Source organism: Megalobrama amblycephala, linkage group LG1 (assembly GCF_018812025.1).
Source record: "Megalobrama amblycephala isolate DHTTF-2021 linkage group LG1, ASM1881202v1, whole genome shotgun sequence".
NCBI lineage: Eukaryota > Metazoa > Chordata > Actinopteri > Cypriniformes > Xenocyprididae > Megalobrama > Megalobrama amblycephala.
In genome coordinates, this window is record NC_063044.1 from 24484052 (window position 1) to 24555912 (window position 71861).

General features: G+C 37.5%; 5 protein-coding genes and 1 pseudogene across 5 annotated transcripts in view; 2 read left to right on the plus strand and 4 right to left on the minus strand.

Annotated features, from left to right (window-relative positions):
• Window positions 1–4156: 4156 nt before the first annotated feature.
• On the minus strand, window positions 4157–5008 carry LOC125263296 (erythroblast NAD(P)(+)--arginine ADP-ribosyltransferase-like). Its single transcript, XM_048182317.1, has 2 exons — window positions 4961–5008; window positions 4157–4891 (listed from the first exon to the last, which is right to left on the minus strand). The coding sequence occupies exons 1-2, from the start codon at window positions 5006–5008 to the stop codon at window positions 4157–4159; spliced, it is 783 nt and encodes a 260-aa protein (XP_048038274.1).
• Window positions 5009–13277: 8269 nt separating this feature from the next.
• On the minus strand, window positions 13278–25853 carry LOC125263377 (tripartite motif-containing protein 16-like). Its single transcript, XM_048182424.1, has 9 exons — window positions 25720–25853; window positions 25157–25268; window positions 21077–21462; window positions 19494–19618; window positions 19355–19407; window positions 19012–19245; window positions 18785–18926; window positions 18594–18653; window positions 13278–14805 (listed from the first exon to the last, which is right to left on the minus strand). The coding sequence occupies exons 1-9, from the start codon at window positions 25851–25853 to the stop codon at window positions 14264–14266; spliced, it is 1788 nt and encodes a 595-aa protein (XP_048038381.1). The 3' UTR covers window positions 13278–14263.
• Window positions 25854–27975: 2122 nt separating this feature from the next.
• Window positions 27976–32713, plus strand: LOC125263470 (keratin, type II cytoskeletal 2 epidermal-like). The gene is made up of 2 exons (XM_048182492.1): window positions 27976–28529; window positions 31451–32713. Exons 1-2 carry the CDS (start codon window positions 28293–28295, stop codon window positions 32711–32713), a joined length of 1500 nt encoding a protein of 499 aa, XP_048038449.1. The 5' UTR covers window positions 27976–28292.
• A 3544-nt stretch (window positions 32714–36257) lies between these two features.
• LOC125265261 lies at window positions 36258–45676 on the plus strand (annotated as a pseudogene).
• An 828-nt stretch (window positions 45677–46504) lies between these two features.
• LOC125265295 (GTPase IMAP family member 8-like) lies at window positions 46505–50353 on the minus strand. The gene is made up of 4 exons (XM_048185421.1): window positions 50273–50353; window positions 49953–50012; window positions 48145–49772; window positions 46505–46874 (listed from the first exon to the last, which is right to left on the minus strand). Exons 1-4 carry the CDS (start codon window positions 50292–50294, stop codon window positions 46686–46688), a joined length of 1899 nt encoding a protein of 632 aa, XP_048041378.1. The 5' UTR covers window positions 50295–50353; the 3' UTR covers window positions 46505–46685.
• A 5979-nt stretch (window positions 50354–56332) lies between these two features.
• LOC125265313 (ran GTPase-activating protein 1-like) overlaps window positions 56333–71861 on the minus strand; it is a 16263-nt gene continuing 734 nt past the window's right edge. Inside the window, exons 2-16 of the mRNA XM_048185451.1 lie at window positions 71476–71598; window positions 71255–71382; window positions 68694–68753; window positions 65942–66121; window positions 65485–65619; window positions 65160–65318; window positions 62885–62998; window positions 62670–62769; window positions 58232–58316; window positions 57928–58069; window positions 57716–57832; window positions 57366–57471; window positions 57193–57281; window positions 56623–56744; window positions 56333–56513 (exon numbers count right to left, since the gene is read on the minus strand). Of these exons, the coding sequence (XP_048041408.1) occupies window positions 56432–56513; window positions 56623–56744; window positions 57193–57281; window positions 57366–57471; window positions 57716–57832; window positions 57928–58069; window positions 58232–58316; window positions 62670–62769; window positions 62885–62998; window positions 65160–65318; window positions 65485–65619; window positions 65942–66121; window positions 68694–68753; window positions 71255–71382; window positions 71476–71587 (1731 nt within the window). The 5' untranslated portion in view covers window positions 71588–71598 and the 3' untranslated portion in view covers window positions 56333–56431. The remainder of the gene's footprint in view (window positions 56514–56622; window positions 56745–57192; window positions 57282–57365; window positions 57472–57715; window positions 57833–57927; window positions 58070–58231; window positions 58317–62669; window positions 62770–62884; window positions 62999–65159; window positions 65319–65484; window positions 65620–65941; window positions 66122–68693; window positions 68754–71254; window positions 71383–71475; window positions 71599–71861) is intronic.

Below are 71861 nucleotides of genomic sequence, written 5' to 3' on the forward strand. Positions count from 1 at the left end.
AAGCACAGGGCTGTGCCTAGCTCTCGCTCAAGACTCTCTATGCCCTCGCAGCTGCTCACATTCGCTTACTCTTCAAGTTGACTTTTGAGACTTTGGAGACATGGATGTCACAGCCCCTTTGATCGGTTACTTTCAGCACCCAGTCACCTGTAGTCTCTGGTGTTAGATATTTGGTTCCACTGGGTCAAACTTGTTTAATGAATTATTACAAAAATGTAATAAAATTTGTCCGCCTCACAGATTTCCGCGATGGACACGCCAGTGGACCATGCCCAAGAAGAGGCCATGCCTCTTGTGGAGTGCACTTTAACACCTATAGGGCATTGCAGGCCTAAGGAGGAGTAAGCGCGCACAATAGCATCGACTATCCATCTGGATAACCTGGGCTTTGTGACCAGAAGACCTTTCATGCAGCCACCGAAGCAGACAAAAAGTTGTTCCGACTGATGAAAAGAGGCGGAACGATCGACGTAGGCCCTCAAGGCCCTGACGGGACAGAGTAGGTTCAACTCCTGATCATCCTGGGAAGGAGGAAGTGTGGAGAGAATGACCATCTGCACCCTAAAAGGGATGGATAGGGCATTCGGGACGTATCCATGTCTTGGTTTGAGGATGACTTTGGAGTCATTAGGCCTATCCTATCCATTAATTCCTGAAGGAAGGACAATATCAGGGATATGTCACAGATAAATGGGTCTTCGTTCCGGGCTGTACACCAGACAGCAAAGACTGACCATTTTAGGGAGTAGAGCCGTCTCCTTGACAGAGCTCTAGCTTGTGAGATTTTGGACATTCTCAGGGAGGTTTGAAGGCTCCCGACTAGAAACCACACATGGAGATCTCACAGCTTGGGTCTGGGGTGCCATATTGTCCCTCCTGCTTGAGAGAGGAGCTCTCGTCTCAGGGGAATCAGCCATAGTTGCATTGACAATAGCTGAGACATGTCCAAGAACCAGGAGGACTTTGTGGGTACCCTTCCTGATTCGCTTGATAACCTGGGGAATCAGAGAGAACGGGGGGAAAGTGTACAGGAGGAAGCTGGGCCAATCATGGGCCAGTGCATCCCTGGTCTTTGAAAAATAAATTGGGCAATGATAGTTGTCTTCTGAGGCAAAGTGTTCGACCTCTGCCCTCCTGAATCCACCTGGTTCATTCGTAATCTTTATCCAATCGGATTGAAGCTTATCAATCGACCAATCATTATCACGTGAGGGCGTGCCTACCTGGGTGTTACGTCATCAGCCATCGCCCGGTTCAAATAAGAGAGATGTGTACAGTTTGATCGTTCATTTCATGTGTTTAGTGAAGTAAACCAAGTTAGAGATCAGTTGAAGCTACAGTTTATTAAAGATTAACATATATAAGCAACTGCTGTTGTAATCAGATATCCCATTTTGTCCAAAATTAAGAGGAAATTATGATTGCTTTGTTAGCTGCGGGTACAGAGCCCCTCAGATAGATTGCAAAACAATTATCTAGGTGGCCAGTGTCCACCCTAGCTCCCACTTAGCATTGGCCTCAGCTAGATCAGCTTAGGCTAGATCAGCTTTCATATTGTTTAAATAGTGAATAGACAAAATTTTAAGAGCACTCATTGTTTAGTGATGACGATATATGTACTTTTTTCAGGATTAAACACTGTTGGCTTTTTTTTATATCACACTACAATGTTGTGAAGCAATAATTAGTAACACTTTATAATAAGGTTTCATTTGTTAACATTTTTTACTAACATTAACATTAATTATGAGGGCATACTGATTAGAGATGCAATTAACATTATGCAACTAAGATTACTCCGTAAACTCTTTTTTTAATTTCACCATCACTACCATTATCCCTGACCGGCCATGCAGTGGAACTGTGGATCCAGTAGAATGACCTATGACTGAAGAACTTGTAGCCCAGCTTCAAACTTTTAGTCAGACAATCTCACAACTATGGAAGAGACATATATTTCTCTGTACTGAATGATGTGCTCCTTCATATTTGAGATTATCAGTTCATGATCTTCATATGTAATTGGTACAATATAATTAATCATGGACAAGTCATTTTATACAGATTTTATTTCCAGTTCTAAAGGATTCAGAAACTTTCAAATTAACTTTCGTATTCATCAACTGTAGCAAATGTCTTTGTATCTTTTAATTCTGACATAAAACAAGAACATTTAATAATGCATAGCAGGGCTTTATTCCTGTATAGTCAGCAGGATTCAAATTAATAGTAACAATGCATGACTTTCAACATCTTGTTGAAACAACTGTCAAAGTGGATAGCTTACAACATGACTGTTCTGAAAGAATTACATTAGGGATGGTAAGTTCAACTGGTTGTCTCCGTAACTTGATTCATCATCTGCCTCGGAAATCTGAAACAATAAAACTATATATATGCAGCTTAAAAAAAAAAGAAAAAAAGATAAACGTAAATGTTCTCAATGTGCACATCATTACATACATTATCATCATCATTTGAATGTGTGGTGGACATGACAAGCAGTACAGTTACAGACGCACTGCTGTGACTAGGGGTGTACAACATTGACAAAAATTAGATCAATCTGAGATTTTATTGATAACGATAATTAGATTTTCCTGAGTGTGTTACAGTGCTGGTACCTTAGCAGGTTTGGGACTGTCGTGGACAGCTGACTCTATTCTGTGTGATGGTCAGTTCACAGCAGTAACAGAAATTATTATTTTTCCAATACGTTTTAATTGGAAATTAAAATGTTGCCTTTTAATTTTTTTTAAACCTAATTATACATGCATCATCTTTTATGTCAATTTCATAAATGTAATCAAATTCTATATATTCTATATAATAATAATAAGACACAATAGGACTATCACCAATTAAGTCTCAACAAAATTCATCTTTGCAATAGAGGAAACAGAAGCTGCATCTGAAGTGGCATTTAGATGCATTTACACAGACAGATTAATACAGCTCTGAGGTGACAACTGAATAACCTGCAGTTACAAATGCATAAATGATGTTTTTATGTTTTTAATATAAAGCGTTGAATACTGATATTTGAAATGATTTAAAACATGAAAAGATATAAAACTGCCACTAGGTGGCAGAAAGTCATCGTTAATGATTGAGTCATTGAGATTCAACCGATTCATTCAAATGGCTGATTCATTCAGGAATGAAACATTTGACTATAATAATCTATCGTAGTCATCGAATCATTGATTTAACTCAAAAAGGAAACACCGCTGTGTGTTGCTCAGAGATGCAATTACAGTGCTGTGGCTTTGTTTTGAATAATTTTCGTTGGTGAAATAGAGCATAAACAGGCAATATGGTGTAACTTAATATTAACTTGTTTATTAAACTTGAATAAATCTGTCACATGTTATCATGCTGATATTTGGAGAAAAATCACACTCTTTGTGTGATATTAACTACATTAAAATTATATAAATGTAGACTAAATCTTGCAGTGAAAGTTTGCATTCTAAATGTACAATCGCTAGTCTAATCTACAAGACTACATCATGTAATGTATGTGTGCATTCTCTGGGTGTGTGTGAGGGATATACACCATGTCAGATAGCACATTGTTAAAACAACAAATATGATTATCACAGACAATATTTATCGCACACTCTTTCCTATGCTCAATAAATAAATATCATTATATTTTCATTATCGTCACAACATCTCTCCTCAGTCAAACCATTGTTATGCGTTCTATGGAGTTTGTCTAAAATCCTAACGTTGTATGATGCACATGCGACAGCTGATGACATAACACCTAAGCACACCCTCACGTGATAATTATACACACACACAAATCCAAGGTGATTCACCGGTGAATGTGAGGATAAACTTTTAAGTTTCAAACATTCAAAAATATTTTGCACAGTTGTATATCTATGAATTGTGTTTTACATTTGTGAAATGTATTTTATGAATATCTAATTTTATTTTGCGCACGTGAATTGTATATATATATTTTTCGTGCATATGAATTGTTTTTCGAGCACATTAATTGTTTTTTGTGCACGTAAATTGGTTTCATGCATGTGAAATTGACTATGTATGTGTGCATTGTGTTTTTTGTGTGAATTATTAATGAGACTAATCTGCTTCCATATCAAAGCACTTTGTTCAGCTTAGTGCAAAACATAGTACTTCTTTATGAACGTGGTCTCGTGAATAGAGCACAGTTCAGGTCGCTTTGTGTTCCAGTGCTATTTAAAGTGTATACAGTTTCACACCTAAGATTTTTAAAATCTCTTATTGACTTGACATCAGTGACATTAAACATCTCATACGGAGGAATCAGCACCTCTTGCTCACGAGGAAGCTTAGAATATTTTGTCACATTTGCACCGTAACAAGTGTAGATCTCGAAACAAGATACATTTCCAAAAAACTTAGCTCTGTTAAGATTATAGGAGGAAGATGCAAATTGACCAAAACGAACTGTTGTGTTCTTTACACTCTCATTAAATCTAACATTTGTATTACGATAAGTTAGAATACATTCATCTTGTGTTTCCTTTAGAATCTGTATTGCTTTTGCTAACAGAAAGTGAAGTGAATACCATTTGTATGTGTCGTTTGTGTAGTTTTGTTTACCGTAACGAGTGTCATTATTAAAAACACCATAGACTTTTCTGTCTGTGTACACACAAATGGCGATTGAATGATTCTTTGTCATGTTATGTTCTGGATTTGTAGAATTTTTTTCACAATATTGCCAAGATCCTTTAAAATCAGATTCAGAGCTGTTGAGCTCCCTCTTCAGATATTTTGTCTCCACCTGTTGTGTCATGTTCTCTGTACAACCGTCATATTCATCATCAACAGAATTCAGTGCCATATCCAGTGGAAATATGTGTCCTTCAGAAGCAGCAGTTCTGTGATCCTGCAGCAACAGGAATCATAATGATCAATCAGTATTCATGTCTGTATTCATACCAGAACACAAGCTCACCTGTCCTAGAGTAGCTAAAATGAGAAGAGCTTCAATGATCAGCAACATCTTGATTTATTAAAATCCCTCAGATGATCTATATATAGTGCAGATGCTGAAAGACAAGAAACACAACAGGTAGTTTAAATTCACCGACATGTTGATCAGTGTTTGCTTTAGATGGGCTCTTGACACTTGACGTTTGTTAAAGGTACAATTTGTAAGATATTCGCAGAAAAATATCCAAAAACCACTAGGCTAGTCTTATATATTTTGTCCAGCTGATTACTAACAATATCTCTAATGTTTTCAACTACTTGTAAATCATGAGAAAATTCCCATTCTAAACAGTGACACGGGGCAGTGCAGTCGCCTGTCAATGACGTCAGTTACCCTTTGTTACCGCCTTTACTGATGTAGAAACCACATGACAACAGTGTCGTGGACAAATGCGGAAGTAGTGTCTAGCATCCAGCAAACCACTAGCTTGCTTCAAGCAGTTCCTTATTTACTTCTTGCACGTTTTATGGTGGATTGTGTTACTTATTTATGGAACATAATTACTGTTTACCATCTGCCGCTGGTTCTGTCGACAAGGACAGCTCCTGTAAACGTAAGCGTACGGGCCAACCAAACGACCCAAGAAGAGTTTGGGACAAGAGGAGAGAAAGAGCGAGGATCAATATCGGTGTTGCATTTTCTAGATGGAGAGAGCTTCGCGACAAACTTCACCTAGAAAGAGATGCCGATCTCGCTTGTGTTTTACTCGACAGGTGAGTTGTTTTGATTCGTATCTTTACAGAAAACGTATGCCATTATAACGATCAACACGATTAGTATTATGGGGCATACACGCCAAACGCGGGGCATCGCGTCTCTAGACCCGCGCGAGGACGCGTCTGATCCATAGTCTGATCCCGTCTTTGCATTGACTTTGTATGTAATCTACTCGCGCAAATCGTTGAACTCGCGTTTGCTATGTATGCCCAATTATTGTGTTTGAATGTACACGAGTGTATATATTTGTTGAACAAGTGGTAATCGTTTTCATATCATCTGACTAAACAGTAATCAATTAATTTACTGTCAAACTATATTTGCTGTATTGTATTGCCATATAGCATGACGCAATATGTGATGGTGGCATGTGAAAATTGTCTTTTTCAGACACTTACGAAATCCAGTATTGGATAGATTTTGTTAGTTACTGTAGCAGCTACAGTGTAGTTATCATAATTTTACATCATAACCTCACAATAAAAATTGTGCTGTCAGTACATATGATAAATATGGTAAAGCGCAAGCAGTGCCGGCGACTGTGGCATAATAAAAGTCCCGCTGCTCGTGAGGCGTGTGTTGCGCAATCGCTCCAGCTCCTTGTTCAGCTCCCACAGCATCCATTGACATGTTTTCTTCCCAAGTCCTATTGCATTGTCTGTTGAGGTGGAGACCACATGTCCCAAGATTCCACACTCAAACTTGCCGTCATCAAGCTACGCCTTTGTTTTGAATAGACCTCTAGAGACCTCTAGCGGACAAATTATTACATACTGCACCTTTAAGTTGCTTCTTTTTCAGCAATCGCATGTGTTTTTAGAAAACATTTATGCATTGATAAAGCAGATCAACATGTTTGTTTTATCGGTTAAATGGCTGCATTAAAATGGTTTAAACAAATGCTTTTTCTGTAACTGTTAACTTAGGGAATTGAAGCATTATTGAAAAGCTTTTAAAGTATCAGCTGATGTGATAAAGATTATTTGTAACACCATTGTTGCGTTTCAGATGCTGAATGTTGATGTCTGTGAGTGTATAAATAACACTGTCATTGTTAACGTTCTGTTTAAAACATGTTTTGTGTCATTTATACACAGACATCAACATCGGCATATGAAACACAACAATAGTGACATGCTTCATGCTAGCATACAAAACACATTCATAGCTCCCAGCATGCATTGCAACATGAAAAAATTATGCAGCCAAATTATTAAACCTCACCTCACTGTTGAGGTTTGTATGATGAGTTCTGATGTCTAAGTGTGTATCAACATCTTAACTTTCAAATAGTTTTGGACAATCTTACACAAATCACTACAGTATTACAAATTATCTTTATCATATCAGCTGAATTTAATACTTTTCAATAATGCTTCAATTCTGTAAGTGAGCAATTACAGAAAAAGCAGTTGTTTAAATCACGTTAACACAAGAACTGCCACTGGGTAAATTTTACCCGTAGCTGTTTTTCAAATGTACATAACAGGTCAAATTTACTGGCTATATAAATGCCTATATTTTTGCACTGTCATTTTCGCATCCCCTTATGTTTAAACACTGTACATTGCTAGGCAACACATTTCATTCACTGAATTAGCGGTTATTGGTTCATAAATAAAGTCACAATGAGTAAAATGGATGCCAAAGAGGTAGAAGCCCTAAATGCCATGAGTGATGGAGAGTCTGATGGTGGTAAGATCTGGGTCAGCTCAGCATCTGACAGCGATCCAGAGCCTCAGAGAAAAATTAGACTGAGTCTGTTCGTCAGGACAGGATTGCTAATAGTTACAGAGAGTCAGCATCAATATACTTTGGATGTAAATAATTAAGGTGAAGCTGCGCGCTTGAATTTGTCATTGCATAATACTGCATAATATGCAGTGTGGTGAATTGTTTATTATTGTCTATAGGCTATTTTAGTTATCTTAATATATGATTAATTATAATATTACGCCACCCAAATATGTATTTATGTCCTTGTAATTCTCGTTGTCAGTGCAGACTTGTTTAGCTTGACCGTTATGAAAAGTGATTAGTGTAGCCTGCAAAAAAAAAAAAAAAAGCCTTGAACATAAAACAACAGGACAAAGATATAGTTCATGACTAGACATAATCATTCCAAGACTCTAGACACTTCTTAGTGAAGACAGTGACATAATACAGTGAAATAATATGCCATTTAAAAACAGGTGTAATGTGTAATTTACCCGCATGGCGGTTTTAGGTATACAGCAATCCCTGGCGGTTCTAGTGTTAATGCAGTCATTTGACCATTAAAACAGAAATGTTGATCTGCTTTATCAATGCAGAAATGTTTCTGAAAACACCTGCAATTGCTGAAAAAGAAGCAACTTAACAAACGTCAACTGTCAAGAGCCCAACTAAAACAAACACTGATCACCATAGTGGTGACTTCAAACTAAACATTTTCAACCAAACATGTTTCAGGAACATCATACCTTTTTAAAACACATTCCTCTAATGTCCAGAAAACACACTTGTTTTACGTTCCCAGAATCAACACTGAATATTCAGAGGACGTTCTTATAACAAAAAAATATTAGCTGGGGACTCACCCTGTTACAACACTCCTCTAAATAAAATAAAGAAAATTCTGACAAACCTGAAGTGAATCTGGATTCCAAACAGCAAATGAAAGTTCTGTGCTGAATATCACATAAGATGTACCTCTGACAACAGATGAAAGAACGCTGTGTTCTTTTGCTTTATGGTACACTATGCAGTGGTCTTAAACACTTGCGACTCAAGATATCAGCCAATCAGAGGGTATTTGTAGGCTGCTGGTTTCCAGTAAATCACGTGACATTTAGGAGACTGCAGCATTCTCAATCTCTGTGTCTGCACTTCTGGCATTTTCAAATGATGGAAACTCTGTTGCACACAAGGGCTACGTCCGAAAACTGGAAAATGCTGCCTTCGGGGGACACTTTTCAAGGTAGTAAGGCATCAAGGCATGTCCGAAACCAATAATAGCTACACTTCCTGTCTCATGAAATGCCTTCATCAGATCAATTTTTGAAGGCAGCATAGATGTATCCTTCGCTGCCTTTGATATCCCACAATTCCATGCGTTCCATTCGTGACAGTTGAGATAGAAATATAAAGATGGTGTCCGAAAGTTGCGTTTGTTGGTCAGCTTGTGTGTAAATGACTTTAAAAAGTTTATGGTGGTCTCACACTTATTTCTTCACTATATTTCTTATAGGAAACATCTGCCTGCGTGAATGATTCAGCATAGACTGTTGGCTGTAGATCAGTAACTGTCCGCAGTCAATAAGAGGAGAGCTTTAGTGAGGGCGGGGCTGCAACAATGTATCATCTGCTCAAATTAATGAAAATGTTACACAGCAGACAGATTTACTGGCAGAATACTGCATTCAGTACAACACAAACCCAATAATCAGCAGGACATAATCAGTATTAAACCTTTTGAAAAACTGTAGCACACTAGTACTGGCTACAGTATGAAATAATGCCAAATGCAAACACCATGATTAAGGGTTTTCCATTTATTTTAGTTGCTAACGTTTCACAAAGTCTTTGCATAATGCAATAAGCATCCTCCATAATGGGTCACACAGCACCAACTTTATAGACTGTTGTATTTTAACCTCACTTTAATCCATAATTTTTGTAACCCAATTTTACAAGAATAGATATAGGCTATAATGTCTAATGTCAAATGGATAAACAGACAGACAGAAAGCGTCATGCGTCAATATTTTTTTTTAATATTTTAACTTTTTTTTTTTTTTCATCTTCAATGATATTTTGATATTTCCAATAATTCTGCTACATGTATGGCTTTCAGATCTTATGCTTCAATAATCTCTTTCTTTCATGTTTTAGCAGCTTGTACACATTAGAACAATTCAAATAAAATGGAACTTTTTAACAGGAAAAAAATATTTATTATTAGACATATTACAATAATACATTGTGTCGTTCCAAACCTGAATGACTTTCTTTGAGAGTTAAACTTATGAAGAATATGTTCTAGCTGCTAGTTTTTCACAGTGGACATCTTGAATCTCGTCCTTTTCCTCAAACAGTCATATGACTTCTGGAGACTTTGAATGTGTACAGTTTAAATAGATTTCTGTTGTTATATAAAGTACTCAGCATAAATGAGTACAGCCAAACAAATACAAAAGATACATGACATACAAAAGATATAATATAGTCATTAATATCTGTAAAATAAGTAAATTAGCCAATTTTGTTAAGGCAAGGCCATTTTATTTATATAGCATATGTGACCCGTCACGGAATCCAGGGACACAAGTCGGCAGCACAACTCTCGAGCAAAATGAGAAAGAAGCATTTTTTTTCAAAATTGGTGATTTTCGTTTTTTTGCAGAATCTGTTAGTTGAGATCATGAAGAAGCCTTTCCGTGTTTGAGATAGCAGTATTGGTATATTTAAAAGCGTACATTTTGAGGTCGAAATCGGCTTGTTTTTCGGAGATTCTAGCACGCAGTAGGGGCGTGTCATTGTCTGTGTGTATTTCCATACTGGGAAGCGTGGCTACTTATTATGCAGCGCTCTGGCCGGCTCTAGCTGATATCAAAATTCAATGAAGAACCGTGGCCGTTACACCGAAAATGTTTTGAAGTACTTCTTCGACAAGCCGGATGCTTATGAACAAGCGCTCACTGATTCTGAAGACGATCTGAGCGACGATGAAAGCGGCATAATAAGACATTACCTCTCTGGAGTCGGGTAACGCGCCGGCGCGTTTTGCAGGTTTTTTTTCACATTGCAGCAAAACAGACTTAAAATACTCCATCATATTTTGTCATAGAGACATAAGTAATATATTTGTGTACACTCAGAGTAAAAACAAAATGTTGTGCTTTTTGAAAAATAAAGAAAACTAACATGATGCGTGATCTCTCATCTCCCTCTGAACGAAGTCCAATCTGATAGTTCTCAGAAAATGAACTGTAACTTAGTGAATACTAATCATAAAAAAATTATACTTATGTCTGAAAAAACGTTGAAATGTCAAGTTTTAAAATGTGTAAGTCAAATCGAAAACAAACCTTCTGTGTTTATGTAATCTGTATGAAAAGAGAGCCATGTCAGAAGTCCATGATTCAGCTCATTATCCACTAATGCGGCCACGCCCACGGAGCCAGCGCTATTCAGACACAAATTCAGTCAATACATGCATTCATCGCCTCAATCGTGTATTTATTGTCTTGAAAAGTGTTTTGAATAGCCATAGTAAGCGATCTCTGGCCTCTGTTAGTCCAGTTATTTCCTGGATTGCCTATTCTTCTTTAACAGGCTTCTCAGGTGAGAACATTTCATTTCATGATTAGTGACCAAAATGATCACGGTTATCACAGAATCCTGTTCAAAAAGTCAATTCACCAAGTTTTATGTGGAAAACCAGCAAATAAAAAATAAAATTAGCATCAATATGTACTTTTTCTTTACATAAACATTAAAATAATAACATTAAAAATGATGGGCAGATTTTAAAGGAGTGTCTTGCAACATGTTATCTACAATGCACAAGTTCAAATAGAGTTTTGACAAAAAAGTCACATATTTCAGCCTCTAAATCATTTTTATAAAAGTAAAAAAAAATAAATTACTGACATTTACAATGCACATTAACCTTTATTATTAATAGTATGCGGTCCATGCAGCTTTACAGGGGGTATGGCTTATCTAAATGAGATGTAAATGAGCCCTATTGTCACTCCCAGCAGGTGAGAACTGCACAAACTTTAAAGGGGTTTTTCTCCCTCTTGAGCTTTCTTGATTGCCTACCTTCAAATGGCCACAACTTCTCCAAATATTATCAGATTTCCATGTGTCACACATCGTTGGAAAGCTTGGAGACTGCACTTTCAGAATCTGCGAATAACTCAAAATGCCCCAAAACTGACTTGTGTCCCTACTTTCCGTGACTGGTCACATATTTTATACACATTGGTAATTCAAAGTGCTTTACATAAAGAGAAAACAAATACAAAATAATAAAAAAAAAATGGAATGCATAAGAAATAAAAATAACAGTAAAACAGAGAATACCCCTATCTGGATGAAAGAGTCAGTCAGAATATGTAGCCACAAGGGCTAATTCAACTTACGGATCTAAACGGATCTTCCTCACGTGGAGGGATAACTGTAAACATATTTATTTGTCAGGTAGCTGTGCATTTAAACAGTACCCTTACTGTTCAAGAGTTTGACTGTTTTGCTATTACTGGGGACCTTAACATCCACATAGATAATGCAGAATTCAGTATGGCAAAAGAAATATAACAGTTTTGAATACTTTTGATCTGACTCAGCAGACATGGACCCACACACAATCGTGGACACACTCTAGATTTAATTATTAGTAAGGATCTAAACATTTCATCCACTATGCCATTAAGGATGTCAGCGCTATCTGATCATTTCTGTATTTTCTTTGATATATTGATCTCTCCGACTGTTGAAGCTAGATCTGTCTCGGTCAAAAAGCGATGCTTAAATGAGAATACTAGTGCACTGTTTATGAAGGCTATATCTTTAACACCAAGCATATCCGCAGGCTCTGTTGATTTTCTTCTTGATTCTTTTAACTCAAAAGTACTGAATGTTATTGATAACATTGCTCCTGTGAAAGTCAGGAAGAAAGTGGCAGACAAAAAGCACCGTGGAGAAACTCAACAGCAGTGCAAAATATGAAAAGACAATGCAGAAAAGCTGAGCGCATGTGGTGAAAGACAAAACTTGAAATCCATTATAACATCTATAAAGATAATTCTTCATGCTTCCAATGGTGGAATTAAGGCAAAGCTAGACAGACCTTCTTCTCAAATATTAATAAACAGAAACTTAAACAACACCCGCACTCTTTTTGCTACAGTAGAGAGACTAATAAACCCCCCAAGTCAGATTCCCAGTGAAATGCTCTCAGACAGCAAATGTTGTGAGTTTGCTTCCTTCTTCTCTGAGAAAATTAATAATATCAGAAAGGCGATCAGCACATCCTTGAGTTGCACTGGGGTAAAACAGATCAGATCACAACCTCAGAAAGTAGCTATTATGTCTGATTTCGAAGCAATTGATGGTAACATTTTGGAAGAAACAGTACAGCACCTTAAAACATCAACCTGCGCCCTTGACACACTTCCCACATCTTTTTTCAAAAGTGTGTTTAACTGTTTAGAAGCAGATCTCCTAGAAGTGGTAAACACCTCACTTCTCTCTGGGACTTTTCCAAAATCCCTGAAAACTGCAGTTGTTAAGCCCCTCCTGAAAATGAGCAATCTGGATAAACCATATTGAGCAACTACAGGCCAATCTCAAATCTTCCTTTCATAGGCAAGATCATTGAAAAAGTTGTTTTCAATCAGCTAAACAAATTCTTAAGCTTGAATGGATACTTTCACAACTTTCAATCTGGTTTTCCGACCGCATCACAGCACAGAGACAGCACTCATAAAGATAATAAATTATATTCGCCTTAAAGACAGATTCAGGTTAAATTATCAGTGCTGGTTCTACTCGACCTCAGTCCTGCGTTTGACACTGACGATCACAACATTCTTCTTGACAGGCTGGAAAACTGAGTTGGGCTTTCTGGGATGGTCCTTAAATGGTTCAGGTCATACTTAGAAGGGAGAGGTTATTATGTGAGTATCAGTGACCATAAGTCAGAGTGTACATCCATGACATGTCCATATCATTGTGACATGTCATGGATGGGACATTGTGTATGAACTGTGCTATACAAATAAAATTGCCTTGCCTTGCCTTGCCTAGATGTCTTTAACTGAGGTCAGAGAAAATTATGTGCACAATGATTTAGCAAGGAGAAATGACCATGTGAATGATATATATGATGAACATGCAGGAGAAGACAATAATTTGGATATACAGAAGCAAGGATTGTTTGTGAACCCTATGAATAATAAAATATCCAACACCTTTCACTTACTTTCTCCACCCTACACTGTGAATGATAACTTAATGTACTCAGTGTGCAAAGTACAATTAGTTGTGTTAGTTTAGTCAGATTGTGTTAGTCTTCAATTGTAAGTTAAATTAATATCAGACCACATTTTTTAAAAAATATTTTGATAAGAAATCCTACTTTTTTCAAGTCTAGGAGTATGATTCTCGCTTCGGTGCGAGAGGTCCTGGGTTCAAATCCCGGACGAGCCCCCAATTTATGTTACCAATCCAGGACCAATCCTAAAAGAGAAAAGGACAGCAGGAACACAGCAAAGCCAAATTGTACTTTGCATCATAGCCGTGACAGTGCACAAACATATTCCTGCAACTGTATTTATTTTATTGGGCGCTTTAAAAGCTACTTCTGACAGGTAAACAAGAATTTCATGAAGTTTCAATAAAAAGACTAAATTTAACAATTTTTTCAACATTCATTATCAGTTCTCATATCTACAGCCATTATTATACTCTCTTAATCTGTTTACTCTCTCTATATTTGTGATTATTAAAAGTTCAGTAGTAAATGTGACAAAATAATAAATATAATCTCTACATGATTTAACTGGTCAGTTGACACAGTTTCACTGTTGAAGGTCTATCAAATCCAAACATGGCATAGAGCGGCTGAGTGAATGTGGTCTGGACTCTGTGGATGAGGCTCATTGTGTCTGAGACGCTGTAGAAGGACAAAATCCCTGCGCTGTGATCCACATACACTCCTATTCTACTGGAGACATTGACTACAGGAAGGACAGTCTCAATGTTATTGTGCCAGAATGAGCAATTGTCTGGAGAGCAGTACAAACTCCAGGACTGATCATTACGTCCAACTGCACACTCAGGACCAATTCCCTTCCTGCTGATGCTCTTATACGTTACTGCTATATCCACTCCTAATCTCCCATCTCCACTCCACTCCACCTCCCAGTAACAGCGTCCAGTCACACTCTCCACACACAGTGCCTCACCCCAATCATCAAATCTGTCTGGATGATCAGGATAATGCAGATCTGTGTCAGCGAAAGTGATCACTGTGTTTCCCTCAGACAGATGGAGGAAATTATGCACTGAGTTCAGATCCAGAGTCAACAGATGGAAATCTAATGGAGAAAAACACATAATAAATCAAGACCTTCTATCATCAATTAACACTTTATCTATTTAGCTATTATCGTTTTAGAATTTATAAAGTTTAATTTTTTTTAATCTTGTCTCAATTAATTATAGCCTATGAAGTAGAGCTTGTTAGAGCACCTGACTCCCATGCTGGCAGACCCTGGTTCGAGTCCCACCTAGTGCGGGTGGTTCGACCTGGAGGGGTTACGGTGGTGCCATGATCTGGATGGGAGTGAGGTTTAGGGGGGTAATGGACAAAGGTTGGTAAGAGCTGTGCATGTAAGCCTCAATCCCCTGATCACAAGAGGCACAGTGAATGACGCTACAGACTGCGGTCTTTAGCTTCCTTGAGCACTCGACTCCCATGCCGGCAAACCCAGGTTCGAGTCCCACTTAGTGTGGGCGGTTCGACCAGAAGGGGTTACACAGCCAATGCATTTTAGACAAAAAAAGTGAAGTAAAAAAACAAAATGGTCTTGAACAAAATGCCATTCATTTAATGTGAAAACAGTCAAACTCTGCCACTAGACTTAATTTTATACTTGTGTGTGTTTTCTCAATGCAACTCAGCTTTATTTATACACCACCATTAAAACAACAATTGTTGACCAAGGTGCTGTACACTATATCAAAAACCATCAACATTTAGCACCATGTACAACATAAATTACAACACAGAACAGACCAGACACAGCACAAATCAGCTTCAATTAATTATTACAATTATCAGCTACAGAAAAAGATAAGTTTTGCTTTAAACTCATGCAGTGTATAGATACAGTGGGTACGGAAAGTATTCAGACCCCTTTAAATTTTTCACTCTTTGTTATATTGCAGCCATTTGCTAAAATCATTTAAGTTCATTTTTTTTTCCTCATTAATGTACTCACAACACCCCATATTGACAGAAAAACACAGAATTGTTGACATTTTTGCAGATTTATTAAAAAAAGAAAAACGGAAATATCACATGGTCCTAAGTATTCAGACCCTTGGCTCAGTCTTTAGTAGAAGCACCCTTTTGATCTAATACAGCCATGAGTCTTTTTGGGAAAGATGCAACAAGTTTTTCACACCTGGATTTGGGGATCCTCTGCCATTCCTCCTTGCAGATTCTCTCCATTTCTGTCAGATTGGATGGTAAACGTTGGTGGACAGCCATTTTTAGGTCTCTCCAGAGATGCTCAATTGGGTTTAAGTCAGGGCTCTGGCTGGGCCATTCAAGAACAGTCACGGAGTTGTTGTGAAGCCACTCCTTCGTTATTTTAGCTGTGTGCTTAGGGTTATTGTCTTGTTGGAAGGTAAACCTTCGGCCCAGTCTGAGGTCCTGAGCACTCTGGAGAAGGTTTTCGTCCAGGATATCCCAGTACATGCCCGCATTCATCTTTCCCTCGATTGCAACCAGTCGTCCTGTCCCTGCAGCTGAAAAACAACCCCACAGCATGATGCTACCACCACCATGCTTCACTGTTGGGACTGTATTGGACAGGTGATGAGCAGTGCCTGGTTTTCTCCACACATACCGCTTAGAATTGAGGCCAAAAAGTTCTATCTTGGTCTCATCAGACCAGAGAATCTTATTTCTCACCATCTTAGCAAACTCCATGCAGGCTTTCATGTGTCTTGCACTGAGGAGAGGCTTCCGTCGGGCCACCCTGCCATAAAGCCCCGACCGGTGGAGGGCTGCAGTGATGGTTGACTTTCTACAACTTTCTCCCATCTCCCGACTGCATCTCTGGAGCTCAGCCACAGTGATCTTTGGGTTCTTCTTTACCTCTCTCACCAAGGCTCTTCTCCCCCGATAGCTCAGTTTGGCCGGACGGCCAGCTCTAGGAAGGGTTCTGGTCATCCCAAACGTCTTCCATTGAAGGATTATGGAGGCCACTGTGCTGCTCTTAGGAACCTTAAGTGCAGCAGACATTTTTTTGTAACCTTGGCCAGATCTGTGCCTTGCCACAATTCTGTGTCTGAGCTCTTCACGCAGTTCCTTTGACCTCATGATTCTCATTTGCTCTGACATGCACTGTGAGCTGTAAGGTCTTATATAGACAGGTGTGTGGCTTTCCTAATCAAGTCCAATCAGTATAATCAAACACAGCTGGACTCAAATGAAGGAATAGAACCATCTCAAGTATGACCAGAAGAAATGGACAGCACCTGAGTTAAATATATGAGTGTCACAGCAAAGGGTCTGAATACTTAGGACCATGTGATATTTCAGTTTTTCTTTTTTAATAAATCTGCAAAAATGTCAACAATTCTGTGTTTTTCTGTCAATATGGGGTGCTGTGTGTACATTAATGAGGAAAAAAAAATGAACTTAAATGATTTTAGGAAATGGCTGCAATATAAGTGAAAAATTTAAGGGGGTCTGAATACTTTCCGTACGCACTGTAGTTCTAATGGTGCAGCAAAAGCTCGATCTCCTCTCAATTTCAGTCTAGCCCAAGGAACATTTAAGTCTCTGGTTGAACAACCTAAGGGACCTTAAAAGGATTGTGAACAGATAGTAAATTGGAAATATATACAGGATTCATCCACAGAAACAAGACTTTAAAAATCAATTCTGTAATGAATTGGGAGCCAATGCAGAGATATCAGAACTGGAGTAATGTGCTCTTGTTTATGCACACCAGTATGGAGCCTAGCATCAGCATTTTGTACCATTTGCAGATGGTTTAGAGATGCTTGGTTAATACCCATATAAAGGGAATTACAATAGTCAAGCCATGTTGAGATGAAGGCTTGGATCACCCATTCAAAATCCTTAAAATATAGAAATTGTATTACTTTTAACTAGGATTCTGAGATGACAAATACTGGTTTTGACTACAGAACGAACCTGTTTGTCAAATTTGAGAGCACTATCAAAAAAAAACGCCCAAATTCTTCACTAGTACATTCACACTCAAAGACAGATGGCCAAAAGGTTAAGCAAGGGGAGATTATATAGATGATTCTGAATATTTAAAAAGTATAATCTCAGTCTTGCCTTCATTGAGGTGAATTTAACGACATCCAGGCCTTTACATCTGCTAAACAAGCCAGTTGTGTATCCAAACCCATGGGCAGATAAGTTTGGGGATTGTCAGCATAACAGTGAAAGGAGATGCTGTGTTTCTTAAAGATTTAAAGAGAATTAAATCAGACCAAGAATAGAACCTTGAGGGACACCACACATAAGTAAAGCGGCATCCGAAGTAAATTCAATACTAACAGAGAAACTTCTTTTGAAATAGGATTGAAACAATTTCAGGGCATTTCCCCAAATGCCCACCCAGTGCTTCAAATGAGAGATGAGGACACAGTGGTCAATCATGTCAAACTCTGCACTCAAATCTAACAGCACTAGTACAGCAGACTTGCCAGAGTTGAGAGTCAGTAAAATATAATTTAAAACTTTAACCAGTGCTGTTTCTGTGGAATGTTTTTTTCTTAAAACCTGATTGCAACACTTCAAGAATCCTGTTTTTATTCAGAAAGCTCTGTAGTTGGTGAAACATGCCTACAATTTGTCAGAACTGTTGGATCTAAATTTGGCTTTTTGAGAAGTGGATGGACAAAGGCAAGCTTCATGCCATCTGGTACCATTGCGGTTTCAAGGCAGCTGTTCATAATCTTTTGAACAGTAGGTCCAATTACCTCAAAATAAATAAATAAATAAATAAATAAACAAACTAACAAACAGCGGGGAAGAACGTCAGGGGTTCCAGAAGGTTTAAGCTGGCCTACAATTTCATGTAAACCAGGAAGAGTTTTCATAGTAACTCACATTGTAGAAACTCCTCTCTGGTCTGATATTCAGGAGCACCAATGACATGGATGGATTTCACTATGGACACCAAAACACTGCAGTTTAATTCTCACCAAGAAATTAAGTTACTATAACTATAAACTATAACCATGTATACTACATTTAATGAATGGTGCTGAATTCATTTCTGAGAATAAATAGGTATTTACCTGTTATACATATGTTTTCAATAGTCTCTCTGGAGAACTGCTGCAGTTTGTCTCTTAGTTTAGAAATGGATTTCAGTACATTGTCAAAAGACAGATGTGAATCATCACTAAATCCATCTGTAGATAAAGCAGATGACAAACTCTACAGACACAAAGACAAAAACACAAACTCGCTGTAATTCCAGAAGCTTGTTAAAGTCCTCAGTATTTGAGAAGATCTGTGTTACCTGGAGGAAATGAACATGATCCTGTGTTTGTGAAAGCTGCTTCAGCTCAGCGTCTCTCCTCCTCAGATCATTGATCTCCTGCTCCAGTTGCTCCAGTCTTTCTTCAGCTCGACTCACTGCAGCTCGTTCCTGATCTCTGATCAGCTGCTTCACCTCAGAGCGACGTCTCTTAATGGAGCGGATGAGCTCAGTGAAGATCCTCTCACTGTCCTCCACTGCGGTCTGTGCAGAGCGCTGTTACACACATCACAATCACACAGTGGCTTCAGTGGGACTAGAAGAGCTCCAGCACTGGAGGAAAGTCCAAACTGAGACTCAAACTTCTCTTCTTCTCCAGACTCACCTTATGAGATGCCACAGCCTCTCTCAGCTGCTGAAGATCTTTCTCACCACATTCTTACTTAAAACTGGTCTTGTTGTGAAGGTTTTTCTGCACTGAGGGCAGCTGTAGATTCCCTTCCAATCCTCCTGATCACAGCAACCTGAGATGCATTCCTTACAGTAAGTGTGTCCACAGGGAATCGTCACTGGTTCCTTCAGGAGATCCAGACACACTGAACAGCAGATCTGGTCCTCAGCCCATGAGATACTGGCTCCTGCCATTTCACTGCATATGAACACAGACAGAGAGATGATACACACTGCAGTTCGACAGTCAAAAATCTTCTAACTGAAGGGGTTATGTACCCGATTACATACCTAAGAAACAGGTTTTTCTGTAGGGAGGGACTTTCTGTAAGGTTACTGCAAGGCATTCAGTAGTTTTAAGATACCTGCTGCAGTATATTTGCATAATATAGATGTGTTCCTGGTTTTCATTTGTAATTGATGAAAGGTGACTAAATGAATGAAAGTTTGTTAGCTGAATTGCTAAAATTTCCCAAAATTACCATGAATACCTCACAGGATGCACTCATTTTCTGGGGCCATAGTAAATCACAATAGTATTACCATTTCTATAAGAATTAAACTTTTCCAACACCAACAAGCACTATTTGAAAGAAGGGGGAAAAATCATCTCTCCTACAGTTAAATGAACCAAATTAAGTTCTACTAGTAGCAAAAGAACTGCAATTTCTGAAGGGGTTCAAAAATGTGGTTAGATGAGATTTGAAAAATCGCAGCACAAGGACGTAGCACAAGGAAATAAGTTTGCGCTGACATGAAGTTACTAAAAATGTTGACATACCTGTTGACACACCTGTCTTAGTCTCTTCTGTGTTCTGAGATCATTGACAAACTGAATGAAAGTAAAATGTGACTTAAAGGGGTCATTTAATTCCACTTTTACAAGATATAAAATAAGTCTCTGATGTCTCCATGCAGAGTGTATGTGTAGTTTCAGCTCAAAATACCTCACAGATATTTTTTTATAGCATGTTAAAGGGATAGTTCTCCCAAAAATGAAATTTGATGTTTATCTGCTTACCCCAAGGGCTTCCAAGATGTAGGTGACTTTGTTTCTTCAGTAGAACACAAATGATGATTTTTAACTCCAACCGCTGTCATATAATGCATGTCATTGGAAACTCCATCTACAGTATAAGAGTAAAAAAAACATGCACAGACAAATCCAAATTAAACCCTGCGGCTTGTGACGACACATTGATGTCCTAAGACTCGAAACAATCGATTTGTGCAAAAAACTGAACTGTATTTATATAATTTTTACCTCTAAAAAGGGTCAAAAAACATGTTCTGATGATGGAAATGATCTCTCTTCAATGAGTGCGAGAGATCACTTCCGTTGTCAGAGCGCGATCAGACCTCACCAACTGGATGTGCAGAGCAGTTGGATATAGCGATGTTTTAGAGGTAAAAAAATGATATAAATACTGTTCGGTTTCTTGCATAAGGACATCAAAGTGTAGTCAAAAGCCGAAGAACCTGAATGGAGCCTGAACATTTTGTAAAATTCAGGGGGATAACCGTCTGCACCCGGTGCTTTATTTGCTTTCAGTTTTGATATTGCATCACAATAAATAAATACATAAACAAGTCAACAACAAACAAATATGAAACAAAGCTTTATTCAAACTTATTGTTCTAACAATCACATATTTACAGTCCTGCTGCCATTTCAACACAGCTGTGCCAGTTCTGCAGCTTTATTTTGATGAAGCAGCTGACCACCGAGAACACCTTCACTGGACTTTGCCATCCATCATGTCCCTCATTGCTGCTCTTCTCAACAGGAACATCGTTGATCCAGAGGATGAGGAAGACCTCATGACCCCTGAACCCCACAACCTTGAAGCAAGTGTAGGAGAAGGGGCGTGGGACAATCTGGCTGCCGCTGTGTCTGCTGCAAACATTCATCACTTTTGTGGTGTAGTGGGCAAAACCACTGAGCTGGTCAGCAGAAGGTTGCTGGTTCGATCTCTGCAGTGTCTCCACCAGTGTGTCCTTGATCAAGACACTTTCCTCCAGGTTACTCCAGCAGGATCGTTCCTGTAATAAGAGCACTGTAAGTCACTTTGGATACCAGCATCTGCCAAAAGCTGTAAATAAATGTAAATGTGATTTTTTTAAATCCTTTTTTGTTAGTGTCTCAGGCACAAACACTCAATAAAGCTGCTTATTTCTTAAAGTTCACTTTTTCAAGGTAATACTACACTGTAAAAAAAATCCCAGTAAAATTTACGGTAAAAAAACGGCAGCTGTGGGTGCCAGAACTTTACCGTAAAAAATACAGTAGCAACGTAAAAAAAAAAAAAAATCTGTTAAGTTTACAGTAAAATAACATATTTCATTAACTGATATAATGTTAATTTACCAACCTAATGAAGTACTAATATCTGTTTTGTACCTTTATAATAAACTGACAGTCACCAAACACAGTGGTGATGAGAGTCACATGATGAATCAAAGTTCATCACAAGCAGGTTTTCCACAAGCTGAGAAGAATAACACTAACATATAGAAGGTGCACACAGTGTCATTCACACACACACTAAACACCATCATGGTAACATGCATGAAATTTTAAAAATGCAATAAACATTAATTTAACAACATTAGATGTAACATAAAACCTTAATGTACATGACTGATTAGAAAAAAATGAGAAAAACTAAGAAGAAACATAGTTATTTCAACGAAAATATATCAAATGTGAAGTGTCACGCAGGGAATTGTGGGAATGTCAATTTACGGTTTTTCACTGTAAATTTTACAATGAATTGTTATTTTTCACTTACAAAAACTGTGAATTTAACGGTATTTTACCGTAAAATTACATTACAGTTATTCACCGTATATAGTACGGAAACTTTCTGTAAACCAATTAATAGTTTTTCAATGCAGCATTTTTACAGTCTTTTACTGTTAAAATCACGGTCATTTTTTACAGTGTATAATATAAATGCATACATACATTTCATGCAGTTTCTATTTGGAGGCATTAGGCATGTGACGTTATAAAATTGCATTATCATGTTGCGATTAATTGCTGAAGCTTTTATCACAGTACACGGTATTATAACGATATTGAAATAAGTTGCAAAAAAAGTGTTGTCATAGTATAACAGGTTTAAGAACTCTTTTTGTAATAAAAAAAAATCTGAATGTTTTAATACAAAAATACAATACACCAAAAATATGTAAAGCAGCATTTTCAAAAGTGCAAAAGAATTAGGCTATAAAGAACAACAGGTAACACTTTACAATAAGATCTCATTATTTAATGCATTAAATAAGATTGAGCAATAGCTACATTTGTTACAGAAAACATTATTTTTTGTAAATATTATTTAAGAAATACAACTTATCATTGTTAGTTTTATCTCAGGTCCATTAAATAAGGTATTTTGATTTTAGTAATGTTATTAAACAGTAACTAAGAATAATTAATGCTTTATAAGTATTTCTCATTGTCAGTTTGGTGATAATGAATTAACATGAAGTTTTACTGAACAATAACAAATAATCAGAACATTTCTAATTATTAGGGCATGTTGTAGTCCAGATTAAAATATAAAAATGTTTAAGTTTGAAAATAAATAGCCTATTAAGTATTTTATATATAAAGTATTTTATATATAAAGTATTTGGTGCTGTGATGAACAACATTGAGATTACAAAAAAATGAATGGCTGTTTGAAGCATTTTAAATACAGTATTAGCCCAGCTGCTTTGTTAATGGGGTTTCCGGGGTAACCGCTGCATTCTGCTGTTCCATCAGTGCCCTCTGTCAGAGAGTGAACGTGCACTTTCATTCAGTGCGTCTCTTTCACTCGTTCCACCATGTGCTTCTCATGCACGTTGTACTTATTTACAGCTGAGCGTGAGTTCTTTTGACAAAGAATACAGCGGTGTTGTGCATTTTATACGGTTAATGGGGAAAGTATTCTTAAATGCGTTATACAAATTTTAATAATTGGTAATAAAGTAGTTGTTATTTATGGTATTTTGAAGTGCCCACAATAACAATATATTGATATATCGCATTACTGAATATCGGCACAAGTCTGAGGCATAAAGGGTTAGTTCACCCAAACATATAAATTCAGTCATTATTTACTCACCTTCACGCTGTTCTATCCCTGCTTGTTTCTTTTTCACATAAATGCTGCCGCCCCCCTGCCTTACTCCACCACAAAAGCTCTGCAGCAAGAATCAAAAAAGTGCTGTAATAACTCAATTTGAAATTACAATAATTAAAATAAACTACAAATTAAGATTTAAATAGATTTTTGTATTTATTTCTGTAGTATACTCACTCAAAGCCTTTGATGGCATCATTCCTTCATCAGTCTCTCTCCACTGGATAAACACACATGTGATCAACTGTACCTGTAACATCCAGACAGGATTCAAGTTTCCTTTGAAATTTATGCTTAAATCTACATTTACATGTTGAGGTAGTTGATGATGATGTTTTAACTCACTTTTTTATCAAACACAAATGTTCCTTAATTTATCTTAATTAATTTAGTTCCTTAATTTAATTTACTAATAACTTAATTTAACAGTACTAATGGACAAATAAAATATATAACTTTTAGTTTATTTACATTTAAGTTTATTTACATTACATAAATACATCAACTAATCATTCAGAAATGTCCTGTTGCATTCTACATGTCTCCATCATTTTCCGACTTCAGTTTGAACATAAAAAGCTGAACAATTTCTGACATTTTCAGTAAGTCTGCATTAAGTAATCGTCGCTGCACTATGGCTGTGTCCAAAACCACCTTCTCTACTGTACAGTAGGGAAAAAGCAGTAGGCGAACAAATAAGTATGTCAGAATCCTTAGTATTCAAAAGAGAGTGACCCTCAGGGATAGAGCAAAAGATTTACCAATGATCTTCTGTACAACTTTATGTATCTCTCAAAACATATCTGAAACAGGTAAATATTAATTTATTCTCAGAAATGAACTCTCCCCTGAGTCAGCTGAAATCCCCAAATTACCCACCAAGCCACTTAAGACCACTTCAGCACTGGTGGGTTAAAAGACATAGATGCGTTGTGCTACAGATCTGTCTCTCACTAAGAAGATGGACAAATCTGTAGAATTCTGTTCGGGTTTCGCCCGCCCAGGTTCAACGTGGTCCTCTCTTTGTTAGTAGAGCCAGAGCAGTCTCTGGTTTTGGGACAAGAAGTTCTGACGCTCTTGTGAAAAGGGGCTATAGAACAGGTTCCCCCGCCCAGAAAGCTGTCAGAGTTTAACAGCCATTAATTCATTGTTCCAAAAATGGATGGAGGGTTGCGTCCTATTTTAGATCTGCGCTGTTTAAATCGCTCAGTTCAAAAGCTAAAGTTCAAGATGCTTACACTCAAATAGATTCTATCACAAATCAGTTCTGAGGACTGGTTTGTAACGATCAATCTCAAGGATGCATACTTCCATGTATCCATCCATCCACAACACAGGAAATTCCTGATCATGAGTGGTCAGTTAGCTAAGTGTCTGTGGCAGGGCCATCTTCTTTCCTGGCAGATACATTGGCTGGAAATGATGGGTGTTTCGAGCTCTCAGGCACTTCCTCCCAGACCTGAGGGGCCAACACGTGCTTGTCTGCATGGACAACACATCAGTGGACTCCTACATTAACCATCAGGGGGGTCTGAGGTTGCGTTGCCTGTGCAAGCTGGTCCATCAGATCCTCCTGTGGGCTCAAGGGAAACTGCTCTCACTGAGGGCAATTTATATCCCAGGGCGTCAAAATCAGGGAGCAGACATCCTGTGTCACCGAGACAGGTGCTGAGTCCCAGGGAATGGAGACTCCACCCAGAGGTGGTGGAGCTCCTGGGAGAAATTCGGTCATGCGTAAATAGACCTATTTGCATCTCTAGAAACAACACACTGTCCTTAATGGTTCTTCCTCACTCATCCAGCTCCTCTGGGACTGGATGCTATGGTACAGATGTGGACAAGGCTACATTTGTACACATTTCCCCCGATCACTCTACTCCCAGGAATTCTGGAGAGGGTTCCCCAGGATGCGCTTTATTTCCTGCTAGTAGTGCCATTCTGGCCAGCAAGAGTATGGTTTTCGGACCTAGTGTCCCTCATCTACGGCTCTCCGAGATCTCCTGTCCCAGGCAGGAAGCACAATATTTCACCCTCATCCAGAGTTATGGAAGCTGTGGGCCTGGCCCCTGAGGGGGCTCGGTTCATAGATTCCAGTCTCTCAGCTGAGTTTGTGGAGACCATACTCAAATCGGCAGCTCCCTCTACAAAGAAAATTGTTTGCTACCAAGTGGAGGCTGTTCTCTTCTTGGTGCAGAGAACTTCATCTGGACCCAGTTCTTTGCCCTGTGGGTTCAGTGCTAAAATTTCTGCAATAACGTTTCTCTGCAGGGTTATCTCTTTCCACCTTAAGGTGTACATAGCGGCATAGCATCACCCAGAAGAGGGTTCCCCGCATCTAAGCAAAGAATGAGCAAGTGGTTAGTTGAGGCTATCTCACTTGCTTATGAGTCAACCAGACAGCCCTCATCTTTAGCTGTCTTTATTCTACCAGGAGTATGGCTACTTCTAAAGCTTTCATTTCTGAGGTTTCCCTTCATGAGATTTGTAATGCGGCAGGCTGGTCCTCACAGCACACCTTTGTCAGGTTTTATAACCTGGACTTGGGCTCCACTCAGGGGGCTCCACTCAGGGGTCTACTTTCATCCTGACTTCATTATAGATAGGAATTTGGTACTGTGGTGCCATGGGTATGAAGTTCCCACAGGGTCTCGACGCAGCTCGAGTTCCCATGAAAGGGAACGTCTCAGGTTACATATGTAACCCTGGTTTCCTGAATAGGGAATGAGATGCTGCATCGACCTGCCATTCTTGGAAACATTTGGGATAATGTAAGTACACAAGTCATCAAAATATATAACACTGTTCTAGTGGTTTTTGGATATTTTAATCCAAAAATCCTACATATTGTGCCTTTAATAAAACATAATAAGGGCATAATAATAGAAAACTGAAAACTGTGCAAAACTATAAGATCAGACCTTACTAAAGCAGCCAAGTTGTATATGGACCCCCATATGTGATCCATTAAAAAACTTCAGCTAAAAAGAAAGCAAAGTGAAACAAGACTACACAAAGACAACATTCATTTTCTGGACTGTGTGAATGGAAATTTTCCAAATTGCTTTATAATCAATTTTGAATTTAAAAAAAAAAAATGAAACTTTCAAGGTTTGAAGTGAAAGGTTATTTAAGATTTCATCACTAAATGTTGACAATATTGACTTTTTAGATTTACATGTTACAGAGTTTAACAAAAGTTTTTGCTGGGTTGGATTTACTGGATTTACAGGACACTTTCAATATGGGCATGGTTTTACAGGAAAGAGGTATTTACTGGATTCACTGGACACTTTCAATATGGGCATGGTTTTACAGGAAAGAGGTATTTACTGGATTCACTGGACACTTTCAATATGGGCATGGGTTTACAGGAAAGAGGACAATTATTAGCCAACATACATCTGCTCACGTTAAACACTCAAAGTGATTCAGCTGGGTCTTTTATGAAGGGTGGAATCAGTAAATATGTCCTTAATTCATCAGCTGCGTCGAGAATCTTAAAAATGCTGCCTATTGAGGATACATTCCAAGGTTGGAAGGCACCAAGAATCCAAAGTTAGCTTCACTTCCTGTCTTCAGAGATAACTTTATCTGACCTTTTTTTTTATGAAGGCAGCAAAGATGATGCCTTTGATTATCCCACAATCCTGTGCTTTCCTTTCTTTCAGATGCCATCTTTATGAAAAAATAAAGATGGCATCTGAAAGGTGTGCTTGGTGGTCAGTTTGTGTGTAAATGTACATTTTTCACCAACATATTCCACTTTTGATGTCATTTCTACTGAGAAATTACTATTAATGAAATTCTGCTGTAGATCATTACGTTACTCTGCCTTATAAATCTATCTGAAATCATTTTCAAATACATGATTTAAAAGAAGTCTCATTTGCTCACCAAGGCTTCATTTATTTGATCCAAAATATAGCAAAAACAGTAATATTGAGAAATATTATTACAATTTAAAACTGTTTTCTATTTGAATATATTTAAAATGCTGTTAATTTCTGCATTGGCAAGGCTGAATTTTCAGCATCATTACTCCAGTCTTCAGTGTCAAATGATCCTTCAGAAATCATTATAATATCATGATTTGATGCTCAAGAAACATTTCTGATTATTATCAATGTTGAAAACAGTTATGTGCATTTTTTTTTTTTCCTCAGGATTATTTGATGAATAGAAAGTTCAAAAGAACAGCATTTATCTGAAATGCATTGCTTTTGTAACATTATCACTCAAAAGTTTGGGGTCAATAAGATTTTTTTTTTTTTAAATGAAAGAAATTAATACTTTTATTGAGCAAGGATGCATTAAATTGATCAAAAGTGACAGTATAGACATTTACAATGTTGCAAATCTTTCACAACATATATTGATGCTTAAAAATAACAACCCTGCTAATCCTTAATGCAGTTTAAAATCTTGAAGGGTACATTTCTAACAAAGATAGCTACCCTCCTACTATTAATGAAAGAAAAAAGAAATTGACCAATGCACTTATGTTTAAGGCTAAAGTGCTCCCTGTCATTTACTGTAAGTGTTTCTCCTGCAACAGGACCAAATCAATACACTCTTTGCTTTTCCAGTCAAAAAAACAGTTTATCCGTACCTTTATCTGGTGTCCATGACCTTTAAAAACATCTCTAACATAATCCACATGGTTATTCATTGACCAGATGGTCTTTATATTGGTGTTTTGCATAGAAATTTCACACAGCTGATGAGTTTGCTGCCAAAATGACAAGAACAGTCATACTCCTTTACTTCTTTTTGGCAGTCTGTCCTCTCTCTGATGGCAGTCCCCTCAACTGTCCTTCTCCATTTCTGAATCAGAGTGCACACCTGGGATCAGGGAAACTTTGTGCAACATTGCAACTGCAGACCAAGTTGCCCTGCCTCAATGTAAATCTGTCAGTGAGTGAAAATGTGCCGCTGAATCCTGAAAAATGGCATCTGGAGAGTTTGTCACTGAAGGTGAGGTTTTAAGCATGTTTACTAAGTATTCTTTTTCTGCATCAAATAGTTACAACCCTTCCTGTCAGGACATATATTATAATTATTTTTTATATGTAGGTGAAATATGGATGGTAAGTGTGGATGTCATATAAAATTAAAAATTATATATCAACCTAAGAGAATGAGCTACGCTCATCAAGAATCTATCTACACTATCGTGCTGCACACTTGCATTATGGGATTTTAACGCTGAATCCAAAGTAGAGTTCTCAGGTGAAATCTACATATTACTTCCTCTTCTTCTTTTTTCCGAAATCAATGCCATTGGTCACCCAGCATGTCTGTCAGTGGGTTTTCCAAATATTTAACAAATAAAAAGTATTTAAAAAAAAAGAGCTTGAGACTAAACCGTGTAACTCCAGATGATCACCTCACACAGTTTGCAGACAGACTCTGCTCTCACTTCACTTCATTTGAGCTTAATTTTGTTAAAATATTATTTAAATTATTTAAAGATGCCATAGAATTGAAAATTGAATTTACCTTGGCATAGTTGAATAACAAGAGTTCAGTACATGGAAATGACATACAGTGAGTCTCAAACTCCATTGTTTCCTCCTTCTTATATAAATCTCATTTGTTTAAAAGACCTCTGAAGAACAGGCGAATCTCAACATAACACCAACTGTTACGCAACAGTCGGGATCATTAATATGTAGGTAAACAAGCACGGATAATAGTGAAAAATGGCAGATGGAGCAATAATAACTGACATGATCCATGATAACGTGATATTTTTAGTGATATTTGTAAATTGTTTTTCTAAATGTCAGGGAGCGCAAGGATTTAAAGGAGCAGCAGGCTGAATCAGCGCATTTATAATGATGTCCCAAAATAGGCAGTTAAAAAAATTAATTAAAAATCTATTTTGAGTATTTTGAGCTGAAACTTCACAGACACATTCAGGAGACACCTTAGACTTATATTACATCTTGTGAAAAAACATTCTAGGGCACCTTTAAATACTTTATTCTCACATGTAATGCTTTAATGGTTAAATATTGTCATAAAAAACTTCTGAAATTGTAAAGTATATAAAGTATTTCACTCATGCAGGACGTGTCAACATTAAATTTGGTTGACTGCGAAATTAACCCTTGTGCGTCCTTTGGTTGTGTTCTAATTTGTTACTATGGTTACTGATTTGGTTTAGTTATCACATTCAGCTGTGTTGTCATTAATTACCTTGTTAGCCCTGTAGGTTCCTGTGTTTCCTTGGTTTTTCAGAAATTAGGTTTGTTTTAGATGTGTCGGCGCTGCGCATACTGATTGGTGTATGACGTTAAAATACTGCGAGAGCGACTGGAGAGTACACAACTCCGTATGCTTTTAAAATTGTTCTTGCGGTACTATGATGTCATACGTCGATCATTATGTGCAGCGCTGATTCATCTCGAACAAGCCTATTATTAAAGACTCTTAAAGGATTAGTCCACTTTTAAATAAACTTTTCCTGATAATTTATTCACCCTCATGTCATCCAAGATGTTCATGTCCTTCTTTCTTCACTCGAAAAGAAATTAAGTTTTTTGATGAAAACATTCCAGGATTTTTCTCCTTATAGTGGACTTCAATAACTTCCAAACGGTTTAAGGTCAAAATAACAGTTTCAGTGCTGCTTCAAAGGGCTTTAAACGATACCTGACAAGGAATAAGGGTCTTATCTAGAGAAACCATCGGTCATTTTCTAAAAAAATACAACTGTATATGATTTATAAACACAAAATATAGCCTTGAATGTACTTCTGGTTTCCGCATTCTTCAAAACGTTTATACTGTGTGTCCTACACCTTTCCTATTCTACTTACGGAAAAAAAAAAAAAAAAAAAACTGACATTGCGTTCGTTCCATAAGTAGAATAGGAAAGGTGTAGGACATACAGCATAAGCTTTTTGAAGAATTTACTGATAATTAATTTCTACTTACAGAAAAAAAACGAAACTGGTGCCACGTTTGTTCCGTAAGTAGAATAGGGATGGTGTAGAACATACACAGCATAAGCATTTTGAAGAATGCAGAAACCAGAAGTATGTTCAAGGCGATATTTTGTGTTTATAAAGCATAAACGGTTGAATTTTTTTCGAAAATGAATGATCGTTTCTTTAGATAAGACCCTTATTCCTTGTCTGGTATCATTTAAAGCCCCTTGAAGCTGCACTGAAACTGTGATTTCGACCTTTAACCGTTTGGTGCCCATTGAAGTCCACTATAAGGAGAAAAATCCTGGAATCCTTAATTTGTTTTGACTGAAGAAAGAAAGACATGAATATCTTGGATGACATGGGGGTGAGTAAATTATCAGGAAAAGTTTATCTATCAGTGGACTAATCCTTTAAAGACTCTTTAAGGATTTTGTATCTCTTCTTAGTCATTCGTCGTCCTGCAGCCCTACATACAGTTAATAGGATTTCATTCTGTTTGTGAGGCTCCAAAATGTACATTTTTACCATATTTCACCACATGGCGCAAATACTTGCTTTTTGTGGAGCTTTGCTTTTATATAATGGGAAAATTTTAGTACTGCACACAAACAAAATCTTTCTGAAAGCATTTTTTTGTGAGATATGAACCTCAATTGAACCTCAACTTTTTTTTCATATTCTTTTTTTATATATGGCTTTGATTTTATAGCAATTTCAGTGTTTGTTTTTTTTTTTAGCAAAACCCTGCCAAAGAGTTGAGTTGAGTAAAAATGTGTAAATTCCGTCTACTATCTTGCCTCAAAAGCCATTTAGAGGCTGTTTGGACACTCTAATGGTGTTTTCAATAGACAAATTATACAACTGATCAATGGTGGTGTTTTACATCTTACATCTTTACATCATTTGGTCACAATGATCTCATGAGTTGTAACATTAAATTTTTCCTTTTCTTTTTAGGTGGAACAAACCTGCAGTTTCATGGTGTTTCAACAAGACAAAGAAAGGCAACATTTTCCTGGAGGATTCTATTCAAACATTACTATAAATTCCATCGATACACAGTCAGAATTGGTGTGTGTTTGCACAAAGTTGCAAATCAGACAAAGACGTGCTTCATTTCAAGATTTTGATATGAGGCATTTATTGGACAATCCCCAACCTCCGTCTGATAACAACTATTGGCAGAAAGTGTGGGAATCTGCAATGAATTATAGAAAGAATCATGTAAAGAACCCCCAAAATTTTAAACCACCAAAGACACAATCCTTTATGAAAAGAGAATATTTCAGTGAAAACTACAAATCTGAACCCAGATTTCAAATTAAAGCTTCTAATAACAGGATTTTATACAGAAGCGAATTCCAAATGGACATTTATGATGTCAAATTAATAAATGGTGTACTAAATGTTGAAAAAAGATATGATTATGTTGTAGTTGCTCTTGACAACAATGGTAAGCCAATTCATTATGAACCAGTCACAGATTATATTCGTGAACAGTTTCCAAAAAACACTGTGTCTGAAAATGTGGAAACTAGAGAAATTCTTTCAACAGAAAAACAAATTGATGCATCTAAAGTATCCATAGGAGAAGTCATGAATGAGATAATAGATGGCACAGCTCTGAACGGAGGTGGAGTGATTGCGGGTGGAGTGATTGCGGGTGGAGTGATTGCGAGTGTAGTGATTGCGAGTGGGGGTGGAGCGACTGCAGGTGCGGGTGGAGTGGGTGCGGGTGGAGTGGGTGCGGGTGCGGGTGGAGTGAGTGCGGGTGGAGTGGGTGCGGGTGCGGGTGGAGTGGGTGAGGGTGCAGGTGGAGTGGGTGCGGGTGCGGGTGGAGTGGGTGCGGGTGCGGGTGGAGTGGGTGCGGGTGCGGGTGGAGTGGGTGAGGGTGCGGGTGGAGTGGGTGCGGGTGCGGGTGGAGTGGGTGCGGGTTCGGGTGGAGTGGGTGCGGGTGCGGGTGGAGTGGGTGCGGGTGGAGTGGGTGAGGGTGTGGGTGCGGGTGGAGTGGGTGCGGGTGGAGTGGGTGCGGGTGGAGTGGGTGCGGGTGTGGGTGCAGGTGGAGTGATTGCGGGTGTGGGTGTGGGTGCGGGTGTGAGTGCGGCTGTGAGTGTAGTGGATGTGTCTGAGAGTGCGGCTGTGAGTGTAGTGGATGTGTCTGAGAGTGCAGCTGTGAGTGGAGTGGGTGCGGGTGTGCGGGTGTGCGGGTGTCAGCCATGACAACAGCCGTGACTACAGCCACAGAAGAGGCAACCGTGACTACAGCTGCGACTACAGCTGCGACTACAACTGTGACTACAGCCACAGAAGAGGCAGACGTCACTGGGATCGGTCACAACTGCCCCTTCACAGAATTTTTTCATTTTTTGGCATCGAACGTTGCATTGATCTACACAAGATTTCAGCTTTTTAAAACCCTTTGTAGCATAATAAATTGTATAAACCTCAATATATCCCAGTATAGAAAAAAAAGTTTATGAACAAATTTCAAGATAATTAACAGTAACTAACAATTTGGTCAGCCTTATAAGAGGTATTTCTCAGTGCTCATAATAAATGCAATTAAATCATGTAGCCATAAAACTACGCATTTAAAATTTCTAAAACTTTGTAGAATAAAATTAACCTAAAAGATTTTTTTTCTTCTGCATTTTTAATGTTCCTATTAAACTCTTTTTACAATTGTATTCAATTGTTACAGTTGAACAGCAGTGATTATTAGTTTTGGAATACAAAATACAAATACATGAGTATAAAAAATATACATTGCTACAATGTTCTCCATGGGATAAACTAACATCATGTCTTTTGAGAATGTGCCTAATTCTATGTTTCTAGAATGTTAGCTATGGAAGTAAAATAATGGCATGTTTTTTTAAAACAAAAAGCATCTTGAATTGCACTGCTTGGAGAAAAAAAAAATGCATTGCATTAACCGTGCTTGTATTTTAATGCATAGTGTTATCATATACCTTATGTCACTTCTTATTGATTTATGACTTTTGTGAATGATTTATTACCCCTCATAACTCTCAGACTGACAGGTTGTCAGATGTCAGGCCATACCAACAGATGACAGGTAATATATGGCACGTGGTGTCACATTGTGACATGGCTACATGACTTCCCATGCTGTTGTCTGGATGTGTTAAAAAAGACAAGAACTGCATAGTGAGGGAGAAATGAAAAAAAAAAAAAAACATGGGATCATTTTTGGCAACATAAAAAAAATGGTTTGAATAAGTAGGACTGATTAACAACTGTTTAATTTAATTGATTTTGTTATGATTGTACTCCACTGATGGTGACTAGTGGCTGAATGTGTTATTGCAAAGATGATTATTGAATCCTGTGCTGATGTACTTTGAAGTTTTGACTGTTGAACAATAAAAAAAGTTGAATTATAAAAATAAAAAGACAAAACAGTTCAAACTGTTGAGAAATTTGACTTTTGATAGTGCTCACACCTCTCACCCAGCCACAGTATCATTGTTAAAAAGACAAAAGAATAAAAAACACTTGACTCACAGTAAATGTGTTTGTGAGTTAATTTGGTGGGGGAAGAGTGCATCCTTTACAACAGTTCCTTAGGCCAGATGTTTTAAGAATGACACCATGAAAATCTTTCTGGGGATTCTCAGTACTCACACACAAATACATCTTATACTGATTCAATATACATACTCACATTTATTTGTATAGTGCTTTTCACAATATGCATCATTTCAAAGTAGTTTTACAGAAAATGCATGTCAACATCACAATTAGGAGTGACCTGTTATCAGAGGCGATGGTGTGTCATGTAATTTCAGAATTGTATATACACACTCTAAAAAATGCTGGGTTAAAAACAACCCAAGTTGGGTTGAAAATGGACAAACCCAGCGATTGGGTTAAATGTTTGTCCAACATGCTGGGTAGTTTTATTTAACCCAAATATTGTTTAAAAATTACTGTACGGCTGGCTTAAAATGAACCCAAAATAGGTTGGAAATTAAAAATCAGACACATAATTACTAGAGGCAACAATAATAATCAAAATATGAGCATTTATTAATAAGCAATTTAATACATGTTTATTGTTTAAGTATTATTCAAATGTTTGTTTATTAAACATATTAATATTAATTTCCAACATATTATGGGTTCATTTTAAGCAAGAAATACAGTAATTTTTAAACAATTTTTGGGTTAAATAAAACTACCCAGCAGGTTGGGCAAACATTTAACTCAACCGCTGGGTTAAAACAACCCAATCGCTGGGTTTGTCCATTTTCAACCCAACTTGGGTTGTTTTTAACCCAGCATTTTTTAGAGTGCACCAATCACATGTTAGACACAGATGGGAACAAGAGGGTAAGTCAACAACAGGTAGTTTATTTGAACAGAGGCACAAACATAGAAATAGCACTGGCAGGTAAGTAGCAGCACGTTGATAAAGTCACTTAGCTGAGGAGTTAACACTTTTCTCTTTTGCAGGTGTGGATTGGACAAAGGAGCACAGTACACAGATGAAGGAGTGGAAACACAGAAACATCAGGTAAGCAAATGGGTAAGGAGTTCAGGTAAGTGAAAACAAGACAAGACACAGAAGTGGAGGTCTATATAGTGCTGGTGTGATGAGGTTAATAATCAGCAAGCAAAGTATTGTAAGAAAGTTCTTTGGCATAGGCCCCGTCCATAGCTCACATCCATGGCGTCAGCATCTACAGACTCAAACAGGTGTCAGCAATCTTTTATACTCCAAGTGCAAGATAATGATTGGTTAGATCTAAACTAATAGGTGACGTAACATTGAGTCTTCCTGGCAGAACTTACACTAGAGCTTACATTTCTCCACTGTTTGAAGAATTTCGGGGTATACTATGTCACAGTTTACTTTATTTTGCTATCCTCACTTACATAAATGAACTATAGTGTTAAATGAACTATTCGGTTGTTAAGTCTGACGACACGGTAGCACTTCTGAGTCCAAACGCTCTATCTGATACCACAAGAAAACAACAAACCGTGCTAATACTTCATGGTTCATGGGTTCACTGACTCATTCTCGCTCTGTCTGCGTGTGTGTTTGTGTTTGGGTGCTGTCAATGTCAGTTAGTCATTAGCATGACTAATTGCGCTGATCAGTAACAGGTGCATCTCGTTATCTGTCCTATATGTAGTCGTGTGTTTGCTGTGTTTCTTTGTCAGATTGTTCTTGTGCTCACATTGCGGTCTTGTTGTCTCCAGCAGTTTCTTCCTTTGTCTCCTGTTTCCTGTGAGTTAGTTTTCTGTTCGAGTGTGAATTCTCACCCAGCTGTGTTTCTCTGGACTACCATCTGCCTGTTGGATCCCAGCCTGCTGAAGTCTTGTTACCACCAAAGCCTGACGTGTTGCATGTGTCTGACCATCTTGCCCTGTTTGTTGATCAATAAACTGTTTACACTCATACCTTACACTACTGGATCCAGTGTTTTTGTTCCTGACATAATATACACACACGATGCTACCAAAAAATTATAATCATAACATTTATCTCCATAACAAAATCCCAGATGGCCTATTAAATCATATATATATATATATATATATATATATATATATATATTATATATATATAATATGTTAATCTTTTCCAGGTCACAGAGATCTTCTCAAACACTGAACATTAACAAGCTTTGTCTTTGAGTCTGTAGAGTTCTCATCTGTTATTTGATGTAGTGAAATCAGTCTCTCAACTTTTGCACTTTATGTGATTGCGTCATGATCGTGCTGACTTGCGCACATTCAGCTCAGAAACAACATCTGCTTAAATCGTATTGCCAAGACAAGATGATAAAGCACATCAGGTAATAAAATAAAATATTAAGTATCGGCAAGTTAAAGGAAAGCACCGGTTGTTGATTTTGTTTGAATGTGATTGTGTGAAATTAATTTCGTGTATAGGCTAAATCATGTGACTCTGCGGGAAACAGTGTCCGAGTTCACAATCTCTTCACGGACTAGTAGGCTACACAGCTCTTCTCGGCGATCAGCAGCGCTTAGAAACGCCGCATTCAGCTGAAATACATTCAGATCGATCGACGGATCATCAGTCTATCATTCAACTAAAGTAAAAACAAATAACAAAACAAAACAAAACAAACAAAAACCTACACGCGCGCAGAAATCAAAGGCGCAGATCAAGGCGCTGTTTGTGGTGATTTCTCCAGATAAGTGAGTTCAGAGTCACCTGTGATTTTAATATTCTGTTTTGCTCTTTTAGTTTATTCACGTTTTAGCGTTTTTGTGAATGTTCACAAAACTTTTTGTTATGTTTTAGTTGTGTTAGTTTCGGTTTTTCTGAATCGAGAAAAAAAAAAAATCGTGACTAAACAGAACAAAATGGGATGTTTGTTAGAATATTGGATGCATAGGATGAAGTATTCTGAACTAAATGTCTCATTTGACAGTAGGCTAAGTTGTACCCCAGGCTATTTTTCGTCACTAATCAAAGCACTTAGAGCTGCAGTTCTGCATAGCCTATGTTTTGTTTATTCATTCACCTGGCTCCGCTGACTGCGCGCGCTCCTCCCGAAACGGACAAGTAGGCTACTTGACGCGCTCACCAATGTACTAGGCTATTCTTTTGAACTCGGAGTAATTATCCTCTAAACATCAGAAATGCATAGTACCGGTCAGAAAGTGTGGATACTATTTTTAATGTTTTTGAAATAAGTCTCTTATGCTTATCAAGCCTGCTTTTATTTGATCAAGATACAGAAAAAAAAAAAAAAAAAAAAAAAAAAAAAAACTGTAATATTGTGAAATGTTATTAAAATTTAAAATAATGATTTTCTGTGTGTGTGTGTGTGTGTGTGTGTGTGTATATATATATATATATATATATATATATATATATATATATATTTTTTTTTTTTTTTTTTTTTTTTTTAATTATTGCAAAAATAACAAACAGAACATGTTGGTACATGCAAAAAAATAAATAAACAATATTTCAAAAATTAGGAGGAAAAAAAAGAGGGCAATTAGATAAATATATTAAGGAAGAATATTAAACATGGCACAAATTCTGGATGTTTTCATTGCTTTCTTGTTAACAGAAGTTGAAATTGTATTTAAATACATCTTCTATTCTTGTTTGAAAAAGTTAAAGTGGGGTTTACTTTTCATGTATTTACACTTATGGATATAAAACTTTCCAATAAATAAAAGAAGGTTTATACAAAAACTTGCATTAAGTAGATTCTTGTCTTTAACATAAAACCCAAAAAGAATGTGTCTATATGATAAAGAAAAGTTACAAAAAACTGCCAAGGCATACGTTTTGAGTACTTTACTTCTCACTGCTGCTTCCTGATGGTTTTAGAGGACAATTACTCAGAGTCGCCCCCTGTTATTTCAAAGAATATTACAACAGCAAGCACGTCAAGTATAAACACCTTGTCTGTTTTTGAACAATCGCATCAGCCTGGATCCTTCTCTTTTTTAAAGAATTAAAAAAAAAATAAAATAAAAAAATACATGTTGTGAAGAACAGCCTATTGGATGCTATTATTGGATATTAGGAATTAAGCATAACTTAACATTTAAGAAACATCAGGCAACATTTTTATAATAGACCCTTAACGATTAGAACTTAAATGTGGCGTCCACGTATATGAATAAAATTGTCATAAACAGATAAATTATATTAATGTTATGTGTGAGACATTTGTCATTCAGCGTTTTTGTAGTGAACATGATAAATGTTACCAAAATGTAAATTATTTCATCTTATTGTGTTTAACAGCATTAACTAACAAATAGTTTACGAACACTTCTGTTTCTTTGCTCAAGTCTCATCTCAGGTGCCTAATTTTTTTTTTTTTCTTCATGCTAAAGGTTGTTCATGAATATTAATCAAGTTGTTTGTGTTACCCTGTATTGATTTGTGAATCAAAGCACAAGCATTTGAGTTCTATCCAAAGATATTATTACCATTGTTGAAGCAACCAGCAGGCAGAGGCCATGTTTTTCCTTTTACTGTGAATAAACAAAATTCTGTCAGGATCACTATCGTAAAAGATGATTGACAATTAGCTTACAGTTTGGATTGGCATTGTCTCAGCCTCAAATGTCACACCCACGGACTGTTGGCTGAACGTCTGATGCATATGGCACACTTAACTGGAAACACTTCAGTATTTTCGAAGTCGTCATCTGGTTGTTTGAATTTTACAGGATGTCCGGGAGACGTGTGCCGCGTTCTTTAATGGTTCCACCTGGAAACAAATGCCGTGAAGCCAAACCCCCTCATAGAAGAAGAATGCCGTCGTGTTTACAACTGTGACATTGAACTAAACACTGGATTTTCAAAAGTATGTGAAGTTTGAGGCTTCATTGTTGCAGTAAACTTGCATAACGTTCTTGAATGAATAATTTATTAGATGCACGCTGGTCTTTTATTGTAGGGACATTGACTTTACATTTCCACCCCCCTAAACATGACGCGGAGCAAAACGAACTGTGATTGGTTGCGTTACATGTGAGTCAATTGTCCTCTTGGGCAGTCTTTGGCCAATGAAAGCTGCGATAGAGTCCAGACCTTCTGCCGTCAGTATCCCTAGCTATCAATATAAAAATGTTAAAGTTTCAGACCTCTCCGACTCAAAGGTTTCTATTTTTAGTGAAATTATTGAAGTTATTTTGTTTATTCAGAGTAAAAGGCAGCATTTGCCTATGCTGGTTGCTTCAACAATGTAATAATACCATCGGTTAACGCTATTTTTTAAATTACATTATTGTTTATTGCACAAAACACAGACAACAGAGTTCACACTTTATCAAATTAGTTTATTATTGATTAACTCCAACACAAGATATTTGGTGATGCTTATTTTAAAACAACATGATGATACTGAATAAGAAAGTCATGAGCTTGGCATGCTTATTAAAAGTTATTTAGCCCCAAAAGAGGCTGATAGTAACTGCAGTATAAGGACACTGCGTTCATTGTTCTCATTTTTTTTTTTTTTTTAAAGTAAAAGAAAAAAACACAAAGACAAAACCAATGACGGCATGATTCTGCAAAATGCTATGTAAACTTTATTGGGTCCTAAAAACCCTTTCCGGTTCCCATTCGAGGGAACTTAGCGTTGCATCAACTGACACAATGAGGATGCTTTCCCACAGAACTGGTTTCTAAGGCACGTGTACCAACATGCCATTCACAGACAACGCAGTGTGATGACATCACAAGGTTCACCCCAGTGTATGAAAAGGGTCAGTGAGAACATCACCAGCCTCTTTGTCTTGTTTGTGTGCTGTGTGAAGATAGCAGTGCGTTTAAAAAGGAGAAAAGGTAAGAGCAGAATAATGGCAAGCAGACAGTTTAAACAGTGTGTCCTTTCATTTTATAATGCCTGGTAATGGTCATAACCTGTGTGTTACCTGTCTTGGAGCAGAGCAAGCAATTCAGCCCTTGAGGGGGCTGGATGCATTCATTGTGATGATTTCTAACTGAGAGAGCTCCACACCCAGCTGGCTCTCTTCACGAGTGTAGCCAACGAATAGCTGGGAGAAGTCAAATTGCCACCTTCTGAATTAACAGGTGCTTGCCCCACAGGTTGAAAACCCCTGGCTAAGGCAAGCAACATCTGCGGAAACATAAGTGTGCAGCTTCAGTGAGCCTTCCATTTCTCCCAGACCTGCACACTGAGGTGTCACGTTCAAGGAGACATTCATATTCTGCTTGTGTGACTCCTTCAGCTTCGAGTTTCTCGAATATGAAGAGGCTGAGCTAACAGGGTTATGGGAGGATGTCAGAGGTGGAAAGGAATTTAGCAAGTTACCTTCCCCCGGGGACATCCTCACCAATGAAGTCAGCTGTTTTGCCCTCTAAAGCATGTCAGACAATGTTGAGTTAGGAGCTTGGCACATTATGGTAGTACTGCAAGGTTGGATCAAAGGGAGGGTTTATCCCAGAGGCAGTCTTAGAATTGCATATAGTCACAGATCTAGTTCTTTGCACCACCAGGCAGCCCGTTCCCTTGGTGGTTCTATGGATGCTATGGTGATGATGAAGTGGTATCCGTGGCTTAATTTGTTGGGCATTAAAAAGTGTGACAAAGCTGTCCTCCTGGATGCCCCGTCTTGCCCTCTGGACTTTTTGTCGCTGCCAAAGACGTTAGTTGACAGGTTTAGAGAAGATAGAATGAAGCTGGCTGCCTTTGAGAAATGTATCCCTTGTTGGGGTTCAGGCTCCTCCTAAATCCTAAAGGAGTGGTAAGCAGAGGCGCCGTAATAGAAGGAAGATGCACTTAGAGACCCATCTTATACACTGGGGTGCATCTTGTAATGTCATCACATTGCATCGTCCATTAATGGTACTTGTGCCTCAGACCCCAGGTTCTGCAGGGGCACGTCCCCATAGCTTTGGTCGATGCAGCGTGTGGTTTCCCTTCTCAGGGAACCATTGTTACAGTTGTGGTATCCAGACGTTCTTATCACTCAATGAGCACTAACTGCCCTCTTTATCTGCGTGTCCTAGTGAAATGGCAGAAGCAAATATTTTAGGCGATCAGGACCAGTTCAACTGTTCAGTGTGTCTGGATCTCCTGAAGGATCCAGTGACTATTCCCTGTGGACACAGTTGCTGTATGAGCTGCATCACTGACTATTGGAATCAGGAGGATCAGGAGGGAATCTACAGATGTCCATTATGCAAACAGACCTTCACACCAAGACCAGTTTTAGGTAAGAATGTGGTGATCGCTGAGATGGTGGAGAAACTGAAGAAGACGGGACACCAATCTGCTGCTCCTGCAGTTGATCACACTGGATCTGGAGATGTTCAGTGTGACTCCTGCACTGGAAGAAAACAGAAAGCAGTGAAGTCGTGTCTTGAGTGTCGAAGCTCTTACTGTCAAAATCACCTTGAACAGCATGAGAACCTCTTCAGAAGTAAAAGACACAATCTGATGGACGCTACTGGACGACTGCAGGACATGATCTGTCCTCAACATGATAAAATGCTGGAAATTTACTGCCATACCGACCAGCGGTGTATCTGTATTCTTTGTCTGCTGGATGAACACAAAAATCATGACACTGTATCAACTGCAGCAGAACGGAAAGAAAAACAGGTACTGCTTAATATTGGATTCTCATTTGATTTTTCTCTCAGTGAGGGAAACAAACACATTTATTTATTCAATTATATTTTTTTCTGCAGAGACATTTTGAGGAAACACTGATAAAACTGCAGAAGATAATCCAGCAGAGACAGAAAGAGCTGAGAGAGGCTGTGGCGTCTCATAAGGTGAGTTTGGAGAAGAAGAGAAGTTTGAGTTTCAGTTTGGACTTGGACTTTCCTCCAGTGCTGGAGCTCTTCTAGTCCCACTGTGTTATTGTCATGTGTGTCTTATAACAGGGCTCTGCACAGAGAGCAGTGGAGGACAGTGAGAGGATCTTCACTGAGCTCATCCACTCCATTGAGAGACGTCGCTCTGAGGTGAAGCAGCTGATCAGAGATCAGGAACGAGCTGCATTGAGTCCAGCTGAAGAACGACTGGAGCGACTGGAGCAGGAGATCAATGATCTGAGGAGGAGAGACGCTGAGATGAAGCAGCTTTCACATACACACGATCATGTTCATTTCCTCCAGGTAACACAGATCTTCTCAAACACTGAGGACTTTAACAAGCTTCTGGAATTACAGGGAGTTTGTGTTTTTGTGTCTGTAGAGTTTGTCGTCTGTCTCTCTCTCTGGATCTACAGACGGCTTCACTGTCAGTTCTCATCTGTCTTTTGATGAAGTAGTGAAATCTGTCTCTCAACTCAGAGACAAACTGCTGCAGTTCTGCAGCGAGGAGACAGAAAAGATATCTGGAAAGGGTAAATGCTGTTAATGATTTATTCTCAGTAAAGAGGACATCACCAATCATTAACTATAAAATGGTAGTAGTTTAATTTCTTCTTGAAATGGGAATTAAAGTGCTTGCTCTGATGCACAGATGTTCTTTGTTATTCATAGTGAAAACCATCCAGGTCATTGTCCCAAGTTGTGAATATACGACCAGGAAGGAGTTCCTACAAAGTGAGTTATGATGAAAACACACAAACATTCCCCAGCAAAATCCCCGGTACCAAATTAACACAGCTCAGTGTTTATATGGGAACCACCAGCAGGGATTTAAAAAAAAAAAAATGTTAGGACAGGAGACGAAGCAAGCACTTTCACATTTAGGCGTCCACACAGATATAGCCTTTGCTTGTAAATCAGTAAACAAAAAATAAAAAATAATAAGTTGGGACAAAAACTCCTGTAATACCCAGCCATTCCCAAAAATCTCATCAATTCACATTTAGTCTGAGGACTATAGGAAATTTGTCAATTGCTATAACTTTAGCACGTACAATTTTTTTTCCATCCCAACAATCTTACCCAAATAAGTCACAGTGCTCTGGCAAACTCACACTTTGCCAGGTTGACTGTGAGTTTGGCATCTGCAAAGTGCATGAATTCAGATAAAGTGTTGATCCATGTGATACTTACAACAATTCATCCAGGTGCACGGCACAACCCTCAACCCAGCTGTCGTTTTGTTCATTAAACGCTGAAATGTAGCTGGAGCATTTCTCAGACCAAAACTCATTACAGAGTAAGAATACAATCCAAAAAGAGGGAAATAAAAGAGGAAATATCCTGTGCACAGGGGTTGAGCAAATCAAATTTACTGAAAAAATTATTTGATCCAACTTAGTCTACACAGTCTTTAAAGGCAACATGGCAACATGTACAAGTCAGGTCTAGTTAGGATATTCACTTGTCTATAATCTGTGCAAAAATGCTGCCTACCGTCTGGTTTTCCCACTAACAAGCAAGGCGAACCCCAATCTGAAAAAGATGATTTGCTCTGTTGTTTTCAAGCATGTAATTGACTTCAATTTCTGATGTTTGTCAAATGATACACAACAAAATCGTTGACGGACAGGTTTAGCATCTCCTACATCTATATTGTGTTCAATCAAGTGTGTACGAGTAGAAGGGTTCATTCAACAGACTTAAACTCAGAATGTTGTTTGCAGGATAAATGTTTTACTATCCTTCTAATAGCCAAGGTTTCAGAGTTTTTTTAGACAAGGTTGTAAAATTACATTGTCAGGAGGTTTCACATCCCTTTAGCTTGCTTAGTTGGGGACACTTGACATTTGACTTGACATTTGATATTCAATAATATTCCTGACATTTTTTCAACAGTGCTTCTGATCTGCCTGCATTGACACTATTCTTTAGAGCTGCTATGCAGCCAAATTATGTACCAGTTATCAATGTAAAGCTGCTTTGACACAGTCTCATTGTAAAAAGCGCTATATAAATAAAGGTGACTTGACTTGACTTGATATCCTGTTCCAACTCACCTGTTGGAGTTAAACTGGCCTCCTGATTGGTCCTCGTGTGCACAATCGAAGTGCTGATTGGCTCACAGATAGAACCTTATAGAACCAAGTTAAGAGTAACCTGTAGATAAATAGAACCTTTTTGTTTTCTAAAAAAAAGTCCCAAAATGTACACAACTTAAAACTTAAAATGTCAGATAATGTAAATAAGTTGTCACAAAATAGGAATATGTGAATAACTTCAATTTTGACAAAAATGTCAGATACAACCTTAATAATTCTAAGGGGACAATTTGGTAATCTACTCTCCATAAATTAGATGAAATTTTGTTGCAATTTGAAAAGTGGTGTTTCATTCTTACATTTAAAAGATGCTGCCTGTTTTGTACATTTAGAGTCACTACACCAGACCCCCCCTTCTGGACTTCCACAAGAAAGCCAACCACAGATCAGAGTGGGAAGGAATGATAGTGAGTTGTTCTACTCTCCATTCTGACTGTTCTAAGTCTATAAATAAATCACTTTTCTAAATGACATTTTTACCATTATGATGAATGACTGTCAAATGATTTTCACAGAGAAGCAGCCAATCATTTCACTCTAATCATTTATTTTCTTACAGAACTGTTATGGATTTTTGCATTAATTGTCCTTCTTGCATCTGTGGTTTGTCCTGAATTATATCGGCACTTTTCTGACTCAACTCCACCTGTTCTAAAAGACTTTAAAGTGGTGGATGTGTTCAATCAGGAAATGGAAAAACTTAAGACTAGCTTTCCAAATCAGCGCCCAGAGCTCTGGAAGAGGAGCCTTTTACATCTCAAACGCCACCTACAGACTGACCATCCCACTGAACCTGTCAGCCTGATTCTAACGTCTGGTCCCAGGGCTAAAAGGACTCTTGGTTGTCTGGCTCAGTGCTTGGCTCAAGCCTATTCCACTGCCCGTAACTCTTCAGTTCTGAACATTAACGGAGAAAGCAAAGCATGGCAAGACAGCGATCAGGTCAAGACGGACATTGATAGAGAACTGAGCAATGCCTTTGGTGGTGTAAAGTTTGCTGCAGTTATCCACCATTTTGAAAAGCTCCCTCCTGGATCCACTCTCATCTTCTATCGTTACTGTGACCATGAAAATGCAGCTTATAAAAACGTCCTCCTGACCTTTACTGTAATGCTTGATGCAGAGGTGCCATCCAGTGCCAGTCTATCAAGAGTTGAGGACATGGTATATGACCACTTAAAACAGAAGTTTGTCTCCTCTGGCAAGTCAGCTAGTTTAATCAAATGGATGTGGACAAACTGAGTGGACTGTGGAGCAGAATTTCACATGTCATCTTACCGGTGTCTGTAGAAGAGAAAATTGAACGTCTGGGCTGTGAGGACTGTGGTGAATCTTTTTGATATCGTTATCTGAGACTTTTCTGCACAAGTTACTATTTTAAATATAAAACTCACGCATTGCCTTTAAATGCGGTCTCATACTTTGAATTTATATAAATATATGTGTATATATTTGCACATGGGTGTGTGCTGAATGGCGGGCCTCACAACTTTCTTCCTTTCACACTAAAGTGTAACATTTCAGATTATGAAATTTACAAAAGGAAGAGTGTTTTTAAGCTCTTCTTTCTTTTCATGTAGATCTGTTTGTATCCAAATTATGTCTCATGTTAAAGTTCCTTTTAATCATTAAATATATCTAGGAATGAAAGTGTATTATTTGATGTATAATTGCATTTTTCCTGCTTTAAAGCTTTGATGGAGAAAATAAACATACCTCGGGGTACATTTACACGACAATGTTCTACTAAAAACAGAAAAGTTTTTTCTTTGTACAGACGACAACGTTGTCTAAAGTCCCTGTTCACACACGGATCTGCAAAAACAACTAAACACGCTATTTTCTGCTGCCAGGCCAGTAGATGGCGATGTCACTTTGTAAAGAACAACTGAGTTTTCAAAAAAGTTTGCATTTTCAGGTTGCTTCAGGTCGTTTTCAGGTAGTTTTGTTTTTAGTAGAAAATGGTGTTGTGTAAACCCTTAATATTTGCCTCTGTTCTGACGTGTTTTCCTTTCACCTCCCTTGCTGCTGGACCATACTGCACACATCAGTGGTCTCTCTCTATCCTGTCTATCTATTCATGTTTCTCTCAGATGGCCACAATCCTTTCTTCAGTGTTAGGCTGTGTCCACACTGAAAAATCGTTTGTGGACAGTTCATGTTCTCTTACATGGTGGATGTGGAGGGCACATTATACATACATAATCGTGTGGTTTTCTGGATTTCTGAGTGTCTCTCCCAGACTAATCACCAAGATGCAGGGATACAGGAGAGCAGTCAGGGCTCATTGGCAAACAATGGTGAAACAGCACTCAGAGAGGATAACACATTGGACATTACATAATGTAGGACAAAGTGGGATCAGATATGAAGGCTTGCAGTGCCTAAGAAAATAACAGCTGAAAAACCAAGTCATTACTCACATGGCCACAACCACAGACTGGGTTTGTTTAATAATAGTTTTGTTTAATAATCTAAGACAGATTCACACATTAGTAATGCAGTTTATTTTGTAGTAATTAAGTTTTTTTTTTTTTTTACTCTTTCTATTACTTAAATACTTTAACAATAATTTTACATCTTTAATATTTAATGGAAAATGTCACAATGATTAAGTGATTCATGAATGAGGTGAACATCTAAAGATATATTCCGCAGTTTTTTTCTGAAAGTTTATGTGAAAACTTTGACAATGGAAAGAAAAGTAAAACAACTGAATAGGAATGCAAATATCAGATTTCTAGTTTAGGTGAAGGAGTAGCCTTTAATCAGATGAAAAACATTCAATTTGTTCATTGACAATTTGTTTGCCATCCTTTGTGATTACACATTCAAATGTTTGAACACGTTGCTCAGTATTGTGGTAACGACGAATCATCGTCCCGGTACTTGGTAGGGCAATGTTTGTCCGAATGCTGCTGCTACAGTGTGACAGAACCTCTTCATTACCCACCTAAGAAAAAATATGAGGAAATGCAAGAAGAGATTTTATGTTAATAATCATTGCAACTAACTGGAACATTTTATTATTAGGTTTAGTGAACATGGTGTCCTAGAAAGAATATCAAGTAAACACGATCAGTTTCATTAATTTAGACTTCATTGTACTGTTAATAAATAACATTTTCAAGTTAACAGGACCTTTTGACTCAAGTCTGAGTAGCCAAAGACTCTCCAAGGATCACAGCTGGAGAATTGCAAAGATTAGTTAAGTCTTGAGTCTCAGAAAGTCTAAAAAAATATATATCATACAGAACGTACATCCTTACAAGTTGTTCTAGAGGGTTTCAAGAAAAATCCTCTGCTCTCACCCAGAAACAATCTCCAGCATATTCAGTTGTCAGACATGACTGGAACTTCAAACGGGACCAGCTTCTTTGGTTAAAAAAAAGACTAAAAAAGAGCTTTTTGGCAGCAAACCCACCAGATGGGTTTGGTGCACACATGGATAAAAAGTAACCCATGCCCAATATACTGCTGGATCTTTAATGCTGTAGGCCAGTATTGTGCTCCTATTCCCCTTAAACCTCCTTGTGAGGAGCTTGAATTGTTAATGTATTGGCCGGTAAATGTGTAGTTGCAATTTCTCCTTTTAAGTGGAATGTTTGGCAAAAGTGGGATGCCCCTTTTTGTTTAATTACATTATTTTTCTCCTGTTTATTGGGCAGCAGGAAGGTAAGAATTGCATATTTTATTTCATTGTTTTGTTCAAGGAAAGACTAAAATTAGTTGGGAAAACCTTTCATATATAAGAAAAAATATATCCTTATTTAAAAATAAACATCCTTTTGCCACTTAGTTGCATTGTGGTGTATTTGTTGGAGCAGGAGATGGAACTATGGCCGACACTCATTAGCAGGTGTCGCTATCTTTTATGTTTGGTTGATTTTAAGGTGTAGAATGTACTGTAACAAGCACAAAATGAAGCTTCTCTACAATAGATTTATTTTCACAGATTTGTTTGTTAATTTTTATCAAGGGTACCAACAATTTTGTCCATGTATGAGTGTATATATATTTAATTGACATCTAAGGTTCCATTAAGTTCAACATCCATTGGAGTTAAAGGGGGAAGGTTCTTTAAATTATTAACATGTTGCAGAAAAAAAATGCTAAAAATTGAGTAAGCAAGATTTAAGAAAGAAAATATTTTTTAAAATCTAAAACTTTTATGGCCTGAGTTTGAATGTCTTAATCAAAGCAGAACAAGCATGAACACTCACCTGCAGCGACTCATCAGTTTCTGAGCAGATCTTCATCTCCTCTTTCTTTCTTTCATATTCCTCTCTCAACTCCACTTGTCTTCTCTTCAGTTCTTCATGTTGTTGTTTCAGTCTCTTCTCTAAATCCTCTAGTTGTTCTTGTCTCTCTCTTTTTATTCTCTCTTTCTCTCTGATTATTCCCTCCATTTCACTCTTCAGTCTCTGAATCTGTTCATCAGAAATCTGCTTTTCTCTCTCTCTTCTTTTTTCACCATCTTCTTCTCTTCTCATCTTTTCCTCTAGTTTTTGTTTCTCCCATTCCTCTTGTTCTCTCTTAATCTCTTCTTCTAGTTTGTCTATCTCTTCTTCTCTTTCTCTGTCTCTGTCCATCAGGATCTTCATCTGTTGTTCTTGTTTTTCTCTCTCCATCTCTCTGAACATCTTACATGAGTAGAAACTCCCTCCGTTCACTGTCACCATGTTGTCTATCCTCTCCAGTAGATCAGACACCTGTGTTAGGTCTCCAGTCTGATTATTATTGAACACATGGAATCTGTTTCCACACGCTTCAATCAGATTCATCAAAGGAGATCCAGGTTTTCCCAAACACTGTTCAATAGTTTTGTTCTTCAGATCATCTCCTCTGGTGAAGAGCACCATGGTGTACTTTAAAGATTTCTCACCAAACATCTCTTGGATAATCTTCACGGATGTTTCCTCATGTTTAATGAATCTTCCCAGTGGAATCAGTAGGAGAAACGCATGTGGTCCAGGCAGGATCATGGAGATGCAGTGTCTGATTTCTCTCTGGATCTCCTCATTACTCAGTTCAGTATCAAACAGTCCTGGAGTGTCGATCACAGTAACGCGCCGGCCGTTGATTTCAGATGTTTCTCTCCAACTCTCTTTAGTCACTGACTCTTGAGATGTTTCTGCTGTAAATGCATCTCTTCCTAAAATTGTGTTTCCAGTTGAACTTTTCCCAACTCCAGTTTTTCCCAAAAGAACAATTCTCTGTTCATCTCGGAGACTCAAACGGACTTTCTGGTCATTGCCTTGTTGCATTAAATGTGTCTCTAGTGAATGGATTGTCTTCTTCATCTCTTCATATTCCATCTGTGCCTCCAGAAATGTCTCTGTGGAGTAAAACTCTCCTCTGTTTTCTTCCAGCATCTTCTCAATGTTCTCCATCAGTGTGGACACTTGTGTGTTGGGACCAAAGAAATGATGTCGTCCTCCAAATCTCTCAATGACAGACTGTGTTTCTTCATTGAGTTCTGCTGTCTGATGCTCTGAACTCTGCATTATGAGGATCATCATGTGTTTGTTGATTCTGGAGCTGAAGATCCTCTGGATCTCCTCTATTTCTGCTTTGTCTTCATTATTGAGGGGAGCATCAGGAATAATGAGGAGGAAAACATGAACTCCAGGATCACAGAGAGACACACAGTGGAGAGTCTGACGCATCACTTCCTCCTCTGAGAGCCGAGTGTTGAACAGAGCTGGAAGCTCCACCAGACTGATCAGATGTCCATGAAGCTCCACATCTGATGTTCTGTCTGTCTGCTGCAGGATCAGCTCTGATATGGAGGATTTTAATGTTCCGTCACTCCCACACACAACAAGATTCAGCTTCACATCCTCTGAAACTGACAGAAGAAGAGGAATATTAAAAACTTAAAACATTTGTGTTGAACAAAAATAAACAAAATCCACATTATTTGAGGCGGAATTGATCTGTTTCTGTTTCAAGCAGAATAAACTGTCATTAATTTTCTACACACTTTATCACTTTATGTAGCCTAGTGTTCATCAATATAAAGACTTACAGTAAGGAGGGTCAGTTTTGCTCCTTCTTCTTTGGGGAGCAGCATTTTTGGTAAGGGTCTCTGTATAAAACAAAAGTCTTAATATGACTAATCACAGTAACCCCCATACAGGAGAAAAAAAACAAAAAAAAAACATCTTTGACAGATTAGCAATGTTAGTCAAAGTAATAGTGATGTTGGAAAATTACTTAAGATAATAAAATCCAATATGTATAATCTGTTACTAATATTCTATATCTGCGTGTAATTTTTAATTCTATTGATAAAATAAAATGAAACATTTTGAACAGTAATTTGAAACTGATCTGTGTGTTTCTCACCTGTGTTGTTAGCGCTGGACATGGTGACATTCTCTTCATTCCTTCTTTCTTTAGTCTTCAGCCAATCATCTTTTCTGACTCCTGACGTGAGTAAAAAATGATTGTTTTTTAAGTTAAAATTAGTATGTCATAATAGTCAGATACTTTGTCATAATAATCCCCGGTGTTAAACACTGTTTGGTGTCCACTCCACAGAGTGTTAAAAACTAACACTGAAACAGTGTTGCTGTTAATTAGATAGAAAGAGGAACAAGAAAAAAACAAGACTTACAACTGACTTGTAGCAACAACCTTAGATGAAATCAACTCAAGATAAAAGTAGATTAAGGCCTGGTTTCATAGACAGGGTATAGATTAATCTAGGATTAGAATTTAGTTCAATCAGGCAGCAGGGCCTGGCGCTCCCTCTGGCAGCGGCAGGTCGCAGCGCCACTTCCGGTGGCATCGGCAGCTGCCGCGGATTCTTCTGGCAGCTGCCAGTGTTGGTGGCAGCTGCCGCGGATTCTTCTGGCAGCTGCCTGGATTCGTGGCAGCTGCCGCGGATTCTTCTGGCAGCTGCCACGGTCTTTCTCGGTGTTTGTCGCTGTTTGGGATGTTCTCAGTGGCGTGCGGTGGTATTTTAAAATTATGATGCAAAGTTTCCACAATTGTATTATTATTATTATACATTTTTATGTATCAGCATGCCAGAGTTTGTGCCAGCAGTCACGATCGTTTGTCGCCGTTTCTGGCTGCAAACTACACTTTTTTTTCCTTCTTTTTTTTTTAATAAAAGATATGATGATGCATATTACATAAGTAAAAGTAAATGGGACCAGAATATGATCCCAATAAACTAAATTGCATAATCATTTTCCCATAAAAGAACACACATAAGGAGTGTTCAGCTGCCAATAGTAGCCTATCGCGCGCAACACACACAAACATTTTTATTTAATGTAACGCTTTAGTTAATAACTAGTTGCTTGTATATTTACATAACCTCAAAGCCGCAAGGATCATAATTTAAGATTACATTTCTGATGTTTGTGTGTTGTACGGCTTCTGCCATCAGTCGTTGCCCGCCATCAGTCAAGGCAAGGGAGGCAGAGTCTCCTTAGAAACAAAACAGGCTGAGAAAATAATCGATTTAAAAAATGTGACATTAAAAATTTAAGTCACTATAGTTTTAATAAAGTAACTTTGTCCAACAGCGACACCCGCTGGTAAAGTTAAAAAGAACAGTACATATTTGTATTTTTTCGGCCTTTTGTTATTAATCTGGAATAAATGTAAAAATACATAAAAACACTAACACTTAACAAACACTTATTGGTTTTGATAAACAGAATATTACATAGTGTAAAAATACATAATATAACTGTATTTGGCCTTTTATATGTAATGTTTATTTAACCAGGAAAAAGTGACAACAGTAAGGGTACAGGGACGTGAATCAAAATTTTAATAATAATAATAATAATAATAATAATAATATATATATATATATATATAGGAACAGTTTTTAATCAGAAGATGGCATCAAGTCAGTTAAACTCCTGGAGTATTGAGCTGGTCATTTAGCAGAGGGAGTTGTTAATCAGTTTCAGCTGCTTTGGTGTTAATGAAATTAACAACAGGTGCACTTAGATGGGCAACAATGAGATGACCCCCAAAACAGGAATGGTTTTACAGGTGGAGGCCACTGACATTTTTTTCCCTATTCATCTTTTCTGACTGTTTTTCACTAGTTTTTGTCAGGGTCAGTGTCTGTACTGGTAGCATGAGGTGATACCTGGACCCTACAGAGGTTTAACAGGCAGTCCAGCTCCTCCAGGATTGTGCCAGCTCCTCTCAAGAGCATGGAGGAGATTCCACGAGTAAGGCAGTTAGGAGAGCTGGACAGGGGCATGGAAGGTCCTTAACCCATCAGCAGGACCAGTATCTGCTCCTTTGTGCAAGGAGGAACAGGATGAGCACTGCCAGAACCCTACAAAACGACCTCCAGCAGGCCACTGGTGTGAATGTCTGAAGTCTGTTTCTGACCAAACAATCAGAAACAGACTTCATGAGGGTGGCTTGAGAGGTCTGACGTCCTCTAGTGGGCCCTGAGCTCAGAATTGTCAGGTCCACAACTGGCGCCCTGTGGTTTTCACAGATGAGAGCAGGTTCACCCTGAGCACATGTGACAGACGTGAAAGGGTCTGGAGAAGCCGTGGAGAACGTTATGCTACCTGTAATAGTTCAGCATGACCGGTATGGTGGTGGGTTAGTGATGGTCTGGGGAGGCATATCCATGGAAGGACGCACAGACCTTTACAGGCTAATGGCACCCTGACTGCCATTAGGTACCAGGATGAAATCCTTGGACCCACTGTCAGACCATACACTGGTGCAGTGGGTCCTGGGTTCCTCCTGGTGCACGACATTGCCCGGCCTCATGTGGCGAGAGTATGCAGGCAGTTTCTAGAGGATGAAGGAATTGATACCATTGATACCCCCACGCTCACCTGACCTAAATCCAGTAGAACACCTCTGGGACATTATGTTTGAGTCCGTCCGACACCACCAGGTTCCAGCTCAAACTGTCCAGGATCTCAGTGATACCCTGGTCCAGATCTGGGAGGAAATACCCCAGGACACCATCCGTCATCTCATTACAAGCATGCTCCGATGTTGTCAGGCATGCATACAAGCACGGGGGTCCATACAAACTACCGAGAACCATTTTGAGTTGCTGCAATGAAATTTGAATTTGAATTGTCTTTGAATTCAGTGCTCTGTAGGTTGATAATTTTCATTTCCATCAAACGATGTGGCATCCTTTAGTTCCTAACACATTACCCATTCCATGTCAGTATAGAGATCCAGCATGATATTTTTCTCCACTGAGATCTGATGTGTTTTCAAAGTGTTCCTTTAATGTTTTTGAGCAGTGTGTGTGTGTATACATTATATAATATATGTACATACACACACACACACACACACACACACACATTATATATATGAAGAGTTTCGTTGCAAAACGAGATAACTCCGTTTTTAACATTTTTGTCAAAACATGTTTATTATTATGTTATCATGTTATTATTTTGTTTTATGGTGCTACTTAGCTGTATTTTTTAAGTTATGAAGGTTTAAATCAAAACCATAGACTGTAAAAAAATATGGACGTAGCGTCCGTGACGTCACCCATAGAGTTCTGAACAGCAGTTTTGACGCCTAAATGAGGCCGCGGCCATCTTAGCTGCGCGTCACAGCACGTCACTCCCGGATAACTGAAAATGGGCAAAGAGGCGGGGAGGTGGTTTGAGCTGATATGACTGGTTGCTGAAACCACGCCTGCCTAGCTCGACGTGACCATGTTAGCAGCAAAGGAGCTATATATCTATCTAAGATACGATCTAAAATATTAATGAAGATAAGTTTTATCATCAGAACGTTCTAAAGGTTTACTGTCAATCTACGGTGTTTTTTAAGATATAGATGCTCCAACACCAGTAGTGTTGGATGTGCAAATAACAACATGGAAAATCAAATGGGACTTCATACCTTTATAATGAAATAGAGATCGCGAGATGAATCCAATCCGTGGCACTTGGGTAAAATATGAATGTCCATTGCAAAACAAAAAAACATTTCACATTTCTTCTGAATGATCTGCTCTCTGTCATCGTTCTTCAAGAAAGGATGCAATCTGAGCAGCGATCGTATCTAACAAACAAATGAGCCTGTGTCCAAAGTATATTTTTTTCAAAATAGTGCAGCAGTTTTAGTTATAATATCCAAGCAGTGCTGTCGGATTTTGATATCCTCCCGCCATTGTCATTGTAGTAAATCTCACAATCAAAACTTTCAGCCAATGCCACGATCCAACAACGTGTGTTCTGTGTCTCTTCCCCATGCATGCACATCTACACAGACACACATCAGTCTCGAATATTATGCAGCAAGCCATATTTTATAATTGTATAAAATAATCGAGCACAAATACGGCTGAGATGCCAAATTCAGCGGCAGCTGAGGTAACATGACGGCTCACAGACAGCAGCGCAATATACCTGTCACTCAAGTGACCACGCCCTTAATTATGCAGAACTTTAAGGCTTAATATAATTTAAACGGATAAGTTATAAAAAAATTCACCCCCCTCAGAGTTGTCATGAAGGGCAAAAATAGCAGTATAGACCAAAACCACAATTTGAACCAACTTGTAAACATGTTTTTTTCTGCTATAAACTTGGCCAATTTAACATGGGACTCTATGAGATTCTGCTCTCTTTTGGAGCCTGTCCCTAGCGGCCAGTCGATGAATCGCAGATTAGCGATTCATCGATTCAGCGATTCATCACCAGTCGATGAATCGCCTAGCCTGGTAATACCAGACTCTGCTACTTCACTTTGCTTCGTAGACAGAGTCTGGAATGGCATAATAGAGAAGTGTTTTCTCTCTCGCTAGGGGACGCTTGTCTGAAGTTTAAAATCATTGGTTACCCGTAAGCCAATCAGATACGTTTAGTTATGACGTATGTTATCCGCCTGTACAGCCGCATCGAAGCACAGACATCATGCATCGAACTCAAATCTATGATTGAACTTCCACTGTAAACCTGTTGTAAACACATGATGATGTGAGCGAAATACCGGAGTGAACATGGCTGTAAACGACTTTTGCAGATTATGCGAAGTTAATGCATCCCGAAGTTTGCATCCCGTGTCTCGTTTCCCATTTCCGCGGTTGTTTCGGTTTTCGATTTCTCTAACCTACAATGTAAAACTCGGCGCTTAGCATCTACGTCACGGCTCTCAGCCCGCCCTCTGTTCGTTGATTGGCCCGGCTGTTTCCAGACCGGTGGCAAACACAAAGTACAGAAGCGAAATGAAATTGAGCGGAAGTAGGAAGTCTGACGTAGTCAGGCTAGGAGGTTGCCGCTTGATCAAAACAAACCAACTGCAGTTGAATTGATATTAATTTGAATGCACAAAAAAAAAGCAAGATTTTTTGAAAAATTAAAAAAACGGAGTTATCTCGTTTTGCAACGAAACTCTTCAATATATATATATATATATATATATATATATATATATATATGTTGTATACATATATTATATATACTGTATATACTGTATATATAATATATATATATATATATATATATATACGAACTCTGGCAACTGATACATAAATATGTATAATAATAATAATAATAAAAAATAATACACCTGTGGGATATTATTAGTTTAAACCACCGCACGCCACTGAGAACAGACTGCGGTCAAGCCAGCCGCCATCCAGAAATGAGCGGTCAATCTAGCCGCCCCTATATTTCGCGGTCCGCGCATACACTTGCTATTACGGTAAGACTGTCTGTGAACGAACTGAAGGTAATTTCACATTCATTCATTTATTCAGTCAGTCAATCTGTATGAATGAATAAAAATAACTAAAAAAATATTTCACAGCTCAATTTCACCTGAAAATGATAGTACACCTCAAAGCCTGACATTGTGTGCTGCTGAATTCCAAAACTAAAGCCCTCCAATACTCATACGCTGTTTTGTCTATACAAACCGCAAACAGCAGCAACATCGTGAAACTCCTAGAAAGACCGTGGCAGCTGCCTGAAGAAATCCGCAGAGTTGGTGGCAGCTGCCACGGATTTTTTCTGGCAGCTGCCAGAGTTGGTGGCAGCTGCCAGAAGAAATCCGTGGCAGCTGCCGATGCCACCGGAAGTGGCGCTGCGACCTGCCGCTGCCAGGATATGCGCTTGCTCTCTCTCCAATCAGGACGTTAAAGTAGCTTTTTAAATAATGCTGCATGCAAACTGCTAGGTGTTAGTATAGTGTACACTGGCCAGCATATATATATATATATATATATATATATATATGAACTTGATTGGAAGCTAGCACAACTATGATGTGAAATATAAAAAAAAAAATATCAGAGAGAAATAATTTTTTAGTACAATGTAATTTTTCATGGCAGATTTTGATTTATTTTAACTTGTTTTACCCTTCAAATCTTTACTTTACATTTCTCTATCATTATTAAAGAAAAAGCAGGAAGACAACAGGTGAGGTTTCAAGACATTTTAGTTTATTAACAATCACATGGAACTCATTTAAGCAGATGTTTGTGTTTTAAAACTGTATGTATAGTGTATGTTTGTGTTTTCAGCTCTCAGGTGTGAGTTTCTGCAGGGTGAATTTCAGGCGGTCTCGAGCACTGCTGCACACCTCCAGCGATTTATTCTGCCTGCATATATAAAAGTAAATCGAACACACAAAGAGAATATTCAGTCATCACATACAATTAATAACAAAAACAACTGTTTACATACATAAACATTTGTATGTCGAGTTACCTGGTCATGAAAGCATTGAGGACAGTGATGTGTTCTCGGGGGAAATAACTCTGTTTTACTGCATGTTCCAAACACTGTAGGTGACCTGGGACCACCTTCACCGGCTTTAACTTGTCCTCGCTCTACAGAGAAAGAGAGAGAAATACCTGAACATCAAAAACATGCTCTCCACCATCAGCTCGAACGGTTTTTAGTCATGGTGAGCAATGAAACCAGGTGCATTTCTAACAGGACAGGGGTTTTCAAACTGGGGTCTGGGGTTTTTTAGACATTTATATTGAGAAAGGGTGTAGTTTGCAATGGGATCATCATATTTGAAGGTCCTTGGCATCAAAAAGTTTGAAACCCCTGATTTAGAACATGGTTCGGTGCAACTGTAAAAAGCCCAGACTAGTATTGAAATGCATGGTAACCATGTTAAAATGACAACGTCAACATAAAATGGCATTCATAACCTATTTTAGTTACATGACATGTCATATTACCATGAGAAAGGGTATACAATGATAAAAAAAACTATACATGTAAAATCTGTACGCAAACTAGTCTGAATGCACTGAATGATTTTACCTTCAACAGTCCAAGCATCACCAGTAACGATGATACAAAACTCAAACCCTGGAAAGACGAAGTAAAGAAGGCTTTACTCAGCACTGCATCTGAAACACACAGACACAAGAATCAGTCGAACGTCACTCTCAGATCATTCAACAACCATGTGATGCATGTTCACGTCATCTCACCGATACTCTCCAGCACGGCTGATTTCACCTCTTCATTGTCTTCCTTATACACAGAGGAGATTTTCAGAAATGCTTCAGCTGTCTTAGTCACATCCAACACATCCACCTGCAAAAGACACACAAACACACTCAACTCTAGGCCTGATTGTTACAGTCTGCTCTATTTTGCGCCATAAATTCCGATTTTTAAGAATTGCATTTATCAATTCCACTGCTTTGGGTCTCACGTTTTTAAACACTAAAACATGTTTTGCATGAACAGCCTCTATGATAATACTAGAAATGACCTGAGAGACAAGTTATGTCTCAGAAGTGCATTATGTGAGCATGTGTTCAATGTAATATGTGACCTGCTGCTGGATGAGGGAGCTTCTCCTTTCACCGAGTCGCAGTAGTTTGTCTGGAGATGGAAAACTCAGGAAAGACGAGACGTCTGGAGTGCGAGGTGCTGAAGGCGGTGTTGAGAACTACACAAACATCCACAGAAACATGATTATTCCTCTTCTTATGTTTTCCTCTTTTTATGTTGAATTCTACTTCAAACTGGAAGCTTCTATCAAACCTGATTTAATTCACTCTTTTCTTCCTCTCCTTCTCCCTCCTCCTCTTCTTCTTCTTCCTCCTCCTCCTCCTCCACATCTTCATCGTCATCATCATCTTCATCGTCCTCATCTTCATCTTCCTCAGGTTCTCCCTCATCATCACTGTGTGTGTGGAAGTGGGGTGGAAGAAAGAAATTATGGGTGGACTTGTTTCAAATTCAACAATTCAACAATTCAAAAGGTATTTTTTCACATTAAGATAAAGGGAATTTGGAAGGCTAATGTGTTTTGTAAGAGTGACTTTGTTTAGTGTGAGTTTGATACCTCAGAGAGCCCAGTTTGTCTCCCATGTTCATGCTCTCCATCACCTCTCTAAGATTGTCACATCCTTCCTCACCCAGACTGTTCCCTAAAGACAAACACATTGATTATGTGGATGTGTGTATGAGTATTACTGCAGTGTGTCTTTTTTTAATGACACAAATGTTTTTCGCTCATGTAGTCATCTAACCAGTGTTATCACTGAGATACTATTATAGTTTTTGTAACATTTTCAATGATTTTATTAATTTATTTATTGTTATGTTGAGAAAGCCATCTTACTGAAATGCTATTTAAACTTATAGTTATTACGCTTCTGACTCTAAATCCTGATAGAGCTTTGAAGCTAAAACCACCAAACTCAGACTAGACCTTCAGACTGTTCTGACTTAGTGCGCTATATCATTTCTAACTGATCCGATTTACAGTTTTCCTAAAAATGACAATTAAAACTCTGAAAAAACCTATAGACTCATATAGACAGAATGTTCAAATGAGCAAAGACTATTCAAACTCAATCTGTCAAAATTCATCTATCAACATATATATATATATATATATATATATATATATATATATATACAGGCGTTAAATTGGGATTTGTTATGTGGGGGGGCTCTGTGGTTTCACGCTTTCGAGGGGTCACGTGTGTATGCGAAGACTGCAAAATCATATCAATTGACAAACTAAAATATAACTAAATTGGTAATTTACTTGTCAGAGTAAAAAAGTAGCTTGGCTGGAAAAAAAAAAAGATTTTTTTTTTGTGTTGCAAATATAATTTATTCTGAAACAAGCAACATTCTCATCAGTGTTTTATCAGCAGTGATATATTTAAATCTGTGTGTTTGTTATTTACCCTGGGGGTATTTTATGAATATTCCTTACATTATAATATTAATAATAATTCCTTAATTAATAATAATAATAATTAACCTTTATAAAGGGCATTTTCCCCTCCCCCAATCGAATTACATTTATGTTTAATCTTTTATTTCAAATTCTTACATTTGATATTAAAACAGTAAGACACTATAATTAAATAATTTACACTGAAAAAGTACAACTGCATTCAATAATGTTATGAGATTCTTTAAATATATTTTGAATATACAAATAAGAAATGTTGGTCGGAAATTTATTCTTTTAAAGGTCCCCTAGAACAAGTTTTTAAAAGATGTTGAAGGGGTGGATTCTGGAATCCACTGCCGCTTCAATATATATCTTTTAAGTTATTAATCAACATTTATATTTCTGTTAAAATATTTGAATGACTTCTTCAATGTATGTTAAAGCATCTATTTTCCTCTGTACCTCTCACTGAGAGAAAAGAACATGTTATCTGTATGTTTTGGGGAAAGTTTCCTGCTCAGAGCAGAGCTCAGATCAACTTCAGCCTTGAAGAAGCTGTGAATCATGTGTATCTGTGTATGTGCGCTAAGAGTTTTGTGCAGGTCCCTTTGTACTGGACAACTGCCATTCTGCTCGAGACCAGCAGACGCCATGTCATGACCCCAAAAGGACATCCGGTACCTAAATCCAGGGTCCCCCTTGTCATCACCGCGACGAAGGGAGATATGCTTCTTACTATCTGTCCATGTGTGGAAAATTTCTAATCTTGTCTATTTTTCTTAGCCAATCAGAATCATTCAACCTGAAGTAATGACGTAGTTAGTTGACTCTGTTAGAGTATAATTGTTGTGGAAATGTGAATGTACGCAGAGCGGCCTACGAACTCCTTGGGAGACTTGAAGCTGGCTTCTGCTGATGAAACTGCAAACTATTCTTCATTAAATTTTTCTTCAATTTATTTTTTTAAAAACTTTGACTCCGGGTCTTTATTCAACATATCTGGTTTCAAGGGTCCTAAACTGTTTATCCCCAACAATGTAATATAAGTCTAAGGTGTCCCCTGAATGTGTCTGTGAAGTTTCAGCTCAAAATACCCCATAGATTTTTTGTAATTAATTTTTTTAACTGCCTATTTTGGGGCATCATTATAAACGTGCCGATTTATACTGTGCAGCCCCCATTAAGTAGCCAAATCTCGTGCTCCACACCCCAAGAGATTGTGCTTGCCTTGAACAGTGCCTAAACAAAGTTTACACAGCTAATATAAGCCTCACATGGATCTTTACAAAGTGTTCGGCATGTATGCGTTGGATTATGTGAGTATTGTATACTGTTATATTGTTTACTTCTGATTTTGAATGAGTTTGACAGTGCTCTGTGGCTAACGGCTAATGCTACACTGTTGGAGAGATTTATAAAGAATGAAGTTGTGTTTATGAATTATACAGACTGCAAGTGTTTAAAAATGAAAATAGCGACGGCTCTTGTCTCTGTGAATACAGTAATAAATGATGGTAACTTTAACCACATTTAACAGTACATTAGCAACATGCTAACGAAACATTTAGAAAGACAATTTACAAATATCACTAAAATATCATGTAATCATGGATCATGTCAGTAATTATTGCTCCATCTGCCATTTTTCGCTATTGTTCTTGCTTGCTTACCTAGTCTGATGATTCGGCTGTGCAGATCCAGACGTTAATACTGGCTGCCCTTGTCTAATGGCTTGAATATGAGCTGGCATATGCAAATATTGGGGGCGTACACCCCGACTGTTACGTAACAGTCGGTGTTATGTTGAGATTCGCCTGTTCTTCGGAGGTCTTTTAAACAAATGAGATTTATATAAGAAAGAGGAAACAATGGAGTTTGAGACTCACTGTACGTCTTTTCCATGTACTGAACTCTTGTTATTCAACTATGCCGAGATAAATTCAATTTTTCATTCGAGGGCACCTTTAAACATGAAATTAAACCGCCAGTAGATGGCGGCAAGTGACCGAGTGACAATTGATTCATTTATTCAAACGATTCATTCAAAAGGCTGAATCAAGAATGAAGCAGTTGTTTATGATTGGGCCATTGAACCCTCACTGAACCAATTCGTTCAAAACGCTGAATCAAGAATGAAGCAGTTGTTTATGATTGAATCTTCACTCAACCGATTCGTTCAAAGAGCTGAATCATTCAAAACGGCTGAGCGTAGCCTGGAGATGCGCTGGTCCTGCTTTGTTTGAAACTATTTTCGCTGGCACAATAGAACAAAAACAGGCAATATTGCACCTAAAACGTAAGTGATTAATATTAACTACTTGTTTATTGAACTGTTGTATGGAATTAGTGTCAATTTCAATCAAGGTGATATTCAGGAATTCAGCTCTTTTGTCGTGTGATGCTTAACTTTATCATATGTCGTAAATAGCCAGCTATAAAAACCCCACATATAGAATTTTTATTGCAACATGATAACTGAGTTTGTGTGTGTGTGTGTGTGTGTGTGAGCAGAGCTCATTTGTTTTGAATTCTCCTCGAGAGGTTATGTGCGCCTAAACAGCGCAATAGGCTATCACTGCCAATATACATTAGGCTACATAAATTACTATCCACTACCACTATCGCCACTTAAGCTAAATGAATCATTCTCGCGTTTTGGTTATTGGCAATTTAATCTAGCTATTTATCTGGTCAGGCAAGTAAAATTCTCTTTCACATCAAAAATCCACTTGTCCCACAGTCCTGAACAAGTGTATGTCGAGCCCTGGTGAGCCTATGTGCCGGGGCTCAGCCCCGGACGGCCCCGGCCCAATTTAACCCCTGTATATATATATATATATATATATATATATATATGTATATATATATATATCTTCCTCACTTATATATATATATATATATATATATATATTCAATTTTAAATTTTTAGCAATTTTGTTGTGCTTTTGTAACTATTGTTTATTCTCTCTCTTTTTTAAATGTCAATATTGCTTTTATGTCATTTTTATTTCACTTTTAGTTGTAGTTATTTTAGTAAATAGTATTTTTATATTTTCCATTTCATTTTAATTATTTTTTTTAATAATATTGTTGTTCTTGGCATTTTTTATCTTGTCACTTATTTAATATTTGTATATATTTTATATAATGTATATGGTTTTTAGTAATTTTTATTTCACTTTTAGCATTAGTTATTTTAGAACATCAATTTGAACCAATTGTAAATGCCAAATGTTTCTTTGGCAACTAGATGAAATAAAATAAGTTATTGTTTATTTCAAGTAACAAAATTTTTTTTAGTTAAATAATAACTGTGCATCTAACGGTTGCTTTATCAATGCAAATCACCGTTAGTGTGTTTCAACATTTAAGAGTGTATTATGTATTAGGTGATGCACAAAAATACAACTCTGACAGAAAACACATTTAATCGTAATTAAATCTTACATGTCAAAAAGTGGTTTATAACCTGTTCACCTTCGGTTTCAGAGGCCAATCTTGATTAAACTAGTGCATATTTAATGATCACAGACTGTTGTGTTTCTGTTTAAGTGTGTGTGTGTGTGTGTGTGTGTGTGTGTGTGTGTACCATTCAGGTCAAGTTTTTCCAGCTGATCTTTGTGCTGGACAGATCGAGCCACTTCCAGAGCAGCTTCCTCTGTGATTTCACCAAAAGACAGATTCAGCTCCTAGGGAGAATGAGACGAGCATCTTTACTGATTTAGCTTTCATCATTTCTTCATTTTTAAGTAGCCAAAGCTACATAACATATAATTACTATTAATCAGCATTATCTGTCAGTACCTTGAGTATCGGCAGTCCTTCTTTCAGAGTCTCTGCTATGGCACTGGCTCCTTCAGACCGAACAAGACAGTCACCAAAATTGATCACTTGCACATTGCGCAGATGTTTCAGTGCCTAACAACACACACAGAGAAACACCTTTGAGAATCATTGCTTTTTCATGCAATGGTCAATTTTGAGGGTTATTTTATTTATTACAATACATATCTTTAAAGAGTTTTTTTCTCCACTTCAGCAGCACTAACATACACTAAACTTGACAGTTTTATTCATATCTATATTCTGAAGGTTTTTACTGAGGGGTTTGTTCATTTAACATTCAGCCTGATTTACAGAACAGTTTATTCCTAAAAACATGGTGAAAATATATTTTTTCATCTGTCTACAATATTTTCTGATTTATGTATTAATAAAAAGAGATATCCAAAATCCCCTCAGTAAAAACATTTACCTCTAATATGTCAACAAAATGAAACAAATATTTTGAACCTGGCTTTATCCAGTGTTCAGATTTATCTTCTGGAAATGTATGTAAATTAGTGCATTCTTAATTAGACAATGCCTCATTTGCTTATTTAAACCACATTTCAAAAAAATGTCTTAATGTACTGTGACTAATCAACTGAGGAAGTATGGTGAAATCTATTAAAGTTTTTAACCTGTGGTGTCAATACATCCACAAATATCATTTAGCTGCCATTCAACAATTTAGATTTTTCAACATGAGTCATTTAGGCCAAATTTCAGAAACTTCCCTGGCTCAAATTTTTAATTAAAAAAAAAAAAAAAAAAAAAAAAATTCTGTAGAATGAAACGTAAATAGTGATGAAAGCCAAAATATTAAATGTCACAGATGTATATTTACTGAGTAATCCACTATTTTGTAGAGGGGGTTCAAAATGACAAATTTCACCTATTGTGTTCACAGTTGTGTAAAATGACTTTAGAAAGATGGCAGTGTCATTATTTTATGTTTTACACAGAGATTGATAGGTCTATTAGTTGAATCTGTTGACTTTGGCAATCTTTGTTCCATTATATGCCAACGGTGACAGTTCAAAAAAGGTAAAAAAGCACTTTGTGCACTTTTTGCCTCAAGTTTGCATGCCTGTAGCTCAAGAAGTATTAAAGATATCTTAATTTCCTTTTAGATTCTGGTTCTTAACAAACTTTCCTTTTGTTATCTTCATTTTAAAGGCCCTCGATGATTCAATCTTCAATCTTGAAGATCTTAATAAGTAAATTGTACACATTTTCAGTGGTCAGAAACCAAATGGGGGTCACTTTGCAAACAGCTGATAGTTTTTATTTTGAAGAGGAAATCAGGGGCCGTATTCACAAAACATCTTAAGGCTAAAAGTAGCTCCTAACTTGCCGATTTAGGAGAAACTCTTAAAAATAATGGGCGTGTCAGTCCTAATTTTAGGAGTCCTAAATTTTTGCTCTAAGAGTATTTCACAAAGCATTTTAGCACTAAAACTAGCTCCTAAGTCTGTGAAAAATTAGGAGTAGTCAAGAGGACTCCTAAATCACTAAGACCAAATCACAAACAGTCCTAATCCACCCAAAGACACTGTACACCATAGCGAGGCAATAGCGATAGAGCCTTGGATGCTGAACTTTTTCTTTAAAAATGCAATACATTTTGATTTATAGATTTGGATCTACAATGAGACGGCAAAAAAAAAAAAAAATCTTTAACAAATAAATAAATATTGTCTGATTACCTGTGGCAGTGGTTTTACAATTAACTGTATATACTAGTTTAATTAGTGACACTTAGCCTATTTTAAAACCTTTATGGCAACAATGGCAACATTTTATTTTGACTTTTTTATTAAAAAATATTTATTTGAATAGGGCAACATTTGTATTTTAAAACCTTTATTTTTCATTCTACAATATTTCTATGATTAAATCGCTGACTCCTCCCCCATCAGCCAATCACTGTGTGTATACTCCATAGCAACGAGGTAAACCCCACCCTTACTCTTAAGATTAAGACTTCTCTCTATTCCTTAGTAAAAGTTTGTATCAGCAGATTTGTGAATAGGTTTTAAGAGAAAACTCTTAGCTAAGAACTTTTACTGCTATGTAGGAGAACTCTTAGTGGTAAGATAAAATGTTTTGTGAATGCGGCCCCTGAAGAATAAATAATGTTGAAACTATATATCCTTCTAGATTCTCATTATTAATAAACTTTCCTTTTGAAATCTTCATTTTCAAGGCCCTATATAGTTAAGGTTTAATTTTAGTTCAGTGATTTCCAGTGTACCTCTGCCATAGCGATCGCTCCTTTCTTTGTGAAAGTGTTGTCGTTGAGGTTGAGCACTCGCAGCTGTGGGTTGTGCTGCATAGCTGTGGCTAAAGCCGTGACTCCTGGGTAATTGATGCCATTCTGGGCATGTGCACTTCCTTCCAGACTGCCAATCAACTGAGAAGATAAAGCATTCACCAATGAGCCAATCAGATGAGAGAACATGTTCACAATGGACCAAATGACACCACGTAACTTACAGGTAGATTTTAAAACAAACTCCAAATAATCAAGAAAATGATTAATATTGTAGTTGAGATTTAGTTCTTGTGTCATTCAGTACCTGAAAGGCCTGCGCCAGCGCTGTGGCTCCATCATTCTCCAGTCTGTTCCTGCCAGCAATGAATACCTTCAGCTGCAAGGGGGCACCGAGCGCACTCGACTCTTTATGACACACCGTCAAAGCCGCTGCCAGGATCTACAGAAGCGGGTAACACCACATTACCACAGGAAAAAATTGGCAATGTGAGAGTGTAACAGTTTCTTCCACTTTTTTTTTTATAGCATCTTTAGTTTCAGAAACTATTTTCCCATTCATTTGTCACAATTCTCTGATTGGTGGATTTTTCTCTGCAGAATCATGGGTAATGTAGTTTTTCACCAGTAAATCTGCTGTTAGACATGATATTTTAAACTTTTTAAATCCAGTTTAAAAGCAAATATATCATAATCAATTCCCCTCTATGGAGAAAATGAATGGAGTGTTTCACGATGATGGCATCATCAAAAACCACGCCCACCTTTCCTCCTCCGATGCCCATTCCACAATTGTTCAGACGCAGTTCCTGCAGCGAGTGACAGGCGGCGCTCTTGAGCAGCTTCTCGATGCCTTTCACACCATCGGGTCCAAATGCGTTATCGCTCAGATCCAGAACCTTCAGACGCGCTCCAGCCATGATTAACGCATCACCCAGAGAAACCTGGAGAAACACACTTACTATCGTTAAAGTCGTTCTAGTCATGAGTCACCACTACTTACTAGGAGCAAATTGGGTATAATAAAGTTTGCAAAGGGTTTCACCTATCAAGGATGAATTGTGGTACCATAAAGAATAGTTAAAGGAATAGTTCACTTTTAAATAAACTTTTCCTGATAATTTACTCACCCCCATGTCATCTAAGATGTCCATGTCTTTCTTTCTTCAGTTGAAAAGAAATTAAAGTTTTTGATGAAAACATTCCAGGATTTTTCTCCTTGTAGTGGACTTGAATGGGCACCAAACGATTGAAGGTCAAAATTAGTTTCACTGCAGCTTCAAATTGTTCTACATGATCCCAGATAAGAAATAAGGGTCTTATCTAGTGAAACCATCGCTCATTTTCTGAAAAAAAATTGAAAATTATATAAGTTTTAACCTTAAATGCTCATCTTGAACTAGCTCTCTTCTTCTTCTCCTCTATTTGAATTCCAGCAGTGTAGACGCTGCTAAGCGTAATACTGCCCTCCACAGGCCAAAGTTTGAACTAATTGTTATATACTATTGAACTAGCATATTGCATATAACAAGTAGTTCAAACTTTGACCTGTGGAGGGCAGTAATACGCTTAGCAGCGTCTACACTGCTGGAATTCAAATAGAGGAGAAGAAGAAGAGAGCTAGTTCAAGATGAACATTTAACCCTCTGGAGTCTGAGGCTGATTTGGGGCCTGGAGAAGTTTTGACATGCCCTGACATTTGTGCTTTTTTCAGTTGTTCATAAACATATTAATGACACAAGTGTCATTACACTGTATTCAGCACAAACTAGGCTACCATAATATGTGAGGAACATGTGTGTACATGTTTGTGTTTTTGAAGGAATAACGTTTATGCGTGGTTACTGAAAAAAACAAAAAACTTAAGTCACTGATATAAGGCCAATAAAAGTATATTAAATCTGTGTTCACAAGACTTTTGGGTATTGAAGGTTGTAGACTAGAGTTTTTGCTTCAAAATTATGTAAAAATTATGCTGACTACTCTTTCATTTATAACAATATACTGATTTAGTTTTTGTAAGACACTTTTTGCCAAGAAACACGGTATGCGAGGAGGCGTGAATCTCCATGAATAATGGCTCATTCTCACCTGTGAAGACAAAAGAATTGAATAGTAATGACCTGAAAAGACTTGCATATTAATGAGGCATTTCAGTCAGGTAGGCTGTGAAAAAAAACTTCTGTGATGTCTCAAGCTCATCATGGTATATGAAACATACAGAAAAATTTTATTACAATATAAAATAATGGTTTTATATTATACTTTAAAAATATAATGTATTTCTGTGATGCAAAGAGTCTGAATATAGGCTTTTAGTTTAAAAGCATGCACATTTGGAGAAATATAGGATTCTCATATGTTTATGTCAATTTTCTATACAGAGGAGTTATTTTTTATTTAATATTCATTGTTATCTCTATGAGCGCTGGTGTTTGCAATTCATACTGCAGCCGGAGGGCGCTCTGTGCATTTTAGTCCACAAATTCACCTAAGAAGAAGATGATATTCCATGAATGGTGTTTACCAATTCATACTACAGCCGGAGGGCGCTAAAGAAACAAAAACTCACTTAAAACTTATCAATAGAAGAAAACAAACAGGAATTTACTGAATGTCTTCCAGAGATCGCTAACCATGGCTTTTTCATCCAGATAAACAATTTTCAAGGCAATAAATACACGATTGAGATGATGAATGCATGTGTTGTCTCTGAATTTGCCTGTGAATAGCGCTGGCTCCGTGGGCGTGGCCGCATTAGTGGGTAATGAGCTGAATCACGGACTTCTGACATGGCTCTCTTTTCATACAGATTACATAAACACAGAATGTTTGTTTTCGATTTGACTTGCACGATTTAAAACCTGACATTTCAATGTTTTGTTAGACATAAGTATGAATTTTTTGTGATTAGTATTCACTAAGTTACACTTCATTTTCTGAGAACTATCAGATTGGACTTCGTTCAGAGGGAGATGAGAGATCACGCATCATGTTAGTTTTCTTTATTTTACAAAAAGCACAACATTTTGTTTTTACTCTGAGTGTATACAAATAAAAGGAGATATTCTATAGTTTCAATTGATGTATTGCTTATGGCTCTATGACAAAAAATGACAGAGTATTTTAAGTCTGTTTTGCTGCAATGTGAAAAAAAACCTGCAAAACGCGCCGGCGCGTTTTTAGACCTCAGAGTGTTAAGGTTAAAACTTATATAATTTTCAATTTTTTTTCAGAAAATGAGCGATGGTTTCACTAGATAAGACCCTTATTTCTTATCTGGGATCATGTAGAACAATTTGAAGCTGCAGTGAAACTAATTTTGACCTTCAATCGTTTGGTGCCCATTCAAGTCCACTATAAGGAGGAAAATCCTGGAATGTTTTCAAAAAACCTTTAATTTCTTTTCGACTGAAGAAAGAAAGACATGGGCATCTTGGATGACATGGGGGTGAGTAAATTATCAGGAAAAGTTTATTTAAAAGTGAACTATTCCTTTAAATCATCAAATCTCACCAGTGCAGGAGGAATTTCAGCTCGCAGGCGGCCGGTAAACATGTCGCTCCAGTGGCAGCACTAACATGACAGAAAAACAGTGGAGATTCAGGACATAGATTACTTTTGTTTCCTAATAATAGCTTTAAGTAAATAAACATTAAATAATAAAAAACTTATATATTATTAATAATATTATCATCTAAATGTGGTTTCTTGCTCTTGGCAGCTAATAATTCAATGCACAAAACACACTCTACCGATTTCCATCATTTAAAAACAATATAAAGATTTCTTTTTTTTTTTTTCCCCATCTCATATTTTTCCATCATCGTGTCACATTTGGAGCTCTGTAACATTGTGATTGTCACAAATCTTATTTATTATTGCTGCAAGTGAAAGTGTTATTTTAGTTTTTATGTAATAAAATAAAACAATAGTGTGAGAATGAGCTTTTTTATGTTTTTATGTTTTTAGTTTTAATGTCAATTTAGTTTAATGTTTTAGTTATACTGTTGTGTGCTTTGCCATTTTATTAATTAGTTTTGTAATATTTCTAATTTGGTTTATTTTCATTTCAGTTTTTGTTTGGTTTTAGTTTATCAAACTAAATTGTATTTCAAGCTAATAACCTTAAAGGTGCCCATCGAACATTTTTTTTAACAAGATGTAATATAAGTCTAAGGTGTCCCCTGAATGTGTCTGTAAAGTTTCAGCTCAAAATACCCCATAGATTTTTTTTTTAATTAATTTTTTTTAACTGCCTCTTTTGGGGCATCATTATAATATGAGCCGATTTCATGCTGCTGCAGCCCTTTAAATGCTCGTGCTCTCCTGCCCACGGAGCTCGCGCTTGGCCTTAAAGCAGTGCCATAAAAAAAAGTTTCAACACAGCTAATATAACCCTCAAAATGGATCTTTACAAAGTGTTCGTCATGCATGCGGCATGTCTAATGCGTCGGATTGTGTGAGTATTGTATACTGTTATATTGTTTACATTTGATTCTGAATGAGTTTGATGGCTATGCTCTGTGGCTAACGGCTAACATTACTACACTGTTGGAGAGATTTATAAGAGAATGAAGTTGTGTTTATGAATTATACAGACTGCAAGTGTTTAAAAATGAAAATAAGCGACGGCTCTTGTCTCTGTGAATACAGTAAGAAACAATGGTAACTTTAACCACATTTAACAGTACATTAGCAACATGCTAACGAAACATTTAGAATAGACAATTTACAAATATCACTAAAAACATCATGTTATCATGGATCATGTCAGTTATTATTGCTCCATCTGCCATTTTTGGCTACTGTTCTTGCTTGCCTTACCTAGTCTGTTGATTCACCTGTGCACATCCAGACGTTAATACTGGCTGCCCTTGTCTAATGCCTTTCATAATGTTGGGAACATGGGCTGGCATATGCAAATATTGGGGGCGTACACCCCGACTGTTAGGTAACAGTCAGGTGTTATGTTGAGATTCGCCTGTTCTTTTCGGAGGTCTTTTAAACAAATGAGATTTATATAAGAAGGAGGAAACAATGGAGTTTGAGACTCACTGTATGTCATTTCCATGTACTGAACTCTTGTTATTTAACTATGCCAAGGTAAATTCAATTTTTGAATCAAGGGCACCTTTAAGTGCTTTAACTTATTTCTATAGAAGCCCATTTTCACCACATAAGAAAAAAAATAAAAATAAAAAATCAACAAATTTTGACAGTACTAAGTCAGCAGATGAAAAATCGAAACTATAACTTCAGAAGTCGAAACTATGACATAAGTCATAATTATGAGATGAAAAGTCAGAATTAATATTATATATAAAATTATGATATACTAAGTCAATTATGAGATGAAAAGTTAGAATTAATACTTCAAAAGTCAAAATTATGATATACTAAGTCAATTATGAGATGAAAAGTCAAAATTAATACTTCAAAAGTCAAAATTATGACACAGACAATGAGATAAAAGGTCGAAATTATGGCAAACTAAGTCATAATTATGATTGGAAAAGTTGAAATTATGATGTCAAAAGTCGAAATTATGACTTACTAATACATACTTTTAAGTCATAATTTCAACATTTTATTTAAATTGCTTTTAAAGTTAAAATTTCGACTTTTAACGTCAATTCCACTTCTTATCTCATGACTTTTACAGTCATAATTTTGTCTTTATATCTCAAAATTATAACTTTTAAAATCATATTTTTTAAGTCATCATTTCTTCAACTCCTATGTGGTGGAAATGGGCTTGAAATTATGTTGAAATTATGACATACTAAGTATAATTATGAGATAAAGTCAAAGTTACGACATACTTTTTAAGTCCTAATTTCATCTTTTTAAATTCTAATTTCAACTTTTTAAGTCATAATTTTGACTTTTATACATGATATCCACATTATTGTGGTGGAAATGAGCTTCCATATATTTCACTTATTGCCAAGGCAACATTTCTATCTTTCGTTTAGCTTATAGACCCTCAACCCACTTTCAGGTCCACCAGTGAAGAGTGACTGTTTTAGGATGGTGTTTAGTAAAAATGAGGACTGTGAGAGTGATTTTAGCACCTGCAGGTCGCTCTTCTTCTCCAAGGCTTTGGCGATGGTCTGCGCCGCCTCCACGCCAATGGTGTTTCCCTCCAGTCTGAGCGCACGCAGACCGCCAAACTCCTCAATCTCCTTCACCATCTCCTCCACTACAGACAAAACCAACATTATTCCTTCATAAAGACACCAGAAACAGATGTGAGATATCCGATAATCATGAGCTGATGTGTGTTTGAGCTCACCAGACTGAGCGTTGTCCAGTTTGAGGCCCTGTCCTTTATAGCTGAGCTCTCCCTCATTGACTTGAGTTTTCGCCAACGAGTCGGCGAGGTTTGCCACATCATCTGATGCCATCCTGACACCAACTGAAGACCACAGAGAAACACATAACAGTTTAAAGAGAGAGGAAACAGTTCAGTTTGGGATTTTGTGTTATTTGGCTTTTCATAACATGTTGATTCAGACTAGTGGAAAGAAAACATTCAAAAATACACTTCTAAGTGTTTATCTATTTGTGTCTATTAGATTTCAATTACAATACACATCTTTAAAATTGTTTTCTCAAAATGAGTCAGAAATCTTACACACACCAAACATTAAAATTTTATTCCTATCTATATTCTGAAGG

What these genes read in the sequence shown, in the direction of transcription:
- LOC125263296 (XM_048182317.1), bottom strand. Translation starts at nt 5,008, where the DNA reads ATGTTGCTGATCATTGAAGCTCTTCTCATTTTAGCTACTCTAGGACAG. An exon ending in TTTTAGCTACTCTAGGACAG is followed by an intron (nt 4,892 to 4,960) that starts GTGAGCTTGTGT and finishes CTGTTGCTGCAG; the next exon opens with GATCACAGAACTGCTGCTTC.
- LOC125263470 (XM_048182492.1), top strand. Translation starts at nt 28,293, where the DNA reads ATGACAAGAACAGTCATACTCCTTTACTTCTTTTTGGCAGTCTGTCCT. An exon ending in TGGAGAGTTTGTCACTGAAG is followed by an intron (nt 28,530 to 31,450) that starts GTGAGGTTTTAA and finishes TTTTCTTTTTAG; the next exon opens with GTGGAACAAACCTGCAGTTT.
- LOC125265295 (XM_048185421.1), bottom strand. Translation starts at nt 50,294, where the DNA reads ATGTCCAGCGCTAACAACACAG. An exon ending in GTCCAGCGCTAACAACACAG is followed by an intron (nt 50,013 to 50,272) that starts GTGAGAAACACA and finishes TGTTTTATACAG; the next exon opens with AGACCCTTACCAAAAATGCT. An exon ending in CAAAACTGACCCTCCTTACT is followed by an intron (nt 49,773 to 49,952) that starts GTAAGTCTTTAT and finishes TTCTTCTGTCAG; the next exon opens with TTTCAGAGGATGTGAAGCTG.
- LOC125263377 (XM_048182424.1), bottom strand. Translation starts at nt 25,853, where the DNA reads ATGTACACCTTAAGGTGGAAAGAGATAACCCTGCAGAGAAACGTTATT. An exon ending in AGGCTGTGGCATCTCATAAG is followed by an intron (nt 19,246 to 19,354) that starts GTGAGTCTGGAG and finishes TGTGTGTAACAG; the next exon opens with CGCTCTGCACAGACCGCAGT. An exon ending in CAGAGAGGAGTTTCTACAAT is followed by an intron (nt 14,806 to 18,593) that starts GTGAGTTACTAT and finishes TTTCTCCATTAG; the next exon opens with ATTTCCATCTGTTGACTCTG.